This window comes from Amphiura filiformis, chromosome 5 (genome assembly GCF_039555335.1).
Source record: "Amphiura filiformis chromosome 5, Afil_fr2py, whole genome shotgun sequence".
Taxonomy (NCBI): domain Eukaryota; kingdom Metazoa; phylum Echinodermata; class Ophiuroidea; order Amphilepidida; family Amphiuridae; genus Amphiura; species Amphiura filiformis.
In genome coordinates, this window is record NC_092632.1 from 55,830,490 (window position 1) to 55,884,307 (window position 53,818).

The 53,818-nt window shown below is 36.9% G+C and overlaps 2 protein-coding genes across 2 annotated transcripts; one reads left to right on the top strand and one right to left on the bottom strand.

Annotated features, from left to right (window-relative positions):
• Positions 1-212: 212 nt before the first annotated feature.
• Positions 213-36,764, top strand: LOC140153410 (protein DVR-1 homolog). Its single transcript, XM_072176164.1, has 6 exons — positions 213-1,465; positions 27,795-27,993; positions 28,867-29,015; positions 30,593-30,811; positions 31,722-31,798; positions 33,189-36,764. The coding sequence occupies exons 1-6, from the start codon at positions 1,000-1,002 to the stop codon at positions 33,447-33,449; spliced, it is 1,371 nt and encodes a 456-aa protein (XP_072032265.1). The 5' UTR covers positions 213-999; the 3' UTR covers positions 33,450-36,764.
• A 5,271-nt stretch (positions 36,765-42,035) lies between these two features.
• Positions 42,036-53,442, bottom strand: LOC140151911 (uncharacterized). Its single transcript, XM_072174224.1, is given in 7 exon segments — positions 42,036-42,268; positions 43,054-43,221; positions 44,068-44,200; positions 44,755-44,886; positions 46,627-47,068; positions 47,070-48,252; positions 53,305-53,442. Coding segments are annotated over 7 exon segments (2,334 nt in total). The 5' UTR covers positions 53,387-53,442; the 3' UTR covers positions 42,036-42,074.
• Between the last annotated feature and the right edge of the window lie 376 nt (positions 53,443-53,818).

A 53,818-nucleotide genomic window follows, 5' to 3' on the forward strand; every position in this document is an offset into this window, starting at 1 on the left:
ATGAAAATGGTATAAAGAGCGGAAGTTGTATGTACCCATGAATATTGCACACGGTTGGCTGAACTGGCGAGTGTCAAATCCATTACCCCTTTCATGCCATTGTAATGGTTCTGTTTTATGCAGATACAAAGAAGAACAGTGTTGTATTTACTCATTAGTCTGACTCAACCATATGCTTTTAAAAGAAGGTCCCTCAAAAGTGAAAACGAGAAATAATAGTAGCGCTTTCTTGAAAAACTATGATGCGCCTAATTACTTCAGTCAGTGCGTTTAAAGTAGGGGATGTTTATATACATAACTTCTAAGGCACTTCAAAAGTTGCTTCAGACTGTTCACTTGTGTAAAGTTTGTCTGCATACAGATACGCATGGGTTGGACCGTGGTATGTCGACCCTGTGAATAAGTTTTTGGATTGGCTACAGAACGCGAAAATCTCCATCGGGACAACTTGATCTAAATGACCCAAGTTCTAATGTGCACTTGATTACGGCGATTTTACCACGGGGCTCATTATAAACCACTTTTAGAACAACCCCTTACTGTGTAGCCTGCAGAGTGTCAGCACGACCCCACAATCAATAGCACAAACCGGATAGCGCAGAACTAGCGGTGGGAGTGAGTGTGCTTGCATAGCCTACACATTTGGCTCTTTCTTATACCAGAACAACGCCAACGGAATTTCAAACAACATGAGCAAATTTTATTTTGGATCAGTATATAATATCATTCGTGTTTAATGTGAAATTATAAGGAAAATGTTAACAAATGACGGATCATACTTCCATGGTGAAACAATGCACGCTGAAATGACCTGATATGTTTGCACGTTAGAAAGTCTTCTAAAATATTCGAGTCGGATTGGGTAAAGCGAACTCTGCACTGGACTGGAAGGTTTTGGAACACACCGTCGTTTTCTTTGTGGAACCGTCCCGCGTCCGCAACCTGAAAGTTGGAATTATACAACCAACGTGCCCGCGTGGATTTAATATAAACTTCACAATGATTTTGTTATCTGGTTTGATATTTTGTCTTATATTTGCTACATCTTCAGTAGCAACTTTATTAACTTCAATGGACGCTAAAGATCCACTGTTACTTCAAAGAAGCGAAAGAGACGCTGTAAACACATGGACACCAGTGAAACTCCGTGGTCGTGCAAAACAAGAAATGCAAAGAGAGATTCTCAATCTCTTAGGTCTTCAACATCGACCTAAACCACGCATGATAGCCAATTCGCAAAACAGTTCAGCGCCAAAATTCATGTTGGATTTATATCGTTCTTTGAATAGTGTTGACGTGGATTCAACCGATCCTGGTGATAATAATCTGGATTTAATATATCCGAGTCCAGGTAGTGGTAGTGTGAACACCCATGCTATGCAATGGATGTCAGGAACAATTTTTAATTATACAATGAATGAAGTGACGGCATTAAACAAAGCAGATACAATTATGAGTTTACCAGGTGAGATTAATAATTTCAAATACATGAATAGTAAACCAAATAATGTTAATTCTGGAAGATTATCCATGCATTTATATCAGGACTATGTACATGTAGTAGACTATTTAGTAGGCCCACGTTTAATATGATAAATGTTAAAACTGTGTACAACAACATCCAAATTAGGTTAACCAAGAAAACGTTTCGGGAGCCTTATTCCATTTTACAAGGTAAACAACAAGTGTCAGTAGGCAAGTACCACACTTGTCGACACTGCACTGCACTGCAAATGATATCATTATTTTGTAGTGCTAAAATGTAGGATAATAGTATTATATTCCTCTATAAATTAATAGTATAAAGTATAATGGTGGATGTTGAACCTTTGTGCAAAATCAAACTGTCAAAAACGCTGTTTATCATGTTTTAGAATATCCCTAGGTTTTGGTCGGGTTTTGGTTTGCATCATGGAAGAAACTTCAAGAAAGAGATAAGACAAGAAGTTGTCAAAACGCGACTGTCGATATCACTTCAAGATTTGTATAAACAGACAATAAGATATACATGTATAAAAAAGGCAAACTTGAAAATGAGGGCTGATCAATAACTGATCAATATAAATTCGACGTAAATGTGGTTTAAGCCCAATTACCCCCAATTACAATTTCTAGGTATTGAGGATACTACATTATTTCATCCACATACCCATTGACTGGTCAAACTGTCAGTCTTGGCCGGGTCATTGGCATCGAGCCCTTCGTTAACCCAGTGATGACATGGTGATGGAAAAGTTTGTCCACAAAACCTACTAGTTGTAATTTGTATATAGAAGAGCTGGGTTGTCATATCACTTCAATCAAAATATTATGATAAAGTAAAATGTGTAGTATTTATGAATTTGACATAACTGTTCACTTCCATGTTATGTGCCGCATAAGTTGTCGAGCTGTAACATGTCATGAAGCATTTATGTGGGTTTTTGGCACATGAAGCTATGATTGGAAGTTCATTGGCCAGTTATTTGACCTTAATATAAGCAGACGAGTATCAAGTGTGATCCAGAAGGTTCATATCATGATTATATCAACTCCCAGATTAATCTACATTTTACAAAATTTGCGGTATTTTCCACATTTATCGACTACGATGTAATGCGATCCTCACACATCGTGTTTGTGACTGAACAGATTTAGCCTGCATCTTTATAGAATGCCAATAATTTCAATTTATAGGCAACTGATATTGCCTACACTGAAAACAAAAACTCGTATTATGTAAGCTGAACTAAGCTTTTGTTTAGTAGGACCACTAGTTTCCCCTGGTAAACTAGTTTTTAATGTCGGACTAAACGTCCATCTAGTATGCTTGGCTAGTACAGCATGCAGTGAGGGAAATTGTTAGTACGGACATGCCGAACTATGCCAAATTGTGGTACTTTACTAATAAGTGAAAATTAGTTGCACCGCAAAAGTTGGTCCAACTAACTTTTCTGGCTTTACGAATTGGTAGAACGAATCATGGTTGTGGACGGTACCAAGGGTTGTACTAAAGTTGAATTTACCGCCCTTTTGATCACATGACATGACTCTTATGACAAATTAGGCTAGTAGAGCTAGTCTCTACTAGCTTATAGACGACATTTCACACATGCAGCTGTAGACATAGCACATCTAGCGTCTTGAGATGGACATTTTAGCCCCGATTCTAGCCCGTTAGAAATGGTCGAAGAAATGGAAAGGTATGTTGTATTGACATTTTTCCCAAGCTTGTTTTTGAATAACTTACAAACCGTTAGAATTTGAAATGAGATTGTAAATCGGAACACAAATGTCATGATCATGGACCGTGGGTTTGTGCATGCATGGTTGAGGCTGCCATGGCTGCCGAATTCGTGGAAACCTTCATCATGCCGTGTGTAGTAGAAAACAGGGCTCAAAAAACGGGGCCAAATCTGTTTTTTAAATTCTAACCAAAACTAAAACGGTTTGTAAGTTATTAAAAAATACAAGGTTGGGAAAAAGGTCAATAAAACGTAAGTTTCCATATCTTCGACCACTTCTACCGGGCAAGAATTGGGCTAGTTCCACAGACTAGTTCAGTCAGCTGAACTAGTCGAACATTAGTACAGAATGCCCTATTAAAAAAAATAGTCGTACTTGACATCGTTTTTGATAGTAGAGCCCATTAGTAGAACACCCCAATATATTAGTAGAGTCCCTAGTAAGCTCTAGTAGGTCTAGTTGAACTAATTTATAATATTAGTAGGTCAAGGTTGAACTAGTATTTTGATAGTTAAGTCCCTAGTGTATCCTGACCTACTAACATATAGTTTAGTCCAATCCAGCCGTGTTAGTTACAGGTTAGTCGTACTTGACATTGTTTTAACTAACTTTTCCTTAGTTAGTCACCCTAAGTTTCGTTTTCAGTGTATAGTATATTAATGTAGGCCTACTTATATCATATCACCGAAATATGACACACATAATGTATTACATTTACAAGCAATTATTGAGTTTATTAAAACCGATAATGTATACGATCATGGGATATTTTCAATATGGTATAGGGGTGTACCGCAAAGTATGAACTGGTTGGAACGACACAAGTCAATCTATATTGAATTCACTGGACCTAAAAAAGTGGTATTGGAACACGTTTTGACTTAGAACTGATTGGAATGAGCAGGCATGTGATATGTGACTATCTTTTAACTCAGGGTCCTGGACAAGATCACGACACTGGATCAGTCTAAGATCCGGGGCTAATGATTACAGCAAGTAGTGAACCAGTAAAAGGTCACTCACTCTTGATAGGTGATGGAATGGGAGTGGAACCCTGAACTATTCATTGGTAGTCACGGAATGCTGAAGTTGGAGCCTTCCTTGTCGTTGCAAATTGGACTTCGAGTCCCTCTAGAGACAAATTTGAGGAATTGTATAGTGAGAGTGTATTAAGCGCGTGGACCAGATGAGATCCCTACACAGGCCTCGAAATAAGCCAGAATTTCTAAGGGTCATTTGGGCCCTTGATCTTAAATGTTTGAGGGCCCTCACAACTTTTTGTGGGCCCAAATTTGGGCCATTGGTTTTAACCTATGAACCCCACAAAAAAATCACTGATTTTTGGGGGCCGAGGGCCCTTGGGCCCTCCTTATTTCGAGCCCTGTCCCTACAACATGTAGACTGTTGAGGGTGTTGGCAGACCAGCTTACTCCAGTCTGCATCTCTTATCTTTGTTATTTCAAGCATCTCTCAACCAAAGGAACATCCCAGAAGAATGGCAGAAAGCCAATTCTGTGCCTGTTTCCAAAAAGGTGGCAGGAACAAAGCTGAAAACTTCTAGAACATGTCATCTGCAGCAGTATCATGCGTCACATCGATAAGCATAATACACTCAACGATGTACAGCACGGCTTTCGTAAAAGACGATTATCCAAACCATCCACGATCTAGCTAAGAGCATCGAGATTCGAGACCAAGTCGATGTCATCCTACTTGATTTCTCGAAGGCATTTGACCGAGTTCCACATTTGCGACTGCTTCATAAACTTCATGGTATCGAGGACAGTATACATACGTGGATTGCTAGTTTTCTCAACCATTGCTCCAGATCCTGGATGGACCTACATTTCAATCATCTCATGTCCATTCCAGGGTCCTGCAAGGCAGTGTGCATGGGCTATTACTCTTTCTCCTCTTGATGAATGACTTGTCTGATATTGTATCACCTCAAAACACGGTCACGTTATTTCCAGATGACCGCATCCTCTACTGGAAATTACAGAAGGAAGAAGATACAATTGGTCTTCAGTGTGATCTTGACCAACTGCAGAAGTGGGTGAAAAATTGGTTGATGGAGTTTCATCCCAAAAATGTCAAGTGCTCCACGTTACCAACAAAAAGAAGATGATCAAGATGCCATATAACATCCATATGGCCATACTCTCAAAGAGGCAGAATCTGCTAAATACTTGGGTGTCAATATCTTTTACAATCTCTCCTAGAATCCCCATAAAAATTGCTTTCAATGCCAACTCTACTTGTGCATTCCTGCAAAAACATCAATCAGTACCTAGGCATTTTTAAATGGGAGTTTCCACTGATTTCATTCGGTGAAGCAGCCGACTACAAAGTTTCTCCATATATACTACGATTTGAAGCCAAAGTGGTAAAGGCATCTGGCAGTAAAAAGTTGTCGAAGTCCCCAACAGTTTTTGCACATCAGACAAGTAGGATGTTTTTGGCTTCCAGGTCTACTTTTACCATGCAATGGGGTGTAAAGATCTTCGGCATAGTTCATCTTCCTGCATCCTCAGGATATGTCCCAGGAATCCTTAGTTGTCGTGGCTTGACAGAGTTGATAAGAGGATCAGTGTTGTTGATTGTATAGATCCTTTCAGTGCGCTTGAAGTTGATGTTCAGCATTATTCTGTAACATGATGTACCAAAAGCATTGATCTTATTTTCCATGTCAGTAGATATCACCCAGGACTCACAGCCATCATGGCCATAGAGCAATACTGTAACACAAGTGGTGTGAAAAAGCTTGACTTTTGTTGCAATGGAGATGTTGTTGGACTTCTCCACAGATGCTCCAATTTTCAAAATGCATACCATGCAATCGCCTTCCGTCGGGAGAGGTCGCTTGCGCTAGAGCCCATCATGGAACGAAGATATTTAAAGTCAGTAACATACTCAATGAGGTATCCATATACTTGGAGTGGTGGCTGTGGATTGCAGTTGACGGTTATGTACATGTACTCGGTTTTAGGAACGCTGATGATGAGACCCAGGCTTTGTGCGGCAGCCGCTGTTCTTGTCAGCTGTGCCTGTGCCCGCGGAATGAAATATTCAAAACATTGGCAGGATATCGCATAGAACGACGCGGATGTGTTTCAACACCACTGCCAGTCCCCTTGGTAGCCATGTCTTCATCAAATGGTCGATGAGATCAATGAATAGGAATAGAACACCCCCTGCATGTAATACTCCAGCAGTCACTAGGAATGGATCCGAGATGTTGCCATCTACCAATACCATTACGGCGCTTTGTGAATTGGTATACAGTACCCGCGTGTTGCATTTACAATGCTCTCTGGGATACCATAGTGCCGCAAAACAGAAAACATCATCTCCCTGTTGATTGAATCAAAGGCTTTCTTGAAGTCAATGAATGTGGGAGTGGAAGTTGGTAACTCTGGAAAGCCTCCGTGATTCTGCGGAATATATGCGTTTGCTGTGCAAAGCTTCTGCCTGGTCTAAATCCGACCTGGTTACTTCTTTTTATAGGATCAACATAGTCCCTAATTCTATCCAGTAGGATCTTATTGATCAGCGCGATTCCTCTATAGTTGTTCATGAGGCTGGAACAATAACATTGGTAATCATGTCTACCATAGCTTCACCACCACCTTGGAGTGCCTCAGTAAAATCACACAGTCCAGTCCAGCAGCTTTGTTGGTTTTCATTGCTTGAATGCCCTTTCTTGTCTCTTCCAGGATAGAGGGATCATAGGTAAATCCTGATTGGCGGGTGATCATGGTGATGGGAGACCAGATGTTTTCTGCGACTTCTTCTACATCTTTCTCAAACATCTCGTATCTCTCAGAAATTGGTGTCGGGTTGTTGGCACACAGGAGGACCTGGAATCTGTTTGAGAGTTCTATCTGGAAATGGTTCTTAGAAGGAGCACGTTGCAGCTTCGTCCAGTTGTACTTGGGCCTCTTACAACTTAAGGTTTACCTTTGGTGGTTCGAAGACTGGTGACCATTGTCATTTGTTGTGTCATAAAAACATTGAGGACCAATCACAGCTGGATGAGATATATATGGCTATTATTGTCAATTCTTGCATTGAAGTCACCAATTACGATGTGGATGTTGTGCCTCTTCACCTTTTCAAGATGGTCTTCTAGTGGATTATAGAAACCGTCCTATCTCCATGTTCTCCTGAGGTTGCTGATTCAGTTGGGGCATAAATAATTGTAACCGTAAGCTGGGGTTCCCGTTAAATGAAGCTGTTAGTGTTCTCTGAATGATGGACTGATCCAGTTGGGGCATAAATAATTGTAACCGTAAGCATGGTAAGCTGAGGGTTCCCGTTAAATGAAGCTGTTAGTATTCTCTGAATGATGACTGCACACTCTTTGATATCAGAAATCTAACACCTCCCTGCCTCTGGTCTGTGACAGAACTGTAAATAAGTACCCAATTCTTGTCGTCTGACCATAATTCGTCGGTGTGGGGTGATGTAATTAGACGGTGTTCTTGCACACCGACAATGTCGACGCCTGCATTGCTACAACCCATAAATAGTTGGTGGGTATTTCGTCGTTAGAATAATGTACGCACATTGTAGGTGGATACTACAAGTGGTTTGAAGGTACATGTAGGTATACGAGACATATCGGGACCAACAGTATGTGATGGTGTGCCAGGTTTCCGAGGGCCCGTCATATAAATCAGTAGAAGACGTCTGCCCAGATACCTTCGATCTAGTATTTGGATATTTATTTGTAGTGTAGTTTTCGTAATCATTGATTTGCCAGACTTAAATAGTCCGTGTCTGGCAACTGAGCGGGTGATCAGCGCTGAACAGCTTCCACTCACGCTATACCAAAATCGCCATTTTGATGTTGTGATTGATGGCGCTGTGATTGATAACAACTGTTGTGATTGATGGAGTCTATTCAATTACACAAAAACCAGAGACTACCTCAGGGGTCAATTTTGGGCCCGAGGTTTCAGTGTATACAATTTCAATAGGCAGGATAATCACAAACCACTCGCTTTCGTACCACATGCATGACATGCATGTATGTGGACGATACATAGATCTTCTGTACTTTTGAGCCATCTAACCCATCATCAATTGAAACTGCTTTGTCATCAATAATCAAAGAAATCAGAACAGGGATGACATAAAACAGAATTATTGGTTATATCATCTCCTCACTTCAAACGCCAGATGCCTGACATATGCCTTCACATTGGAGATGACATCATAGTGTCAGAAACCTGGGCGTTATCAGTGATGATGTTATGAGTATGTTGCCGCAGATAACTTCATTGTCAATGAACATCACATGTCACTTTTTGTGCTCAGTGACGTCTGGACTGTATTAAAGTATTACCAGGAACTAATACAACATACATCATGAAATTGCAACGCCCAGGTGCAACGCTTGCCGAAATGAAGTGCAAAATTAATCTCCTATAATGCTTCTAAGTATGACCATATGCCAGCACCAGCCACTGCCAGCCAGTATTTGCAAGAACTTCACTGGCTCCCTGTGCATGTGAAGCAGAGAATTTTATATCAAATCTTACTTTACGTCTTAAAATGTCTGCATGGATATGGGCCAACCAAACTTGCGTTCTGCAACGGACACTACATGTCTCCCTTACCAAAATTAAGAGTTTTTCTCTCACCGCACGGCGCACCTGCACTTTGGAACTCACTTCCATCTGAACTCCGTTCTGCTGTTTCTCTGTTAAGTTTCAAGAAATGTCTCAAAACCTTCCTGTTCCCACAATAATCTGGCTGCTTTGTTTCAGTTTGCTGTTTTATTTTTGCCTTTCAAATGTTTTGTTTTCCATTTGGGCGCTGTGGTCATGGGCATGGAGATGAAGCGTCGTGAGCAAATGAGAAGCTATAAGAGGTGGTTTGAAGCCATTGCAAAATTGCAAAATGAGACGTTATGATTATTTGAATCTACATTATTAAACAGCCTTGTTGAAGGGTTAACAGATGAACCATCGACGTGGGGGTGGGTGGGGTGGGGGTGCGGAGGTACGAAGACAAGGCTGCCCGGTTAGCTCATTTGCCTTCTGAATATAGATTGTTGGATTGCCATCAAACTTGGTGGATGTGATCACTATTAAATATTTAAGGTCAAGTTAAGGACATCTAAGGTCAACTGAGTATAGATTGTTGGATTGTCATGAAACTTAGCGGACTGATCACATTGAGCAGCAAAAATTATTAAGGTCATTTCAAGGTCATATGTGGCTAACTGAATATATATTGTTGGATTGTCGTGAACTTTGGTGGATGTGATCTCTTAATTGAGCTTTTTGATATCAATATAAAATTAAGCACACACACATTTTAAAAGTATTCAACGTTCAACTTGAAGTTATTTTAGTGTTTCATGGTATTCCTCAGTATGTCTTGGCGGTATATATGTTAAAGGGACACATGTCTAGGTCATCTGAGGTCAACTAAGTATGTTGGCTTACCTGCTTATCTATAACGAAGTAGTCTTTCCATTCAGCAAGTAGTTCTTTGTCACTTGAGGGGACTGTCCCATCTCTCTTCTTCACTTTAGGATTTGATCTCTTCTTCTTCCCAGAGCTGTCATGGATTATTTTCCATTTGGTGTTATAATTGCCATTTTCATTTGCTACTTGAAAAAGTCTTCCATCTAGCTGTATATATAGGCAAGTTCGTCAGCTCTGTAAGACTCATTTAGTTGGGTGTTGAGCCTTCTCCATACACGTACTTCTTTGGCGTGACGGGTTCTAACAAGTAGGTATGTCTTTTTGGCCGCATCTCCCTGATCTCAGAGGACAAGGCTGCCCGGTTAGCCCATTTCTGAATCTAGATTGTTGGATTGCCATCAAACTTGGTGGATGTGATCACTATTGAGCGGTGAAAATATTTAACGTCAAGTTAAGGACATCTGAGGTCAACTGAGTATAGATTGTTGGATTGTCATGAAACTTGGCGGTATATATGTTAAAGGGACATGTCTAGGTCATCTGGGGTCAACTAAGTATGTTGGCTTATCTGCTTATTTATAACGAAGTAGTCTTTCCACATGTTCCATTCAGCAAGTAGTTCTTTGTCACTTGAGGGGACTGTTTGCTTATTTATCACGAAACTTAACGAATGTGATCACCATTGAGCAGCAAAATATTTCAAGGTCACTTCATGTCGTATGGCGTATTTCACGTCCTTGGTGGTATTTCCTACCCGGTATTAAAATTATCACGTACAGTCGTACACTAAACCAACTACCTGTATTCCAGGCAGTTATTGATGCAACATTATGACTGACATGGCATTCATTAGTGGCGTTGTCTTTGTTAAAAAGGCAGGTTAAAATAAGAAGGGCATATTCTTTGCAAACTTTATATAGTATTAATATGTTTGCAAAACATCTGCTTGCAACGCTGAACATTACCGTTTATCGAGCAATTTGACGGAAATGTGATTCACCCAGCCCACCTGACAGTGACAAAAAGATTCACATGCGCTCATATTATGAATATTATTTCTGAATCCAATTAGCTAGTTAATTTGGCTTGAATCATTCTAGATTTACCAGAAAATGAGTCAAACATGATTACAAAACATTATGTAGAATGTAGGCGTGTTTTACATAGGTCTATTTGTAATTTTGTATGTTCCAACAAAATCTGGTCTCCATATTTTGTTGAAATTTGACCTGCGACAAAACATTATTCGCAAATACTAGAGTACCTCCCAAAAGGACTTGCTTCGGGCACGTCAAGTCGCACATGGCACAGCAGTACATACGAGACCATTAAAAGTTACATTGTACAATATTATTAATAGTAGCTTTTTTTGCGTTTCTGTGTGAAGCGAATAATATTGTCACACGGTTTTGAACAACTGTTGTTTTGAACTAGGGAATGCTACCCATATCGTCAGCATTGTGTAAACTTTCTAATTGCAAGCAGCTTGAAGTTTATTTCACGTATCATGGCAAAGATTCATATTATGTTACTATCATCAAAAAACATCTTTTCAGAAATGGTGACAAACTGAAAATGAACCCACAACCCGGGCCCACAACTATCGCCGATTATCCCTGAGACGAAAATATCCTGCGCCATCAGATTGATCTCGCATATAATTCAGTTGCATCTACTTGGATATTAATTGTCAATTATAGTATTTACCCTGTCAATTTGTGCCTATTTTTTGCATTTTTCTCAAAATTGTAGCACATTGGTAACAAGTAAGATAATGTATATTATAGGGGCAAGGACTACAACTACTGTACTGACAATTCAGCAACTCAAAGCAAGTAGTTATTGATTTATTGATCAAATATTGGTTTTCCCTCATTTTTGACTGTAACTCCACAACTGTTGTCTGTGCTGAAATAAAATTTCCAGTGCAGTAGTTGTAGTCATTGCCCCTATAATATACATATCTTACTTGTCCCCAATGCGCTATAATTTTTGAGAAAAATGCAAAATGGGCATAAATTGGGCAGGTGTAGTACCCCTTAAATAGGCCTATCTTGTGATCTTACGTTGGCTGATATTGTGATGCTTATTGACCAAAGAGACATTTTTAATTATTTGGATATGGCCTATTAGTATATAATGCGTATTCAAAATAATTAGGTCATATTTTCTTTCAAATAATGTGTCATTGTTTACATATTCATGATATTCATTTCTATGACGTTCGTTGTAAATAGGAAATAGGAAAGGTAAATGACCTACCTTACTAGGCCTAAGGGGTCATTAACCTGAGCCTTATATTCACTTTTCCCATTATGTCATAAATGGACCACCACACATAAAATGGAAACACTATGCCTACACATATACACATATACATGATACCCACATACCTCACCACACATCCCACCTACATACACCCATATACTCCCCTACCCCCCCCCCCCCACACACACCCCTGTTTGTAAATACGTTCAAACGAGGACCTCGACTTTAGAAGGATCTAACCGAGGACTTACACACCCGTTTTTAATCGACACACCGTGGACCTCACGCAAACACACCAGGCAACTTACTATCCAACTGAGACCCGTCCTATACCCGCTATGGGGACCTATCTTATGCTATCTTATATGCATATTTGCATCATTTACGTCATCCTGGGCATAGTTTCAAAACGAGGACGTCCTCGTTTGGAGGTGTGTCCTCGTTTTACGGTGTGTATCCATATGTAGGTCCTCGTTAGACGGCATTTACAAACGCACACACACCTCCGCGGCTCACCCCTACAATGCAGACCTAGTTCTAGTCTGATGTGGCCAAACATTGAAATATAGGCATGTTAGGCCCGACCAATATTGATGAAAAATTGGATCTATTGAGCCCATATTAATTGGTCGAGCTATGAGTTTTAAAATATTGGACGAGACGTAGGCGAGACGTAGGCGAGACCAATGAATATTGGGCGTATTAGCATCCAATTTTGTCATTATTATGTTTTGGATCCAATATTTCCACACACTTGGATTCATCAAAACATAATAATGTGGGGATGTGGCCCCTCAGAAGTGAGAAACCTTTGCAATATGAAGGCCCATTTGAAGCCATTCGGTGGACCATTTATGACACTATTATTATTGTGTACAATTTTAGTTTGAAAAATACGAAAATGTATTAAATGAAGACCCAAATTGAATCCATTCGTTTGCACTATTATTGTAGGCTTATATTATTGCTTTTAAACATAGAGTGTTGACTGCTGGTGTTCAAAGCAGAAGCGAAAAGAGGGATTTGTTTATCCATACACAGTGGGGTTGGAAAATGTTGCAAAATTAATGTCCAATCGGTAGCTTCGTGGTCCAATTTTATTAAAGCCGTTTGGTGCATCATTTGTGGTAATTCCAATTGTTGTTGCGTAAACTCTGGACTAAGAAAAAAAGGTATTCTATGTGAACACAACCTATAACTGTAATTATGCATAGACCCTAGAAAGAGTCTAATGAATTATGAACGGCCGTGAAAATAAATTGGTCCAGAGTTTTCCCATTTGGTTGCAATCTGTTGGGTATATGGGACCGGCGGTGTTCCCCCTACAGGCGGGATTTCCGTTATGGTTTGCACTCTGCATAGTCTGTATAGCTGTGAAAAACTCAACGATATGGGACATTAATAGACATCCTGCGGTTCCATGGTTTGGCTTGTTTAGTCGACCTTGTTTTAAAATTACTCTCAAGATTACTGAAAAATAATCACGTAAAAGTTAACCGACACATTAGTCCCCCAAAAGAAGCCGGAATTTTGATACAATAATCCCACTTATACTTTGCAGAGAGATATAATCCAGAAACACGGCCATGACGGGGTGGTGATGTCAAATACAGGGTTGTAATTTGAGATGACACTTAACTCATCCGAAGCTAAGTACTAGCAAATGTATTCTGTGCTACAGACCGTTTTACCTTTATACCCATAGTGACTATCGCGGCTCGCTATCGCGGCTTCGGTGCTCCACTCGCGGCCTCGCCGCTCACCCCCCCCCCTATGGCGTAGCGTCATGGGAGCACGGGGGGCACATGCTCCCAATCGATTGCAAAATTTAGAAAATCCGATAGGAATATTTCCAAAAACGGCTTGTGCTCCCCCCCCCCCCCAATCAGAGACCCGGTGCCCCCAATCATGGTCGCCCCCCACACACACACACACATCGGATGACCCACGCTACGCCACTGCTACAACCCCTCCCCCGCCCACCCCCACCCTTGATCGTGAATAGCAAATGAGGCTGTACTTTTATCCGTTCTTCCGACTGGATCAAGTGATGAAAACACAGATATAACACGTCGTCGGGACGTAGGGTCTGTTGTCGGTTATTGTGACCAAATAATTTAGAGACCGATTCAAAGTACGATATCCATTCATTTGAGTGGAAAAAAACATGTTTCAGAGCCATATGTAACAATTGAGAAGACCAGGGCATTCATCCCCTCCCCTCCTGATTCATGATGTTAATTTTGGTGGCTCTAGAATTCATCTTTCCAAATGTCGGTAAGAGCAATAGCAGATGTTCTTGCCATGGCCAGACATCTGATGATTTCTTGACAGCTCCGTATCCCTCCTTCGTCAACAATGAGTGATCAAAGAAAGCTGAAAGTGTTAACCACCTCTATAATCCTTTCCATCAGCCTCAGTGTTGGTCTGATTTTAACAGTCCATACTCCTCACTGGCCTCTTTTACCCTGTTTACGAAGTCTTGAAGTAAAGTAGCTGTTCTTGGCAATGAGCATGACTCTTGATGAGGGTAGTATCATAAATCGTCAAAATATGGTGGTACCATCAGCATACATGAGGTTGTTCAATTGCTGACCTCCTATTGATACCATTCCATAGTATTCATCAAGTAAAATTCTTATTATGTACTCTGCATAGATGTTAAAAATGTAGGATGATCAGTAAAATACATGCCTGATATTTAAGTGACATACTCCTTGGCCAATTGTAAACCAGTCTGAGTCTCCACACTCTGTTCTTACTGTGGATCTTTGCATATCCTTGGTACAAAGAATTTGACCATGCAAAGTCTACCACATGTGCGGACAATCCTACTAGTATTTCCATCATGATGTTCTACAACTTTCCATGCTGAACACTATCAAATGCCTTGGAATAGTCTATGAAGCAGCGCAGAGAAGCAGAGGTTGCTGGAACTCTATTAAAATGTTTTTCTCCAGAAGCCCAGGTTGCCAATCTGACTTCTCGTTCCTCTTCTTATAAAACTTGCTTACTCTTGTGGTAACTCTCTTGCTCTCTCTCTCTCTAAGCTTCTCTAGATGGTCATGAAATCTTTCAGTAATGATATGAAGCAAAACCTTGCTGGTATGAGAGATGAAAGATATTGAATGATTGTTAGCACATTCCCGGTGTCACCTTTCTTAGGTAAAGGGAGAAACACGGCCGTTTCCAATCTTCTGGCCATTCCTTGATTCCCCACTGCAACATATGGATGATGTTAACTCCTTCCACATCACTCTTTTTGAGCAGTTCTTCCTGTATGTCTTTTTTTTTTTTGTAAAATGTTTTGTGTTTGCTGGGATGTAGCTTCAAAATGCGGGTCTTTTATATACCTATCAGATACGGGATCAGATTCAGACTACCGACATACCGCTGATTCATGTTAACGACTGCTTTATGTATTGCCAAGTTAATTCACATTTCCGACATAAATATAAACGTTGTTCTCCAAATATTTCCAAATGAATACAGCAGGCATAAACTGATTACTATATTACAGGGTGAGTCAAAAAAACTGCAATAGAGCAAAGAATCAATATTTATGTAAGAACCAGGTCGAACTTTACCAATATTGAAAGATTCTATAAATGCTACACTCAATGGCCACTTTCTGTGAAAATATGAAGTGAATCGCGACTACCGTTTAATTTGTATGGGTCCTTTTGCTGCGATACCCAATTTCGTTATTTGTCCACGAGGTACCATGCATGTGTTTTGAATGAGAGCACACAGTGCACGGTAAAGACACCATATCTGAAACTGACTTTAACTTAAATGAGGTTGTTTTTGCGTTATATTAATTTATTTTTTTCTGTTCAAACAAACTTTCTAACATTACTTTAAGTCCTTCATACCTCACTCGACTCCAACACCAGTTTTTTAATCCCAATATGACCAACTTTTTGGATATTTTGAAATTCACTCCACTTCAATTTGCGCGCATTTCATTTTGACATTTGAAAAACTCGCCTACAAATTTGTATATTTTTGATAGAGAATAAACATCTTTAAAGTAAAGGTAAAATGAAAATAACAACAAATAATGTTTCTTCTCCTCAAACAAGACCAAGGGCAATAACACTTTGAGTGCTCCATTTTATTTTAATGCCAATGAGGTTAAGAAAATAGCAGTTGTTCCAAATCTACCTAACACAGAGTGGACTGACATTCAAATTTTAGATGTCTCTTGGACAAACATTAAAATTGGGTAGCGCTATAAAATGTGTCATAAAAAGAAAACGGTAAATGCTAATTCCTTAATTTTTTCACACAAGGTCACTGATGAATATACCATATATAAAATGTTTTAAAACCTAAAAGTTCAACTCGGTTCTTAAATAAAAATGGATTCTTTTCTCTATTGCACTTTTTTTTGACTCACCCTGTATTATTCACGATGTAGGTGTGGTGCTGCAAATATATCAGAACACCTTGTATCGGACCCGTTCTGGATTCGTTCCTGGGATTATGAACAAATTTCGAACATGTCCAGATTGAACACACAGGACCGTCAGGACGCGTTCTGGAGTCCAGAACGCGTCCTGACGGTCCTGTGTGTTCAAATGTAAAATATATAGTTAACGGTCTGTTGTGTTTAATTATTTGTTATCTACTTTCTATCTAGGCCTACTGCAGAAACCAGAAACCAGAAACCCGGTTTCTTGTACAAACTCCCTAAAATCTGATATTTACAATCGATCATCACATCAAAAATTGATGGACAAAAAATATCTAGGCCCTATTTGTTAGAAACTTAATGAAATACTTTAATGCTGATGCAGACCTATTCTATTCCGCCATTTTTACGTGTGTGGTAAATAATTTCTATCGATTCCTAATAGTCATCTATTTAATTCTTGGCCATAATTGAAATGGCATTGTAGCAAAGAATGCACAAAGAATATTGTTCTTAATCTGGGGTAAAAAAGAATAATGGAGTTTGCTTTACGTAAATCTTTATAAAGAAAACATGTCATCAAATCGACAAAGAAATAATAATGTTATTGAATAGGAAGCCAAATACTATTTGCCTTTTTGATGAGCAATACAATGAAAGGAAGATAGGTTTAATGGATCAGGAATGGTAGGTCCCTAAATGTTATTGAATATTACAGTAATTTCCCCAAGGTTTTTCTTTTTTTTAATTTACGAAACACTGCAAGCCAAAATGGTCTGATCCGGGGGAGGCACTCAACATAAATGACCATACGTGATACGTTGATATGCTCCCCCGGACAATTGTTTGTCTGTTAGGTTTTGTTTGTCTGCTATGTGCACGGTGATCACTTACCGTGTATACTTTTGTACTGTTTTTCTAACACTTCTGTGGGCTCTGGAATTGGTAATTTTTAGCCATCAAACTTTGCCTGTTTTTGTGCCTACATTGGTTATTTGGTTTATCGTATCTGCTTATGTGCACAGTGATGTTCATCACTTGTTCTAGTGCACTTTTATATTCCCATTGATCCATGTTGTTTTTGCAGGTTTTGCACTTGGCTATCGAAGATTACCTACTTCTTAATGCCTACATTTGCTGTTTTGTCCCCCTATTGCGTACTGTCTATATAGTCTGTATTTTACTTGTTTCCCCACATTAAGTTAGTGTACCTTGTTCTTTTTCTTTCCAGTTGTTCGTATATTCAAGGTGTCCTCTTGTATCATTTATTAATCCTTAAATGTCCGTTGGATTCACCATTACCCACTTTTTAGTGAAACATTTGAACCAGCCGAATGTATTCTGTTGTGCAATGTCAGTACACTTCGAAACCACAGTGCTTCGAAACCATGAAGCCATTCCACTTTGAAAGATAGCCATCTATTTATCATTTGGAAAATAGATGTGGAACGGAATATGTAGGAAGATATGATTTCCTTACAACTTCCCGCGAATTCTAGATTGCCAAAGTAACTATTTTGTTCTGTTGCAGCTCTGCAGCCATATCATGAAATACTTTCCGTTGAGACTAATGTATATAAACTGCAGTTGCTTATTCGCTTTGGGCATTGAAAATGGCAAAAGTTAAGTCATATTTGCCAAAAATGCTTGAATGTACCCTAAACAAAAATCATTTTGTACTAATTTTTAATGTAGTCAAATTAGCCAACTAATGGACTAATTGGCGTTTTTTATAAACCAAAGAATTAATCTTAGTATTCTAAATTACGTATCAAGGCATAGATACTTATAATAACAATCTACCTGGAATTGGGCATATAACAATTAGACGAATAATTTGACCACAACAACAGTGTCTCAACATTTCTGATTTATTCTAATGTAAAGCATTTTATATGGGGAGAAAATCCTACTTCTACAACATGTAGAAATCAATAAATAGTATAAATTTCTGTAATAGATTTCCCACATGGCAGTTTTGTCACTCCGTAGGGTTCCTATTGTTCTACAAATTCCATATTTCTATTTCTCTGTAAATAACATAATAATCTGCAGATGCAGTGGTCTATTAATAGGTCAATATGTGTCTTCTTCATAGTGTTATTGGGAAGTTTTTGATTATTTTGGTGATTAGATTATGGGGCTACCTATCGCTAGCTCCATGAACACACCATAGGCACACGGAGTCAGTTAATATGAATTTGGGTATAACTATATTTGAGGATATTTCATGTTTACGTTGTGTTGTGTTTTGTTTTTGCTTGATGTAGCTCTGTGGGTTATGTTTTTATTAATATCGAAAATCTTATTTATGTAAGTCTGTATACATTTATTATTACCTAATTATTTATTTACTGCCTATATTTATTGCCTTAATTAATATTTATTTACTGCCTATTTACTTATTTATTTATTGCTTATCTATTTATTTATTTGTTTATTTATTTGTACTTGTTGGTTTGTTCAAAACGTTTCAATAATATTTAAATATCGGGTTATATAAAGGTCATAAAAACTTTTTCAAACGTTTTATAATGTGTAAAACAAATGTTGTCGAAATGTTACTTTTTGTGACAAATAGTTTGGCAACATATTTGGCAACACTCACATGAGCTATTACGTTAAAATGTTTTGCAGCAAGTTTTTAAAAATATTTTCGAATATTTTATAACCCAAACGTTTTCTGTAAAAAAAATTGTGTTTGAGTTTTCTGTTTAATTTGGTATGTGTTATTGTGTTTACAAACGAAACTGGCCAGGCATATTACAGCCAGGCCTATTTCCTTGAAACCATCTATTCTTTATTTATTTGTCAGGTTTATTTCTTTGTTGCCTGACAAGTTTAGGTCTGTTTGCGTTGGTATCTCCATACATTTGACTTTCATTCCGAGCTTGACCTCAAAATTGTTGAAGTTGAACAAAAGTGACATTTTACACGAATCTGGAAAATATCAGGAATGTTGTAAGCCTATACATGATGTACATTAATATCAAACTTTGTACTTCTTGTATCACCTGTTCCAATGTGTTGGCTATACAGAATATCAAAACAGAAGAACTATAAAATTGCATACCTGAAAGTTCACTATCAAAACCCCAGCTGTAGGTCACCATGGTCATATCCGAACCTATGCATCTGTTTCTTACCACGATTTATGGCCATCTCTAGTTCAAGTCGATGACTTCAGCATGTTGGAATGATATCAGGTCTCGGATATTTTAGGGTGGAATTAATCAAGAAGTAATGTTTTCCTACACTATTTCCTGTGTCATGGTATGTCGAATCAGGGAAGTGGTCGAATAGGTCACAATCCCGATGCACAGTATTCCATTCAAACAGTTCGATCTACTAATTTTTCCTTTTTGAAAGAGCAAAAACTTGTTTATTGTTTTCCTTTAAACATAATCTTAAAGCAACACTAATCCCTGTACTTTTAACGATACGAGGTACTGCCGATCCTGCATTCTCAACATTCATGTAGAGAAATCAATTCGAACAGGATTTTGAATTAACAAATTTCTCTGTAAAGAAGTAAATAAATAATATTAAATAAATAATAATAAATAATAATAAATAATAATAAACAATATAAATAAATAATAATAAATAATAACTGCATAGGTCTGTATTACGATCAAAACGTTCTTAGCTCCCTATGCTACATGTACTCTCCAAAAAAAGTCCATTGTTGCACGTTTTCTGTTTATCATGTTTATGAAGTGGGTGATTTCAAAGTATGTTACCATCCCTGTCAATTGACAATTTGAATTGAAAATGAATTGTGATGACATACCAAAAAGTCACGCAACCATAAATCAACATCACTAATCACGGCCTACCGCAATGGCCGTCATGTCAGATATTATTGGAAGAAATTATCTTGCATATAAACGTGGCGGGTTTCTATAATTATCTTTTCACAGATCAATCAAAAAGCTATCGGTGAAAGACTTTGCCTTTAAACATTGTAACCTTCACGTTTGAATATCCGAGCAAGATATAGGGCCTATGTGTTGTGCAAGTTCAAAGTTGGTCTAGATTTTGACGGGTGAGTGGTGTCGGCATACATTTTATTGAACTCCTAATTCCAAATCAGACAAGTTCTTTGTGTGCCATGTTTAGGGACCGTTCATTATTTCCACCGGAGGGGGGCCGGGAGAATACATGGGGGGGTCAGATGGTTTTTGTCTGGCAAAAGGGGGGTCAGATGGTTTTTAGTTATTGAAAGGGGGGTCAGATGGTTTTGCATCTCAAAAATCCTGGAGCTTCCAGGGGGCTTCGCCCCTGGACCCCATCTGGAACATTGCCCCTGGACCCCTGACCATTAGATTTGCGCTTTGCATGTCGGCCGACACTTTGGTCCTAGTCCAAACTTAAGTCGGGCCTCAACCTGTTTTTCACCTGCCACGGTGTGAATTGACATAAATTTGCACCAAAAGTAATTAATTTATTATAACATTTTGAAAAATGGGTCATTGCATGGGTATAAAACATTCCAAAAAATGGAGAAAAATTCTAGATTTTGCTTCTAATTTGCCAAATGTACAATACAAATTTGCTGAAATAAGAGAACTTTGAACCATATTTCATAAATATACATGTACACTGCCATTTTCGTAATAGAGAATTAAGAATAATCAAGCTGCTGCACAGTAATGCTGTGGTCAGACTCTTCTTTGTTCTTTTACAATGAAAAGAGACAACTACACCACCCCAAACCGCTCCCCCAATACACATCCACTATCAACCCCCACCCCACACAGGTGTCATTTCTATACCCTAGTTAAACTACAAAGACTCACCCAAACCACCATGACAGTAAACTTGGGCAATGTTTTCAAATACATTATAGAAAAATAACATCATCATCATCATCATCATCATCATCATCATCATCATCATCATCATCATCATCATACTAATAGAAATTCACCTTTTCAGAAATTATATTATGGTTGTGTGATGGACACATGTTCCGGACAAATGTGCAGTGACTGCCACTGAGTAGTGAACACACACAAACCACAGCCACCCTAGCCCTATGGATGGGTGTGTACCAGAGGGGGTGTACATGTCTGTGTGCATGTTTTCTCTCTTTCAAGAGTTTAATGAATTAGAAAGTTCCATGAAAGAAATTTTAGATATTTTTATATACGGTAGTCTAAATATTAATTAAAATATGTATAATTATCAATTATTTCATTAACGATAACAGTAATGATTCTGGGAAGTGACAGATAAATCTAAATAATTTTGTGGATATGTTGGATATTATGACAACAAATTTTGAATCAAATTTGAGATCTACAGTAAGCCAAAAAATTAAGGTACCAGTTATGTTCACCTCCTGTATATCCTAAACAAAGACAGATATGTCATAATTGGAACCAGCAGCCAATGGCTGCATCTTGAAGCTCGAATTTAAGACCACATTCGTTGAAATTGTTCAAGAAATGAAGATACGGCGATCCAAAAACCCAAGGAAGATACCAATTTAAAAGTTGCAGTTTGCTGCATTAAATGCCCTATTGATTTGTACACAAAACTTTCGTGAACAAGAGAACTAGCGCTGCGCTTCCATTGATTAGCACGTTAAAACTAGCGTTGTGCTTTCATTGATTAGAACACAAAAGTGCAACTTTTGATTTCGTTTCTTCATTAGATTTTAGATCACCGTTTCTTTAATTCTCAACCAATTTCAACAAATAAGGTCTGAAATCAGAGCTAAAGAGTACAGGTATTGGCTGTTTGTTTTAATTTTGACATATTTGTCTTTATTTAGGATATACAGGGGTGAACATAACTGGTACCTTAATTCTTTGGCTTACTGTATTTTGACATTTTTAGATCATCATTTCACATTTTACAAGGAAAGTTTGAGTCTGTTTGTGAGCTTTTGTGTCCGAGTCCGGCAAAAAGTGGACTTGAGTCCGATCGATACATCACCATAGGCGTAGATCCCCCCAATATTTTGCCAGGGGGATGCTCCATACAATCATCCCCCCAATGTTGACCCTTGAATATAGGTTTCTGACCACATATTTGCCCATTTTAGCCCCAAAAGTGCAAATTTCTGTGCGCTTCGCGCGCATTTATTCCACTTTTGCACCATATTTTCATTAGTTTAACTTCAAAATATCACAATTTTTCGCACGCTTCGCGCGCATTTGTACCATAAACTTACTTTTGCCGCCAAAAGGTGCTGGATTCACTATACTTCAAGAATTGTTTTCCAACCCCATCCCCTCCAATGTCAAAAAGAAATCTATGCCACTGTACATCACTGATTTATGGTAGTAAGATGTCACAAACTACTTTTTATTCCTTTTAATATACTGATGAAGAAGATTTTGCAACTCATTCATTTTACACCAAAGGGAGCTATGTACTGCACCCAGTATCAACATGTATAAGTTGATGCATACTTACAATTTAAGAGATTGAAAATTAATAAATCAGCTTGATAGTTTATTAAACTCATTTGATTTTTTATGTTCTGTATGATTGAATTAAATTACAACTTAAAAAATGAAATAAATTCGTTTCACAGCCATTTTAGCCTAATTACATAAAACTAATGAATTATAATAATTTTGACCCCAAGTTTCCAAACCTGCCACTTGAAAGATTGTTCTTGGTGCAAAAAAAATGCAGTCCTATGGATAATATCACTGTGGTTTGTTCAGGGACCTGTGGTATTGACGTACATACTAGCTGGAGCACAGGGTGGCAGTTTGAACCAAAAACTGTGTACATGCATGTGAAATAAATAATATTTTAGAAAAATAAATAAAATAAGTTAAAATACCCTGTGGGGTTCTACCTAGTTGAAGGTATATAAAAAAAATATATATGAGGATGTGCCACGATTTTGGGGTCCTTTTCAGCGATTTTGGTATATTGATGGTTGGCTATTCAGTAAAGACCAATATTTGGAGAAAAGTGCCCAATTACTGCAATTAGGTTAAATTTAGGTGCTTTTTGTGAAAAATTGGTATACTGATAGCCGGGTGGCAAAAACAGTAAAGGCAATTTGTCAGCCTGATATGTAGCAGTGACGTGATGCGTTGAGGCAGCTGATCCATGCGCGCATCTATTGCGCGTCATTGCGCGTGTGCATACGTCAGGTGGGGGGGCATATGATTTTCATGTAGCTCGGAGGGGGGGTCATATGGTTTTTATTATCTGAGAAGGGGGGGTCATATAGTTTTCGGCAGTGACTTTCTGTCTGCTCCCGGCCCCCCCTCCGGTAGAAATAATGAACGGTCCCTTACGTGTGTTTGGTGATATTAGCCCTCATATAGCGATTAGTCCTTTCTATAGGTCACCAGGTAGAGATGAAGAACCATTAATCAAATCAAACTACGAATACTGTACATATTTATGACAGGTTACTGTGGTTCAAAGTCACAGAAATAATTTAAAGAGTGCGTTTCGCAGGTGCATCACTTTCCAATGGGCAAGTTGAAGTTTGCGTTAAAGCATAGATGTAGCTAGCAACCGCTTTATAAAATCGGGCCTGCAGTATTTTAAGAACATTGCATGACCCTCAAAAAAACCCTTAAAAGGGCCCACAAGATCTTACAGGTGACAATTATTTTGTAAATTTATTCCCGGGATTTATTCTAATAATACTAGCTTTCAAACGTGTCAAATTATTCATCTGGTCCCATGGATCTCAGAAATGGAAAGTCCCGTGTAAAGTACGTGCGCGCGTATGGCATCATTTTATTAGGTTATAGCTACTTAAAGATGTTATGAGGCAAACAAATGTATAGTGGATTTACAGGAGTCAAAAGTCAAAATTGCTCAATTTTTCGTAATTATTGTGGCAAATTGTTCATCTAGCTTAGGTTTCAGAAAAAAGAATAGTTTGCACTACCGGCGATGCCTGGTTAGTTTGTTACATAGTAAATAATTAAAGGGCAATAGGATTCAATATCAATAGCTTTTGTTTTTACATCATCTTCTGAACTTCACCTTCAAACTATTGTTTACGTGAATTCCTTGAAATTTACGTAAAATTTGCCTCCATTTGTACAAAATTCAGAGCAACTTTAATGCTTAACCTCTGCACACGTGCAAATTGACCTGGGACCTGTTGAGCATCGAACTTGGTGATTAATACAAGACTATATGCACACAATAAGACGAATAATTTCAATTAATTTGATACATTTTTGAGTGAATTTGGAGCATGATTCTTTTTTGCTACATGTATGATCCTATGGCGCATTTTGGGGTCCTGGCATTCAAATACAGCTTAGCAGACAAGATATTCGAATTCAGGATACCCGTTAACCAAAAATAAGTCGGTTAGCATGGAGAGTCGGTTGCTAACTCAGTTTTACGCAAACTTGCCGAATGACGCTTATAAAATAAACACATATTTCATGAGTCCAAAATAAAGGTAAAAATAAAAATAATTTTCAATTTCAAGACCCCCAGTCTCTCGAGCGTTTAACATATTGAATAGCAATTAGCCTATCTGCCAAATTTAACTTGATGTGCACGATGGTTACGGAAATTTATTGGACCAATAGGCCCCCAAAAAAACATGTTTCACTATAAATATATGACGTGACGTCATTATGTTACACCTTTGCCCATAACCCCATAAGCATACGTCACAGTATACTTTTGTGGGTCAAAGTATACTTTTTCTGAATCCATATGGCCAGAGGATGACGAATGTGGTGGGCAAGTTTAAATAACTTTGAACTTGACCTATGTGCAAAGTTCAATGGCCCTGCACCAAATGGAGGATTCTGTTGAAATATGGTTCCATATCTAGATTAATACTCTCTTTTAACCTTAGAATTCCTGTTTTATATTTGTGACGTGTCATGTCAAAAGCAGACACTTTTGAGCAGGTAATATCAATTTTGAGGTTTTTACATATCTTAAATATAGAGATATTTTGCTCCACAGTGCTGTTTTCCCCAATGAAATCGGACATTCCTAAGCGAAGATATTGAGTTCGTAAGTTTTGGCATTATAAAATTGGAAATTGAAATATCGGCCTTTAAAAATATTATTGACAATGTTGAGAGTAGGAATTACCTAGAAAAATGTCTCAAAAAATAGAAGATGCCAGTTACCGTATATTCCGGTCTGAAACTATCAGCCAACATTTTAAACATTAATAACATCACAAATTCGCAACAAACCCAAATTGTGAAAAAAATCTCCCCCAGGCAGATTTATGGCTATTTCTCCATTTACGATCATGCCCAAAAGTGTCTCCTTTTGACATGACACGTCACATTTTATAGTATACGGACCACCGTACATGTAGCCAGTGGCGTAGCGTGGGTCATCACATGGGGGGGCACCGACCATGATTGGGGGAGCACCGGATCTACTTGGGGGGCACAAGCCGTTTTTCGCCAATTTTCCTATGGGATTTTTAAAAATTTCCGATCGATTGGGGCACGTGCCCCCCCCCCCCCCAACACCCCACCCCCGGGCACATGACGCTACGCCACTGATGTAGCAGTGACGAGCCAAGTTCTTGGTCTTTTTCGTGTTTTTTTCCTTTCAACAACACATTATGCATTGCAATTTTTGCAAGCACCTTGAATTCCGGCTTGAATTCCCTAACCCTGCGCATCATCCGGCTTCTGAGTCGCATAGGCTATAATTATTGGGTCTTTCTACAGGTTCTATTTAAAGGCCCAATTTCTGTATTTATTGATGTGCCATGTTTTAGATCAAACAACATGATGTTAATTTGCTGTGACTACCACAAAACTTGATCAATTGAAAGCTTTTTATAGTATTAAACGTTTTATGACTGACCAAGTTACGAGTAATTACTAAATTGCAACTGTTCCGGGTTGTGAACCCTGGTGGGTATCCTCTCTATACCGCTGTGTATGTATACTCAACATGTTCAACTTGTATTACATTTAAAATCTATGAAATAATATACTTCATATTAATCATATAGCAATATCGTAACATAATGTAACGAAATTTAATAATAAATAAACAATAATTATCATTTTCATATATTTTAATTTAGAGAAATCATGATGACTTTTGTATGTGTCATAGGGATATCTATACGTGTCTAGTTTTGTTTGAACTAAAAAGGTAATTGACTTGAAATAATGATTGTTGTACAAGTTTGTCTTCATTTAAAGGAGTATTTTGTGATCCTAGCATCCTCTTTTTATGACATTTTCGGTAAATATCCACGAAAAAAGCCTATTTCCAAAATTTCAGTTGATTCCGATTTTGCGTTTGCAAGTTATGCATGATTATGTGTATTACACTGCTCCATAGACAATGTGTTGTAATTTCGTTCTGGTATACCAGAACGAAATTCAAATTTCACGATATATTTCCTAAACGAATTAATTTGTAAGAAATTTTTTGTACATAAAACATTGAATATGTAGCCAGAGGTTTCCAGTGATATAAAAATCTCAACTTTTTTTGATAAAAGTAGGGGGATGATGCTGTGGATCACGAAATGCCCTTTTAAGTTCAAATAATTTTATTCTCTTATGATCCCCGATGATTACGTAAGCTGAAAGGCAAACGGTGATTGATTCAGCGACTACCATTAATGTGCTCTTCGAAAAATTACCGACTGTAAGAAAATGAATGGCTGCTTAAGTAGAGTTGAGGGCGTGAAACAAGTTTATTTGGAAGCAATACAACCCGGATATAGACTGAGGGCACACTGCAAGATTATGAGCAGTACATAATAATTAATATATTAAATGTAGGTCTCTGAGAGTGGAAAGATTTCATTTTTAGTGTCAGATTTTTGTTGGGCAAAACAAAAAACATAGATTTGAAAGAGATTAGAGATTGGAATTAGTCAATTATTGTCAATTTTACAAAAATACTCTATGATTATCAAAGTTCACTCTTTCATGAACTACACGCAGTGAGTAATATTATTTCCTCTCCTTTCCTTCTGAATTTCTAAGAGCAAATTTTACTCCAAAAAGAGTATAACCTCACTCTATTTACACTAAAGCAATCTTTTAGCTAAAATGTGAACCTCGAAATTTGCTTATAATAATAATATTAATAATATTATAATAATAATTAGTTGGCAAAACATTTGATGTCAGACAAAAATCATAGAGAGTTTTCATAAAAAGATGTTGCAGTTTTGGTTAAGCCGAAAGCCGTGTAATGAAAAGACAAAATAAGACATCTGTAATTTTTCTACTTAGGTTTACAAAGAAATTAGCTAGCCTACATGTATTTGGATGGAGCTTCAAACTTATTCCTCGTTTTTTGCCAAACTTTTCATTTCAAAAATACCCAACGACAATTTAATGACTTATCCTTTAATTTTAGGCAATTAATACACATTTGTTTTTACAGTTTCGCTGGTATGACTGAATAAGCCTCTAAAGCATGATCAATGATACATATGATATATGTAGTAATTCAATTTCATTTTTATTCTTTTGCAGTTAATTACAAAAAGAGTACAGTTAAAAAACATGGTCGTCATCGCTATCAGTTCGACGTTACACGGATACCCGAGACGGAAATCGTCACGACAGCTGAACTCAGACTTTATAGATATACATCACCGAATAACAGAAGAAATAACAACACATACAGATTGAGTGTATACCAAATAATACCAGAGGTTGAGGATGGACAAAGGTAATGCACTCCCTCAAACTCCAACTCCCCCACTCCCCATCTTAGTACACAGCACACACCTGCACACAGTACACCCAAGTACTCAAGTTTGGTTTTGGTATAGGGACGTGCCGCTGAGAATTTGAAAGTGGACCCATAAATATACCAATTTTTCAAGAAATCTGGACCTATTGATATACCAAAAGTCAAAATGTTCGGCCGAATTTAACCTAAATTGTCTTAGTTTTTACACATTTTCCCAAAATTTTGGCTACATTGAGGAAAATTGGGCTATTTTACGAAAAAATTAGACAATTTTGAAAAAAGGACCCATTCATATACCAAAATAGGCTTTGAAAAAGGGATCATTGATATACTAAAAGGCCGAAAATGCTACCCATATTTGCGGCACGTCCCCGTATGGTCATTTATACTTAGTACAACACCCCCCCCCCGGGGACACCCCACATCCACACACATCCCATCATACTCACTTTTTGCAAAATCTTTAATTAAAAAGATTAAAATACTATCCATAAAAACAAGAGAAAAACGAATGCACCCATCCCATTACACACACCCCCACCACACCCCTACACGCCCAAACAAAGAAACAACCTCGGTAAAATAAATGTTTAAGCAAATATTAGATTATGCACAATGAATGTGATGTAGTTTTACCACTTTTTCATGCAACATCTTTTTTGCACACGAAATACACACAAGGAAACGGTATATTCATGATATTGGTTCAAAATATGAGATATAAGAGGATATGAGCAATAAATGTGCAAAGAATTAAGGCAGTTTAGTTTTACCACTTTTTGCAACGCCATTTTAATATCACCAATTGTTACTTATGTCATTGACAAGTTCTATCAATTCATTTTCAAGAGAAAGGACGTTAAACTATCTTGACGGCAGCTTAATAACTACGGAAGACACAGGCTGGTTGGTATTTGATGTCACTACAGCAAGTAATACATGGCAGGCATTCCCAGAAGAACCACTGTTATTACAAATCAGAGTGGAATCACTTCAAGGTATGTTCCCCGATCATAGTCCGATTTCTTGTTTTAAACGCTGATAGTCCAGTTGCATGACGCTTAACCCCCGTGCATCCTCCTCCTGGGAAATATCAAGCAAGTATTCCAATCTGTTTTGATATGAGAGCCAAAATGTGCATTTGACATGTTTGATGGTAGCATCGAATACTGTGTAGCACTAATACCTCTTCATAATCCCCGGGTCATCATCATCATCTTTTTTTTTTCTATACAAATTCAATACAAAAATACAAAAATATTGCAACATTGCTGAAAAACTCCGCAAACTGTAGTTGAACATTGATCCCATATCCTGTCGATTTCACATGATATGACGTATACTGCATGGAAATAATCTTTGCATAAAGTAAGTAAGGTTAGGGCCCGGTAGTGTAATAAATGGGATGGAAGGTGTCACTTGTGGTGACATACTCCTATTCCGTTGCTTACAATAGCGGAAAGACGGGAATCTGTAGAGACCAAGAAACGTTAGTCCATAAAATGTCCAGATGCATAGATGGTCGCCAAATGCATGGTTTAATCGGTTTCTGCAAGGTAAATCGTTACGGAAGAAGAGTGATTAGACGTAAATACCAGTCAAAGATGGCTGACGTCTTGTAAGGGTTGGAGAACTCGGCAATTTTAATTGCAACAATAAGGTCACGTGGTTACTCCATAAAGGACATAATGGTATTTAAACACATAATCAACCTTATGGGCTAGCCGCGTAATCTTGTTTCTTCTGAGTGATGAGTCCTCCCGATCTTGAAGTTCCTTCCACCCGACACGAATCATTCTTCTGCCATCATTTTCCTGCTACCTAGTAAAAACCAAGTAAACCATTTAGAGAACATTGTAAAGGCATCAGAACCTTTTGTGGACTAAAGATTCTCGTCACTGTATTCAAACGGATTTCCGTCTTTCCACCATTGTAAGCACTTGAATAGGCGCACGATGAAGTGACATCTTTCATCCTATTTATTAGCCTATTTATTTCGGCAAAGAACGACGAACATTTCTATCCAGTTTATCATATGAAATCGACAGGCTATTGGATCAATGGTCGACTTACAGTTACAGAATTCTTTTTGTCAGCAACGTTGCAATACTTTCGTGTACTGTGTGTATTTCATCTTCTCGTATACCGTAAAATTCCGTCTACAAGCATATGCCTCTAAACGAGATTTTTTTTGACACAAGAGATAAGAGGCAGACACTCTCAACAAAAACGTTATTTGGAGTTTGAACAACTATATTACTGATAAAGGCGGCTGTACAAACATGTATTTGTAAGACCAATCTATGCAATGTTTTTGAGAAGGGTATTGGCCTTTCATATCTTTCGTTAAAAAAACCCTCGTTTAGAGGCATATATGCTTCTAGACGGAATTCTACGGTACTTCTTCTCCTCCTCTTCCTCCCCTCCTACTTTTTCGTCATATTCTCATCTTCATCCTTTAATTGCTACTACTACTGTGCTTCTTTCTTTTCTTCGTCGTCTAAATCATCATAAAACAATATGAAACATCAAAACTTCTAAACTGTTGCTTCTTTGCGTTGTTCATTATAATTAGGAGAGGAACTTGATCCGAGTGAAGCTGATATAGTAGGCGTCGATACCGACGAAGACAAGGCTCCATTCATGGTTATATTTTTCCAATCTTCAAAAGAAGCTATCTCGCCTCACATCAGGAAAAAGCGCGGCTCATCATCCAGAAGGGCTCGATCTCGCAACTCGCGCAGAAAATCGACCGAGTCGGATTTTGAAAGGAGAAATCACAGACAGGCTGCAGGTTTGTCGACTAAATTTACTTTTTTATGTTTGTGGTAACCATGAGTAGTCCGATCAGTAGGACTACTTTTTTAAATTTGTAGATCACCCAGCATACATGCACTGATGGTAAGAAAATCAAATGATTCCTAAAATCACCCCACCCCTTCGGACGGCGAGGTGGACTTTCGCGTTCAAGCTTTCGATCAGAATCTGAGCAGATGGTCTGGTAACTAAGAAAAACAGAACATACTCGTCGGAGTTCAAATTCGTGAATAATATCGTGTCACTGGAAACTGATGGGTACCAATCATTTTGATAATATAAAGTCTGTAAACATAGTAAAAAAATTCTCCATTTGGAGAGAACTGAACTGAAGTAAATATTACTACCGGAAGTGATTTATAATTCCCTGTTATTTGATGCATGTAAAAGAAACAGTGAATTTGCATTTTGAACGTTGTCTGCACGTTCATTTTGTACGTGTAAAATCTTCAAATTGGATAAAATACACGACCTCGCTGATTTTGAATACATAGGCGGGCGTACGATCACGGCGTGTTGAAATCGCAACCTCTCTATAATAAAGAATGATACTCCCGTAAATTGGAATTGTAGCAACTGAATCTTAGAAGCAGTTACGAATGCAAAAGTATCATTTTGTTTCATAAACTCCGGATACTGAATTTATTGCATTATTGACTAATAATTGTTGATGTTTTGTTTACTCACGGATCCAACAGTTCTTCAGCAATGTAAAAAGAAGATATAAATACAGGTCAGAACAGATAAGTTTTGTAAAGTTCCTAGGCCACGGCAGTGTATATGATTTAATTATCAAATACATAAATGATTTCGTCAAATGATTTATGAGGTTTTAGAAACACTGAAAATAATAGTTATGAAAACAACATTTCATTTATTTTCTGCAGATTCCCTAGCATTGAAGAGCCAACGTGAATGTCAAAAGCGAACTCTGTACGTCAGCTTCAGAGACTTAGGCTGGGATGTAAGTATTACTGAATATGTATTATACACTAAGCCAAAAAAAATTATAATTTTTCGTTAGGTCATATCTTAAAAATCCTGTCCATCAAAATTAACCAAAATTACACACAAGATTGCCTCAATACTCTACTCTAAACACATGTGAGTAACAAAGCAGTTGTCCAACGGACACAAGTGCAAAATGCACTGATATGGAACAGCTTCCTGGAACACATTCACAGCCCAATAATTGGGACCCAGCACAAGAAACCTGTGAGAATCATTGAACAGATGATATTAATTTACAAAACGGTGCTGCTTTCTGCTTTTCATACACTTTCTTTAAGAAATAGGCCTTATTCCATACTATTCCACTTATTCTTTGCGAATTATCATCTGTGCAAGGACCTTGTTCACATTCTCACAGATTTCTTGTGCTGGGTGCCAATTATTGAACTGTGAATGTGGTCCAGGAAGCTGTTCCATGTCAGTGTATTTTGCTGTTGTGTCAGTTGGACAACTGCTTGGTTACTGACATGTGTTTAAAGTAGAGTATTGAAGTAGCCCTGTGTGTAATTTTGGTTCATTTTGATAGACAGCATTTAAGACATGACCTTGTGAAAATTTTATTTTAGTGTAGTATTGACCTCGTACACCTAAATTATTATAGGGTGAAGTTTTAAAAAGAGTGAGCTTAAAAATTCCATACAGAGGTTTTTAAACAGGGGAATACAGGTGCGTATCTTAACTTTTTCGGCACCAAACGTTAAACGGACTGGAAAGTAACTGGTAAACATTACAGGGACTAATGCATACCCAATATAGGCTACTGTGGTCGATTGAGAAGGTCAAATTGCTACACCACGACCATGCAGCTTTCTCGAAGTTCGCCGGGCGTGTAATTTTGCAATATTATGAAAGTTAATACCAGCTATTTGCTGGTGTTAATGAACAGCCCTGTTTTTAATTTGAAAGCACTTTGGATTTCTCAAAAGTCTAATCTCTTTGGGTTTTCTAGAATAAGAAGCAGTTTGGGAAAGAATAGAACTTATTCGCTTTGTTCCGGAAGCAGTTCAAAGAATCTCCAGTTTTGAGCACAATCAATATTCATATATATGTTTGTAACAATTTTTTGCTCACAGTAAGATAGACAGACTGACTCTGGGATAGACTTTGGCTGTGTTGACACCATGGAATGTATATTCATTCACATTCCCAAGAGATGGTGGTCCCTTCAAAGCATTTCTTTGTGTCGTCTGACGGATGCCTTTTAAGCATGAAACTCATAGTAACAGCTACCTATTCTGGAAGGCCAGTTCTTTGATTTTTTATATATATTTGTATCAATTTAATTTTGTCTTACCGAAAGTCTAAAACCTTAACCGATTTTTACAATTTTCTTTGCCATACAGGATTGGATCATAGCTCCAGAAGGTTATTCCGCCTACTACTGTCATGGTGAATGTGCTTTTCCGCTAAATGCACATCTCAACGCCACAAATCATGCAATAGTACAGACACTTGTACATTTAATGAGTCCGCAGCTCGTACCTGAACCGTGTTGCGCACCTACAAAACTTACTGCTATTTCAGTGTTGTATTTCGATGAGGGATCAAACGTCGTGCTGAAGAAATATCGCAATATGGTAGTTAGAGCGTGTGGATGTCATTGATTGGTGTAGATCCTGGTGGTGTTTTGCAAGAAGCCTGAAGTCTTCTATATTTGTCCTACCGGCGCAGTAGTCGCGATCTATTGTATCCAAAGGAAAATGTGTGATAGAATACTTCCGACATTTTGATAATTCAGTAATTTACCATCACATTTTGCGGCAATGGGTGATCGATCGATCGAGTGAGTGAGTGAATGAATGAGTGAGATGAGCGAGTGATTTAGTGAACGCATCCCAGTGTATCCAAAAACAATTCTGCGCTTTCCTCTGGCGCCGTATACATGTAAAATTGTCGCAAAAGATGTTTTGGTGAATTTTTAAATGAATGGTCATTTTAACTTCACTTCTTTTGCCTAGGCCTAAGGGTTAAAACACGAACAACCTACAGATGACGATTTGTCCGATTTCGTTGTTAACTTTGACACCTTCATTTGATAACAGATTATTTGGTATTGTTTGGCCCCTAACGGCTTAAAATTTTAGTGTTTTGCGTACATGACGCTGAAGCCATATCCAGAGTTGTATAGCGATTAACGTCACGACAGAGCTTATTTTTCTACTGTTCCGATAATTTATGACAAGTCTGGTTTATCTTTCAAATGTATAAAGCTTCACATTTTCGTAATTTTGTATAAACAACGCGACGACTGTCACGACTCTCGTATGAGTGACTGTACTGACACACATAACATCACTGGAATTAGAGCATCCAAAGTTACCATGGTACTGTGAAACTCAAATTGGTCATATCGAGAAAGTACAAATTTAACCAAGTTCTCACGGCTTACATTGTGGAGGTTGGTGGCCTGCGACCAGCATCCACTGATCTTCAATGCCGACTGATGTTGGTTTTGATGGTAGCGGGAAACTGGGTCATCTGACCGGAAGTAGCAACGGATGTAGTACGACGGTCAGATGAATGGATCAGAGTCATAGGTGGGTGGATGATGGTGGTGTCCCTGGTCTCTGTTTAAATCACTCTCTTTGCGCTTGATGTGGATGGCTTCTTTGACGCCTCTACGAAACCAATTCTCCTCCCTGCCCCAAATATGAACCATTTCCCAATTAATAGAGTGGATGGAGCCACATGTTCATTGACTGGGGATTATGGCGTTTTCCTCGGGGTTTTCCCATGTTCAATATGATGTTTAACGAGATGCGTCCTAAGTGAGCGGGCACTCTCACCGATGTAAGATGAAGTACAGTCACCACAGGGGATGTGGTCCACCACACCACATTTCTCCAATTTATCTGTCTTATCCTTTGACAATTGGTCAGTTTTGTAACATACGGTGTCACTCAAATTGTCAGTTTTATACTATACTGCTAGTCTACCATTTTAGCACTCTGTCAGAGACAATTGCAACAATCTTATGAATTCTGTTGGAATTTCAATTTGCCAACAAATTATGTAATGTAAGCCTTCAATGAATTCAGTCCCATGTTTTTGCCCGCATTTTCCGTTGCGACAAACTTGTATGCGATTTTCCGTTTAAATGACTGCTTTTGTTCGGACTTTGTTTTTCTTCGTGACGTTTGTGTCGCTGTCGCAACAGTAAAAATACACGCAATACATCGAACTATAAATGAATACTCGGGCCCTAATATATAAGTTATTGTGAATATATTTTAGATAAGTCAGCGATTTTAGGTCATTAACCGTCAAAGCTCACACTTTCATTTGATCATTTTGATAGATGTAATATAACTAAGTAGTTTTTAAACATAAATTGTAAAATGCCAACACTTTCATTTTTTAGATGTAATATAGTTTTCAGAAAGCAACATGACTACTCGTCACTCGTGGTTAACATTGTATAATGTATATAGATATGTCTCTCCGTTTGCATTACATTATAAATTTATGATGTTTCTTAATAAGGTTGGAAATTGGGCGAGTTTTACAAATAATTTAAAAATTACGACAAGGCAAGACGCGCAGGCAATAGAACCAAATTAGTTGGACTTGGATCTAGTCACTCAACCATCGATGCTTCCTCGGATCTTATTTATGAAATACCGTAGATAATTGACTATCTCAAATTATTATATGATCTTTGAATTTTCCCCAATTCTGTTTATTAGTTGATAATTCATTAATAACAACATCGACGATGATCCAAAAATCGAACACATTTAACTCTAACCAGCTATAGGGCATTTGTTCCTTTCAGAGGGTAGAAGGATCCCAGAAAGAGCTGATTTTAGATTATTTTTAATCTACTTCGTGCTACGTGAAAATCGCTGGTCCCTGTGTTCCTCTGGTAGATTCCTGCGATTGCCTACAACAAACAAACAAGCAAACAAGTTTGAAGCCTATTGTATGGCATACAGGAGAGCTTAATGATGAGGCCTCTCTATAATACACACTGACTGATGCAGTTACTTGAAAAACAAGAACATTGCAAATTCAAGTTTTAATTTGAAAATCAGCCTTTTGTTTTTGATGTTGTCAGGCAAATACTTTTACTCTAAACTCGTAAAATGTTCACTTTTAAATATTTTAGTGCTTGTAATTTCTAGAATGGTGAATAACATTGTGTTTTAATATGTCTTTGTTCAAATTTCAAAATTCATATTTATTTTGGAATTATTTTATTTATTTGACTGTTAAACAAATATTCTTTTGTTATGTGTGTTCTGGGTCCGTTAAGTTTCCCAAAGACTAACGACCAATCTTACATTTGATTTGATATAGTTGTGCGTATATGGGTGGTACATGAAACTTTAAAGATCGATTGAACCGGGTCTGTGAAAATAATAAGATACAGTCAGTGCAACTGACGTCCTGCCTTTTTAAAAGCATTCTTGTTTTCACAGCTGTTGAGATCAGGAGTTGACCCAAGTCACAATAACCAGACCCTGCCAAATTGAAAGACGTGTCCATCATATTATGTGTATAATAATAGTACATAGTTAGTTTGTAAAGTATGTTATATTAACATTTCCAAGTCCGTTGTTCTTCTTTGATGTTTTTTCTAGTTACTATGCTTCTTCAGTTTCTCTCTACCCTTTTACGACAAAATTATTTTACTAACATTGTACTACACTGCACCTAGGTTTCATTATCATTGAGGTATAGGACTTTTTATTTTTTCGGAGAAGAGCAGATAGGGTAACTACTTGATTATATTTCTACATGTTCATACTACATACTCTGAAAATTTTAGAAAATTTGCACAAGTCCGGTTTTTTTTAAATCACATTTTTGTTCCTAAAATGGGGTTATAGCGCCCTCAACGGGCACTCTCTCCATAGGGCTACATGTAAAGACCAGTTCATTTTTCCTCAAATTTTGCATATGATGTAGATTTAACATCTGGAGACTGGAATGTAATGCAAGTGGTGTCGTTGCTGCTCTTCTAAATTCATTTTTAAAATGTCCTCCCAGACCAAGGTGGTCCAACTAAAAACCCCAACGAGTCTCACTCAAATCTGTAAGACACAACTGGATTTGTTTTACTCAGTCAATGCACAATCCTTTTCCCCATTTTCTAATAGAAAAAAGCCAGGTACCAAATCAAATTCATGACTGCTGCATCATGCCTGCATGATAATAATAGTACCGTGAATGCATGAGGTGTAATTTCAGCAACGATCGCAAGTGGTAGTCCTGACTCCTGCAACTACCCAAAGTCAGCTGGTGCCGTGTGCTAGATGATAAACCCGAAAGGGGGCGCTGCAACAAATCCTTGTAGATGACACTGAACATTACAACTCAAGTTGCAGACAAAATAATTAGCTTGGTACTTGCAACAAAACTAAATTAATATCCAAAATATTACGAAATTGCAGTTTGGACGCAGAAACATTTCTGCTGGGACTCGTTTCTATTGGAAAACCGTGTAAACCTCTTTCATACTTCTGACAGTTTCATTCATTTTATGTATGTACATGTATATAGCCATATAGTACATTGCATATTGTTAATGTTTCTGTTTGTGAGAAAATGACCGCTACAATTTAAGTGAACATGATTGTACAATATGATTCTAATGTAATATTTTGATATGTATGATTTAAGTATTATGAAAGAGTTTGAAAGGAACACGTTAGAAGTGTAGATATGTCACACATCATAAGGGCACCTTTTACATCCAAATTTGATCAATATGTGCTTTCAAACTTATTAGAATGTACATAGGTAAAGTATTCTATTGTGTATATGAATTTTTAAGGCTTGGACCTTTTATTTACACTATTTAAAGATTAACACCCGTTGTTATAATGAAATGTTATTAAAAGGTTTTAATGTAACGAACTGTATATACTTTAAATAAAACATTTTAAATGTGATTATTGTCAGTATTGTGGTCTGCTTGAATTTGTAAAATGTTGGGTTGATAATTTATTTCTATCGTGGTGAAGATGATCCATTTAAGTTCAAAACATTATTTTGTAAATTAAATCTAATACTGGAACCTGAGACGGTGAGACCAATATAATTTTAATTCGTGAACGAAAACTTTGCAACTCACTTTCCTACGTTGCGATTAATTCTTGATACATGTATCGTGTATGGTTCCTTGTGTTCTTCAGTATCATAAAAGAAATTAAACAACCAAAGATATTCGGCATAGTAATACTTTCTTTGTCGTACAGCTGGGCAAAATCTTCTCAATCATTAAAATTATGCCAACGTTTGGTATTGAATACTTTGCAATGATTGTAAGTTGTGATTGTAAAAAGTATATTTCGAATTTGTTTGAAACTGTGCGACTTCCTTCTAATTATACTTCTGGATGAGAAACAAGTATTTCGATAGGTGATATTTCTGCATTTTGAACGTCTCATTAAAGGTATTACACTTTATAAATGAATGAATGCATTAGCGAATGAAAGAATAAATGAACGAACAAAAAACAACAACGAATGGACAAAAAACGAAATTACCGGGTGGTGTTTTTTTTTCTATACCCTGATCATGCTGATCTAATTTCAATCGGCGGATCTTTACAAAAAACAATTGGACTAAGCGACGTTTCATCATTAAATATTCATAATGGGCTTTGCACAAGAAGCAATGTAATGTGTTTTAGCACAGCAATCCAACCTTATTATTTTCCTTGGTTGCGTTAATTACTTTTAGCTCCTCTAGTTAATTAAGTCCAGTAGCCATGAAATCACTTATTACGTAACAATAAAATTGATTTTACTCGCGTGCCGTTTACATTATCGATCCACGAAATGTTCAACTATATCATATAGCTTTGTTCTTCCAAAAACGATTAAGCGGAAATGACTACCTGATATTTATTCCAACAGCTGGTCCTATACCAATCCGTATAAAGCATTATTGATATAAATAAGTGATATATATGGGTTTATTGATATCTTTGTTCATTTTGAAACAAATGTCGTCACTTAAGCTATACCTTTGTTCATTAACCGATGAAATAATACAACACTACAAAATAATATACCGTTCATTTTTCATTCAGATTTTATTGATGTATGGCCATTAAAAATGTCGACACCAAATGAAATCACTTGACCTTAATAGGAGAAAAATTATTTTCTTAAATTATAGGCCCACATAATGTACAACTTAATTTGATCAGTTGACAGGCTGTCAAAGTTTATTTGCATATCTCTTCATGCGAATAAGTACAAAATAAAGATACATTTGGGTTTGTTTTACCATTCCCTTATTTCACTTATATTATTTTCTAGTTCAAAAGATCTGTCGTTAACAAGTTCCAATTAACGCTTCTTTCAAAACCATTGTATTGTTTTAGGAAATATTTTCGAAATGTGAAAAGAACACTGCTTCAATACTGAACAAACCGATTCAAAAGATTATCGTTGGTCATATTTTTACGAAGACAAAAACATACACATCAAAGGTGTGAATATATTAATGTATCATTAATAACTTTATGTCCTCAGTGAAGTATTTATAATAGCTTATAATAATATACAAGCAAGTAAGTCTCAAATGATATGTGGAAATCATTCACAATTATTTGTCCACAATGGCAAAAGAACACTCCTTCAATGTAATAACGTATACCTATGCGGCCTATTAAGTATTATACACGTTCAATTTTATCGGGCAATATCAAAGACCGTAGATATACAAGAGTGGATACAAATCTACCGTTGTACATTGCAAAATGGTAGATTTTGTATTCGCTCTTGTATCTACGGTCTTTGATATTGCCCAATGAATTTGAACGTGTGTGCCCCACATAGGCGAGCGAAAATGTACAAAAACTAATTAATTGGTACTTCTCTTTATACCAATTTCCGTTGAACATGCATGAACTTTAAATTGTATCAAAATAAATACAATTATAACAAACTATCAGTAGGCCCTATTGTTTTCATATTGCTTGACACGTTCAACATTATTGCATTGTGTCTTATAGATAAATAAATATTATTATAAATAATATAGGGGGCCTATATACATAATTTATAGATTTTGAGGAAAAGGAGTACAAAATGTGGTTCAAGCATGAACCAGTTACGTAATCACTCTAATTATTTCTGATTATCCCCTTTCATTCGTCTCATTATCCTCTTTCATTTGTCTCATTATCATTTGTTCTTGTGCAAAGATTGGTGAATAAATATGTTTGAATGCATGCTATTTTGCACTTTGTTCTCAAAATTACAAAAAAAATACTAGGCAATTATCGTACTAGGGTGACTTGCACAAATCATTCTGCTAATTTTATCGCTTATCATGCTTACTGTACTGTAGTACATTCACAGTAATTAATGCAAATTTGAGAAACTGCGTTATTCCACATTAATCAAAATAATTATACCATAATTGTGAATTACTGCATCAATTTCCACATAAAGTTTAGTTGTATTATACTAGGCTTCAATATTGTACATGAGTTGTGGTTCAAAAGAGTTTCGTTATAGTTAAGTTATCTATATAATAACTGGAGATCAATTCATGTATATGATAATGCATTTCACTCTATACATTGCTAAAGACTTCGTAAAAAGTAACGCAGATGTTATGAAATACGCCTGCATTAACAGCTATCAATGAATATTAAACGCAAGCATGTAAAACGGAAACCCGCCATTATCTTCTCGCTGAATTCAAATCAATATACAGTACATATTTACTGCAACTTTTTAATTCGGTTTTTTGGATCTTTGAAATGAAAAAATACTAATGAGTATTGGCGAATGGCGTATAAAAACACGCGTACATAAACCACATTTCTTTATGATAGTCGTATTTGTAACGGCTGCGTTAGGGTTTTTTTTTAAAGTCTTTATATAAACATATTTAGAACGATAATGATCTTTCAGTTCAAATTTGTTCCGAGAAAAAAATAGTAAAAAATAAATAAAGAACAGAAAGAAAGCAAGCCTTTACATCTGAGACCATAATACCTATTTAGGTATTATGGTCTCAGCTTTACATAAACACTTATACAATCATAATATCGAAACACGAATATTTGTATGCCCAGTGCAGTTAGCGACTCTCCTTTTCAAACACGCATATATTTTGCCCCATAATGTCTAAGAAGCAACTTAAATAAAAATTCCCGACCTCAAATTACGAAGCCATATCATCATCAATCTATAATGTATCATGAACTGAAGCAGAGTGAAGTGCAGAAAACGCAACTATTTTCTTATTTCAAAACTATCTACGGTAGATAGCAATACATCCACCTTGCATGCCTATTTGTATACTTATATAGGGCGTTTTTGGTGGGGTGCGTTTATAACGCTTTTGTAATCTTTTCGAACGGGGACATTTGTATGAAACTTAAGGTCTACATTCCAATCGGGGACCGAGGACTTTCCCTGCATTCTAATTATGTGCAATGGGCTGCATAACATAAAAATTCAATTTTAGAATGCTTCTCCCTATCGCTTATTCACAGTAATCAATGCAAATTTAAGAAACTGCATAATTCCAAATTAATCAAAATAATTACCATAAAGTGAATTACCGTTTCCACATAAAGCTTTGTTGTAGGCTTTAATGTTGTACATGAGTTGTTTTGTTATAGTTAATATATAATAACTGGAGATGAACTCATTTATGACAATTAATGCATTTCAATATACATGTACTATATAAACATATTTCAATCTTCAGGATAACAGACGTACATATCCCCTAAATAATCATGATAATGATCTTTCAGTTCTAATCAATTTTGTTTAGAAAAAAAAAAGGAAAAATAAATTAAGGAAAGAAAAAGAAAACTTACATAGATTTTTACAATCATATTTGAAAATGTGTATACAAATATTTGAATACACATACCCCCAGCAAAAGACAACATTCCTTTTCACGTTTGATGTCACGCACGCACCCCTACAATAATTATGTTTTGCCCTGTATAATGTCTAAGAAGAAGCTTGAAAAAAAAAAAAGATTCCCGACGTCATATTATCATGATTATGAGGCCATATCATTACCAATCTATAACGTATAAACTGAAACAGAGTGAAGTGTAAAAAATGCATCCATATTCTTAATCTTATCTGAAAAACTATCTACGGTAGATAGCAATGCATTCCCGAATGTCTTTGTATAATTATACGGGGCGTGTACATATTTCATGTAACATTCAACTTGAAAAACCTATAGCTACCCATCATAAATTTCTAAATGCCCATTCAAATCATCGCAAATTAAAGCAAGCTTTCTCCAGTATATGGATGGCTAGCAATCAAGTGACTCTTCAACGCATTCTTCTGGTAGAAATCTTTTTGACAATATTGACATTGGAATGGCTTTTTCTCGGCATGAGTTCTACGATGAGTGTTCAAGGTACTGGCTAGCGTGAAGCCTTTATCACAAATCTCACATCGATATGGACGTTCACCTGTAGTGAAATGAAAAGAAAACGGCGTGGTAAAATTATCATGTTCAAAGTTAACGTAATTAGAATTACTATAGGGTATATGTTGTTCAGTCGGTTAGTTAGTTGATGAATGCATGCCTTCCCGAAGAAGGAGAATGCGTCCAAAATTAACACTTTGCTATGAACAAAAACTGCCGAATATATATACACGCATACTATGACCGCATTCATGCCCTAATGTTATAATAAAGGTCACTACATGTAGATATGATTGTTTCCTTGAAAGAAGTTAGTTGTTCTTTCCATAAAAGAAGTAAGGGTTGTTTCCTTGTTAGTTACATTGAATGATTATTGTTGTAATAAGCCGATATCTATTTACAATGGAGAGGTTTCAATATTGAAAGAGCAAAACATAAACAGTGTAAACACAACTTAACACAAAAACAAAAGCAAACAACAACAAACAAAACAGTGGAACAAGCAAAACATTGGACCTACTTTCCAATGTTTACAGTCAAGAACACCTCATTATTATAGTGAGGACTAATTAACATCCGCTCACTCGGGCACCATTGAGTGACGGGTAACTTTTCAAAAGTTGGATCAGCGGAGTAAATGTAGGGCCGAACCATGGTATTTTTCTAGTAGGACGGGTAGGTCGATATTAATATTATAGCTTTATTCCCAACTAGGCCGACTTGAGTATTTTTAAAGCAAAGTCGAGGATCGAAACCTTTCAGAGGCGTTTGCTTTACCCCAAAGTAGTACTATGTTATGTCTCCGTAAAGTTGCTTGATATCACTTACCAGTGTGTCCATAGATATGTGCTTGAAGATTGCCTTTTTGGTTGAAACCCTTTCCACAATAGGCACAGGTGTACATCTTCACTGCTGAATGTGTCCTCATATGATAAGTCAGGTGCGTAAGCTGTTTGAAACCACGACCACAGGTTTTGCATTTATGGGGTTTCTCACCTATCAAAAGAAACAAAATGTCGTTTGTCAAAACCCAACTCTACAAATTTACAACGTTGTCAATCTATAATTAACTGGGAGTACTTTTTTCTTATTATAACAATAATAAAATTACTGCGACAAATAATACAAAATGTCTCGCCCTATAGTTGAAGAGTTCTTGAAATATAAGCCAATGCCGTACTCGATATGAGGCGAGAACATATTATAAGTTCATTTTTGACACATTTCCAATTATTTCAAATGTTTTCTGCCAGGAGCAAAAGCTAGTTCTTTTATGAGGCATTTGTGTTAGACGAATGATTTTGTCCTTGGCAATGAAACTGTTTTGAATGTATCCTGTGGTCGGTTAAAATTAAATGTTGGACTTTTCCCTTAAGTTAAGAGTCACAAGACGTCCATAAAGTTCCTTGACTCTTCCAGCAGATCGGAATCGGTCCATTTGCTTCAGGAGGACCACTGTGCCAACCACTGGGAGTATTTGACCAAACAGCACTATCCAGACTGATGAAAACACCACGCACCAAGACTGCGAGTTACTTACACAGGTATTCATGACTCTCGGATGGGACCACACAATTAATAATTTAATTCAGTGGATGGGACTGATGGTTGAACGTCCCCTTCGAAAGACAAACACGCTTATGTTCATTTACCTAACTCCATATTGTAATATCAAAAAAGCGCATTTTTTTATGTTCGTGATTCAGAGTTTATTTTGTTATAGTTTATAGTGCCCAGCACTGAATTGGTCCCACCAAGGATCGAACCAGGGATCTTCCAGAGGCAAGCACACTGCCTATTATACCACTCAATAATTGTGATGTGATTGGTGCTGTTTCTTACCTGTGTGTGTGTATGAGTGGATCTTCATATCAATCTTTTGATGAAACCCCTTATCGCAATACGGACAGGTGAATGGCTTGTAGTTGGTATGGGTTCGCATATGGGTGTGTAGGTTTGAAGCACGGTTAAACGCCTGAAAATCCAAATGAATATATGCTTATTTTTTCAGAAGTACACAAACAAATGTTTTTGAGCATTTTATTCCAACTTTGAAAAATATAATTACTCTAATAGTTCTGCTAGTTCAAATATAATGAGGTATGGGCCTAATCAACTTTAATTCTTCATATTCATGTAAACAAGCAATTTAGGGTGGACTTTGAGGATAAAAATATTGTGCAATAAAACAAGCAAATCCATTTCATTCATAACATAATCTTACCTAACATCGGCCATTAATAAGAACATAATACAATGCTATTGGATCCAATACAAAATCCAACAGACCGACAAGGTTTCTTATTTTATTGTAGGTTAAGATTCTAAAACCAATATTGTCCTGTTATTTTTATAGCCATATCTCGCTGTTATTATTTTGGGCTACAAGACCTAATGGGTAAGGTTAAAATTCTCCGGCAATGTGAAGCAAAATATAAAAAATGTGAAAATCAAGCAAACAAACAAGCCGACAATCAATCAATCAATCAATCAATCAACCAACCGATCAATCAATCCATCACATCTTACCTTATCACATTGAGGGCAGACATAAGGTTTGACAGTTGTATGAGTTAATCTATGTCTTGTCAAGTTGCCAGGTTGTCTGAAAGCACGCCCACATAACTCACACTTAAACGGCTTATCTCCTGTATGTATTCGCTGCAAATAAAACAGAGAAATTGTGTAAGTGAAAAAGTACAGGAGGAATTACTTTTGGATTAAAAAAATAAATAAAACATAGGGCCTATAGCTCAATCCTAGTCATTTTGTTGGAACTATCTTGTAATAAAAGCAAAATGTTACTATTTGGCCAAATTGTGGACATAAGGACCAAAAGCGTGCATACTTGTATGCTGTGACAATCAAGTCTTTAAAAAACACATTTTCTGTTCCATTTTCTAACCAATTATTACAAATCAAAATAAAATAGTAAGTAAATAAATAAATAAATAATAAGTAAATAAAGTCGCTTTGAATTTTGTGACTGCAATAGAAAACCCCAAAACATGCAAAATTGGCCAAATGTCAAAATCTGACGTTTAAATGTTTTATTTGGCAAAACGGATAATATATTCTTTATTACGTGCTGTATGGACCTGAGAATCATTACATAATAGGAGGTGATTCTGCAACTTCCCACAGCTACTTATGTTCTGATATATTTAGCAATGCAATTATATTTAAGAGTTGGTGTTCACCATTGAGAAAGGCAACAGATTGGATTGCCGAAACTTTATGGAAAACAAGTGAGTTTTTCTTGGAATTTTTACTATGAAAACTTTTAAATCTGATTATTGAACTCCTAGTGCTGAGTCTCTTCAATAATTATTAAACAATGTAAGTTGTTCAGTGGTCTTAAAATAATTTAGTATTCTCTTTCTTCTATATAGCCAAATTCCGCTACCGGGCAAAATGTAATTAAAACTAATAAGTCAAAATGTATTACAAGTGAAACAAAAGCAGTGTTTCTCACTATTAACAAATTCTTTTGGCCCTCAATAGTTGACAATATCGATTTTATGAACAAGTACACTAGGAAACCTCGAGGAACTGAGATGTAATATGTTTTAAGCAAACGCTATTAGTACGGAGACGCAGTAATTAAAAACAAAACCCTATGGATCGATTTATATACATATGAAATCATGCCATGACCAGTAGCCGGTATACAGTAGCCGACCTCCGTTCGATGATGTTTGCATATATAATATTTATTCACATAATAAAAGAGACGGCTGTGCTTCATAAGGGTTCCAATGGTGATGTTTGTTTTTTAATAAATGGATGTGCTAATTTATTTGCGCAAATCTCCATTGTATAAGCCAACTCGATGTTAATTAAAGAGTCTAAATGAAGACGATGCGTAATTGCATCGATGATATAATGAGAAAAGAATCGTGATTGACAAGCAACATTTTATTGGTGTTGGTATGCACAAAGATTTGGCAAAACCCTATCTTCAATGTCCTTCACTCTTTAATATATGTGCATACATCAAAACCCTTGGAGAATATCAATGAAAACTCGAGATATACCATTGGCTTAATCATAAGTAGTTAGGGTAGTTTATCAATTATCTAATCAGAGGTAGCTCAAGTAGATCAAAAATGTTACAGAAAAGAAAAATATTTTGTTGTCTTTACAAAATAGCCAACCAAAATATACCTCAGCCCTGCAGAAATTATTTGTCACACACAAAAGAACTTTTGCATGCATGTTTACCGACACAATGAACTGCACAAAAACAAAAACCACCACTAGCTTCATGATTGCGAAAGGGTGTCCCTGTAAACGTATATAACTGGTGGTGTCGAGTGCGTTATTTCTGTCGAGTGAGTTATTTCTGACGAGTTGAAGTAATAATTTCAATATAAATATAATAGAGTGTTGTATGATTACCTTATGAGTGACTAGAGTGTTGCTGCGACTAAATCCCTTGAAGCAGATATCACACTTATATTTCTTAGGTTGAGGAAGCTTCACGGTTGTTGCTGCTAGTGCTGGTGGTGAAATCAATGTCTGACGATCTACCGTCTCAGGTGCCCCCACTATGTGGCCGACATTCCCATTGACATCATTGAAAAAATCTTCCTCGTCTTCATGGTCTTGTCCAGTGGCGTCGTTGTCGTGCTCCATGTTTTTCTGTTGGTCACCTTCAGCTTCTTGTTCTTCGGTGTCACCTTCGTCCTCCTCTGGACAATCAGCACCATCGACATCCATGACCTTGATGTCTGTGCCATTCTGAATATATTCAAGTCCAAGAATCGGTTGACGTGCAAGCGGGCGGGTAGTGTCAGATTGTGGATGGTGGGTACCGGTGCGGATATTTTTTGAGATGCTGAGAAAGGTATTCTCGGTACTCAGGTTTTAAAAGCGATCTATCAGGATCAGTGGCGTCAAGCTTGTCCAATTTAGGAGATTTCAGTGGCTGATTGTCATTATTGTCTTCAGACGGTGGTGGGGGAGAGTTGATAGGACTACTTGATTTACCTGATTTAGAATCTGATATATCTTTTTTAAGAGATGAATTATTATGAGATGTATACGAATGGAATGTTTGGTGCTGCAGCATACGCATGTCCTCGGGAATATCATGGCGCCGATTTACGCGAGAATAGAAAGAACTGTACGGTCCACCGTATGGTGCACATGGTTGTTGATAATAAGCTGCAAATGCCCAATTGAGATGACTTCGAGGGTCTGGACCCAATGGTGGCAAAGAAGGTGTGTAGCGTGGTGTTCGGATGGCGAACAAGTTGATGTTGTTATGGACCGGGGAGTTACGATCTGAGGCAATTTGAAAGCTTTGGCGGTCTAAGAAATATTTCTTCTTTGGGATATGATCGCTTTCATTTGCAAGAGGTGATACACTATCCATTGAGTTGCTGGTGGTGCTCTCGACCGAATTCGGCCGTGATGAATCGTCATGTCGATTTATCTTCAGATTCAGAGGCTCATCAGTTGATGTATTACGAGTAATACTTGTCTCGGGACGAATACTCGCTAACTCTGCTTTCAATATGTCCTCTCCTCGTTGACGGAATGACATGACATCCTTGAAACTATCCGAATGTCTCATCATCATATGTGGTTGCTCACGGCGGCGGAGTTGCTGAAATAAACGCGATGAGCTGTGATGGGTTTGAGATGGTGTTGAATCTGAAGGCGAGTGTCTTGATCTCGGTAAACCAGGAACAACCTTGTCGAATGCCGAGTGTGCTGATGCCGTCAACGGATGGCTACTGCGTGGGTTCACGGCATGTGCGGACTCATCGTTCATGTCATTCAGCTTTCTCTCTGGCGATTTAGGACCTCTGTATAACATTGAACGTAATACATTACTGGTTTGATCGTGGAACGGTTTTGGTATGGTCAAGCATGGTAAGGTTTTCGGTCTCTGAGATGCAAACGAAGCTGCTATCCCAGTATCTAGCTCCGGTGTGCGTGTGTTGTTGTCCATGTCTTTGCCACTGGAAACATTGGGGATGGGCTTTTCTCGGCAATCAGCTTCTTTATCCGCAGATTCTGTAATTTAAAAGAAAATCAAATTTTCAAACTTAGCATGCTGATTAGACACTCGGATTGCAATAACTAGCATTCTATATTCATCTTCAACCCGTTAGTTTGTTTGTTCCAGCTTCAAAATAACTATAATTCCGAGGGTTGAGAACTATATAAACCTTAACTCGCAAAGATTTTAAGGCTTTCTGGTTCTTAACCCTCAATTTTTATCATGTTTATTAGAAGTTCCCACTACAGGGTGTTCCAGAAAAAAATCCACAAATCTAAAAATCAGCGTGTAGCTCATCTTATTCTGCATCTTATACGCTAATTTTACTGGAATCGGTTGACTGATTGCGAAGAAATAAGCGATTACACAACGCATGCGTCAATTCACTTCGTTCCAAGTTTGAAAGAAAGATCATTCAACACAATGCCATAGGCTTCATATTTTGTCCGGTGAAATCCTTTTCGTTCTTTTTAAACAATCTGTTTTTTGCAAAACATTTAATTAGGTTTTGTTCAAATTTGAAAACCTGCACGATATTAAAAACGAATGCTTGCATGTAAGATGATATCTTTTTTCGTTAATGTTGATATAAATGTTGCATAAAGAATTATTGCATAAAGAATTCCAGCTGGCTTAAAAAAAATTCTCACACACATTAAAGTTTTTTGAATATTTCCAAGAAATTGTAATGCAAAGATAAATCTTTAACATTAATGTTGCATGCATGGTATCAAAAATCACACGTAAAGCTGTAAGCACTTGATCATTGTCATTCTTGGCTCAAATGTTCTTTGGAAAGTTAAAATATAACATATTTGCACAACCTAAAGAATTAAAGTTGGAAAGCTTCCAATTGCAGAAATCAAAGTTTTCTTGGACAAATTGTTATTCATCTTCAGTGAAAGCATTAATAACACAACACCATCGGATTATAAAATAGATAATGTGGACTAAATCTAATGAGATACACAAACTTTAGGAAGCGGTGAGCGAGTGCGAAAAAAGCACCTGTTGATCAGACTTGGAATGAACTGCATTGATACGCGCATTATGTAATCGTTAATTTCTTCGCAACCAGCCAACCGAATTAAATAAAATTTTCGTGTGTGATGCACAATAAAATAGGCTATACGCTACATTTTTATTTTATTTTATTTTATTCTGATGTCTATTTCTCGTTCAATTTTATTCACTCGGTAATTTTTTCTGGGACACCCTGTATAACATAAGGTATCTTCCAATCAGACCAACTTCAAAATACATGTTATTAAACTTCCGGAAAGTGCATTCGACTTGCAACATTCGCGCATCGAGCTGGAAACAATCCCATATAAATAGCGGATTTCAATAATTATATGTTGAAAGGACACTTTGCTGTACCGACTATCGCTCCTGCGACCAAATCCCACTGTCCTGGATTTTGCTATACGCGCTTAAGAGCAGGATGAGCTGGGATGAGCTGTCTGATCTGAGACATTTCTTGGATTCTTAAATATAAAATAAACACATCGTATTCAATGTGACCGCAAGAAGTAAAGTTACAAAGCGATTGAATAGACGAAGTTCCAGTTTTAAAAGTGACAAATTTGCCTATACAACTTACAATGCGCAAAAAAGATTCCGACAAGCGCAACAAAGAGACAACACAGATTCTTCAATGAAGCTTTATTTAAAGCAGTTTTTATTTCAGTTTTTACTTCTCTGTACTTTTCATAACTTTCATTTTATTTGTCAGTTCTGTTGTTTCAGTTTTCTTTTGTTCCTTTTGTTTTAAATTAAAGGCACGCAGAAATTAGCCATTCACCACTCTCAAACCAGATGGCTATAGTCCGTGGAATTTTGAATAGGTCAGTTTTGTCACTTTTAAAACTGGACCTTCGTCTAATCAAATGCTTGTAACTTTGCTTCTTGAAGTCACATTGGATTCAATGGGGTGTCATAATGTGCCGGATTAGATAGTGCATCTATTAAAAAAACCAAATTTATTCCAATATGGTTCAGTTTTGAATTGTGATTATTTTTCCAAGTATATTTTTCCAAGTACAACTTCACACAAATGGATGATATGGCATACTGTTGTGCTGCAGGGTATAAGACAATGCAATACACACACAAAAAAGACAAAACAGCCAAATTTCATTTTCGACTGCTGTTATAATACCGCGAAAGACAGTGACCGCGAAAGGCAGGTGACCGCGATACCGTCAAATTACGGACATTTCTATATTTGCATTATTTGTTTATGTGAGTCCATGTTTCAATCAATTTATTCAGTTTGCGTGAGTTCTCTTTCCATGTTTTAAGTTAAGTATAGTTTTTACTTTGGGATTAGTCAATTCAATTCACATGGAGAGTCACTCGACGAGTGTTCAACTCTTCAACGTGAAAAACACGAAAGTGCACGTTGCACAAACAAACGAACAAATTCAACAAATAAGCAAAATAAACCACTAACATAAGCAGATAACAATATCTAAATATTAAAAATAAAAAGTTTCTACATAAAATTCGCTGTTAATCATAAGAATAATATAGCATTATACTAAGGATGATATGGATGAGGAAGTGACCCTGATTCACAGAAAAGTCATCCAGATTATAAGGATTTGGATATTTAGGACTATAACCATGATTTAGTTTCACATACATATCCTTAATTTGAGCGGATTTGGCAAATCCAACAGTTTCGCTCGACTTGCTTTCTTTAGCCCGAGCTTGCTCATCCTCATCCGCTGTTTTTTATGTTTTTTGTGTTCATAATGTCAAGAGAGATGGAAGAGACATGGATTATGCACGCACGATATACCGGAGACTAAAAACTCCTTTCTCTTATGTTCTGACAGATATTTATGGACGACTGAATTTGAAGAATGTGCTATTAAGTGCGATAACTGTATGTACTTTTTACATGATTTGTACTTTTTATATTTCTTAACCTTATATACCCCATCGCGCGATTAAGGGATAGGCAAAAACCGATTGTAGTTTTGATTTTCTGTGCTTGATTGCTTGATAAATATCGCTAAATTTCCTGAATTACAAGACATTAAAACTTGCAGCAGAAGTTGGGACGGGTATGATATGAAGAAAGAAAGAATGAATCTTCATTTTGGAAAATTCTTCACATCATTTTGTAATCTGTTTAAATTCTTGTTATAAGTACCAATAGGCATGGTCTGATATGATTTTTTGGCGAACGAAGTCCTTACATATCATATTCATTTATCATTATTGGATTCAGAGAATTAGAAGAATTAGATGGGAAACCTGTTTCTGATCTTGTCTGTTGCATGCCCATTGACACCCGGATTATCATAATAATAGGAAATGAGTTAAGGGAAGGGGTATGAACGTCTGGACAGTATTTTTTGTGGGACATGAGAGCACATCAGACCTATCGAATTGCATTCTGAATACGAAGAATGTCCTTCTGATATCAAATAATTTTGATTTTTTGAAATTCGCAATGTAATACACTTTTTATGGCAAATCATTAAAAATTGATATTTTTGATATTTAACAATACTCGAAGTAAACTTTATAAATCTGATGATTTTAAAGTGTATGTAGGTGGGATGAAAAACCGACGATCAATTGAAAATTTAGACCTTTCGTATTGAAGATATGGATTTTTTTCCCAAAACACCAAAAAAAATTAGATCTTTTTGGGAAAAAAATCCACATCTTCAATATGAAACGTTAAAATTTTCAATTGATCGTCGGCTTTTCCTCCCAGCTACATGCACTTTAAGAATATATCATTAAATTTATCAAATTTACTTCGAGGACGGTTATATATCAAAAAAGTGAAAAATATCAACTTTTAATAATTTGTCATAAAATTTGTATTATACCGTGAATTTCAAAAAATGAAAATTATTTGATATCAGAAAGACATTCTTCGTATTCAGAATGCAATTCGATATGTCTGATGTGCTCTCATGTCCCACAAAAAATGCTGTCGAAACGCCCAAAACGCTCATTTCAGATCCCTTATTGGCAAAACGAAAGTTTTGAGCGTTTTTCACCTCCCGAAAAAAATCATGCAAATGGGACAACTGTTCCTTATTATCAAGCCTTGTGATCTTCTTTAGGCCTATACCCATACCAAGCTCCTCTTATGTGTCAGTATCGAGTGCAACCATCGTCGCTATAGGTCATGCTCCCCTCCAATCCAGGTTTAAAATGCAATTCTGAGCAACTTCGTTAAAATGTGTATATTAAACCAATTTGTTTGTCAGGTGAACAACATTAATGGTTGATTAAAATAAGTTTACCCAATTGGCATGGTTAAACTTGACCAAGCTGGTTAAATAAGGAATTTTTAACCAGCGCTTTGAGAGTGTTGTTGTTGTTGTGGTGGTGGTGGTGGGGGGGTTGTGGGGTGCTCGATACTAATGACCATGGGGATATGCCACAAACATGTGTCGTGTTTTCAGCTATTTGATATATCAATTAATCAATCTATCAATCAAGATCTTCAAAATACAATAACAAATACACTAACTGTAGCTATAAATGTCCAAGTTTGCCAACAAAATTACGGTGCTTTGCATTAAATATGGCAGAATATTTGGACTTTTGTATAGCGATGGGTCAAAATTTCTTGGAACTTGGTATATGCATATTTTCAAATTCTCAGCAGCACACCCCTGCCCAAACCAAATTTGAGCATATACCCCCAAAAGGGTTCTAGCCAAGAAACTGGTTCTAGACCTTGCGCTTATCGCCCCTTCAAAATGTTCACGGGTTTAGTAGAGTAGAAAAAAAATTAGTCCAAGAAAATAGTTTTGTAGAACTAAAAACGGTTCACACTGCTTTTCAATTGTCTTAATTGCGATGAGTCCTTGAATGAATTAAAAAGTCCCAGGCCTATTTAAAATTTTAAGGTTCAGATTTATAAAACTTTTTAAAGTTCTTTATAGAACTTTTTAAAAAGATTCTTTATAGATCATTAGGGTGCTATAACATAAAATGTTGCACTTTTTTCAAATGGTGAATTCCCGAATCCCGGTGCTAGCGTTTTCCACCGTTATTTAGGTCTAAGAGAATCAAGCTTTACCTACCTTTGTCATTCTCATCATGAAGCTCTTCCGCAATGCCAAGGTCAAGCTTGACTTTTTTCTTCACCAAAAAAGCTCGAGGCATGATGAGGAAAGTTGACAGTGGTTGGTCAGTACCAGTTCAGATATATGGAACTGCCAGCTGAAACGAAGAAGGCATGTAAGAACATAATATTAATAATGTAAGAAAGCCTAATAAAAATTATATTGGAGTTCGAATTATAAATCTAGTATATGCATTAGGCCTATTTCAAGTCTAAGGATAGTCCCTATTTACGGTATGTAAATTTAGATCACTAACTTGAAAACCTATAACTGAGGATCCGAAGTTTCCGAACCAAACACTACAGCAACATTTGTGTTTCCATGATATCAAATTTTACATATAGGAGTAATAGGTCTATGGGAAAGGAGACAGAAAATCACATCAAAATACAATGCAGGTAAACTGATTTTTTTAATCTTTTTTTTTTCTGGTACTGGGCGCTTTATTATATCGTACATATTTTATTTGAGT

What these genes read in the sequence shown, in the direction of transcription:
- LOC140153410 (XM_072176164.1), top strand. Translation starts at nt 1,000, where the DNA reads ATGATTTTGTTATCTGGTTTGATATTTTGTCTTATATTTGCTACATCT. An exon ending in TACAATTATGAGTTTACCAG is followed by an intron (nt 1,466 to 27,794) that starts GTGAGATTAATA and finishes ATTCTTTTGCAG; the next exon opens with TTAATTACAAAAAGAGTACA. An exon ending in AAATCACAGACAGGCTGCAG is followed by an intron (nt 30,812 to 31,721) that starts GTTTGTCGACTA and finishes TATTTTCTGCAG; the next exon opens with ATTCCCTAGCATTGAAGAGC.